Source organism: Orbicella franksi, chromosome 1 (genome assembly GCF_964199315.1).
Source record: "Orbicella franksi chromosome 1, jaOrbFran1.1, whole genome shotgun sequence".
Classification (NCBI taxonomy): domain Eukaryota; kingdom Metazoa; phylum Cnidaria; class Anthozoa; order Scleractinia; family Merulinidae; genus Orbicella; species Orbicella franksi.
In genome coordinates, this window is record NC_138145.1 from 8,041,408 (window position 1) to 8,113,496 (window position 72,089).

The window sequence follows — 72,089 nt, forward strand, 5'->3', positions numbered from 1 at the left end:
GGTTACAAATACATACTCACCTGATTTCTTTTCCTGTTCAAAATGCCACTACATCAAGGGTGAAAACACTACCATGTTCTTTATCAATATCAAGCTATTTCTTAGTGCAAAACACAACGTTTAAATTTTCATTGTGCATTTTGCAAAAAGAAATAAATGAAACCAATAACTGGCATGGTATTGAGCTTTGATCTTGGATGGCTTCCTTGACTTTGCAGGCTTTGCAGGGTTCTCTATGATCAAAACATTAAAAGGAATAAATGATGCTTAATTGGAATTTCCAAAGATGTGGGAGGTCTTAGAAATTTATCCCTTTCATGGGGAAGGTATGGATATTTTCCGGAACTACACATTGCATCATATGATCAATTTAACCCAATAAGAATCAGAGTAGCTGATAGTGTGTGATCACTCAGCCAATCAGATTGTAGCATTTGCTTTAGTGTTCAAGTATACTTAAGCAAATGCTGTAATCTGATTGGCTGAGCCATTGCACACTATCAGCCATTATAGCTCGCCAATAAATTTTCTCCGATTCTTATTGGTTTAAATTGATCACGTGACCCAGTATAGTGTTCATCCGCCGAGAGTCACTATCAGCCCATAGTGCCCGTCCAAGGAAAATACCTGGATGGATAGTGCTTGTCCGTGAAATTGTTTCTTTAAAAAAGCGGGCTTCTAAAAAATAAACAACTGAAATTGTGTTAACTGAGTTTTGTTCCGTTTCCTTTTTCAAATTTTACATTTGGCTTTCACAGCTTTCATCTAAAAAGGTTGAAAATAATTCAATATGAGTTCTGAACTGACACATGGAAGAAAATTTAGTGGTGAACAATAAAAACAATGGAGTGTTTATGTCTCGGAACTATCGGCCTGATAGTTGCCCTTTGGAAATTTGATGTTCTTAAAACTACCATATTTGCCCTTGAAGCTTTGCTTCTCAGGCAAATGTCTGTTTTAAAAACATCAAATTTCTATTGGGTAACTATCAGTCAATAGTTCCTCGACAGAAACACTGTTGTTTAGTTAGTGTGCAGTGGTTTGGTGTGGTCAGCAAAATTGCAACATCTTCTCATAACATTTAGACACAAATGAATAAACAAAATTCCTGAGAAGAGACTAAAAGGAGGGCATTTATGGTTTCTTGCATTAAAAAAGCTCACAATTCTTTTAACAAACTGATTATAAGTGCACTACACAACTGCAAATGTCAAATTGATAATTAATTCAGTCCACGCAATTTCTCTAAAGCATGAAGTTTAATACTAAAGCCCCAGCCAAACAATCGCAACATGTCAATGCAACATATTGCAACATTCTTGGGCGCAACATGTTGCACGCATTTGGCCACCCTATTGCAACATGCTGGGACATGTTGTAACATATTGGGTGTTGTTAGCTCAAATATAAAATGGTCAAATTTTTCATGCAGCATTTGTGGATGTTGCATGATGTTGTAATTGTTTGGCCAGGCTTGTGCAACAATGTTGTGCCCCCACATGCGCACTAGTGCGATTTTCAATACCCAATATGTCCCAGCACATTGCAACAGGGTGGCCAAACAAGCACAACATGTTGCTCCCAATGTTGTGATATGTTGTGACAGTTGCATTCAAATGTTGTAATCATTTGGTCGGAGCTTGAAATGCTTGGCCAACAATGTTGGGATATGTTGTGCTGAAATGTTGCGATCATTTGGCTGGGGTTTAAGACCAAGAATATTTGGAATTGTTTTTTGAAGGAAATTTCAGTTAGAATTCCACTAAAACAGTTTGGCCTCATGAACTAACACCTCATTGAAATCTTGAGCTCATGACCTAATTGTCAATTAGTATCACCCAATTAGTGGACTATTGCAAATCCTGCATTTTAATTGGCTATGTTACTCAAGGACTCTTACTAATAGTCCTCTAGTGGCGAAATTGGCCAATCAAGCATGACGCTTTCTTTTGTTTTACTCCCAAATAAATATTTCTTCAACTTGCATTTGCTAATTATTGCCTTTTCTGTCTGACTAGTTGGGTGATACTGAAACAATTAGACCCTTCACCCACAAGGGCCACGGGTCAAAAGCTCATTCGGCTTCGCCTCATGGGCTATTGACCCGTAGCCCTTGCGGGTTACAGGTCTAATTGTTAATTATTGGTCGCCTATGAAAAATGCCAAGTTGAGAGCCAGATAACTTACATATGATTTTATAAAATACAATTATTCAATATGCTAAGCTTAAATTCATAGCATCGTCAACAATAACTGTGCTAATTCAAAACTCTGGGGGCTCAAAACACTTCATACAGTTAACCTTACATTTCTTCGCGAACTTAAACGTCGACGGTCGCTAGGTCGACTTGTGGCAAGTCTACCCATTCCCGGCCACTGTTTGTAATCGCTGTTAACTTCTTGATTTTGTACAGAAAATTTCCCAGTTTCCTTTCAAAGCTTTCTTACCTTTAAATTTTCAGACGGCCTTCGCCAAGTATCAAAAAAATAAAGCGATTTTCCTTGAAATTACATTGACAGATCTCGTCTACAGCAAGTCCAACCCTTACACTTTTCAAAATGGCGGGAGAGTCCGCCATTTTGAAAATCGTCGAGGGAAAGACCCTGGGAACAAGGTTGATTGCACAGCGGGTGTTCATGGCAAAATTAGTACGTAGCGGTGGATGGCAGGTTCTCTCTATTCCCCCCTCCCCCCACCCCCACCTCGAGAATCCTGAGAAAAGTATCTCGAGGAAAAACAGAAGCGTCAATAGTAGATGTTGTTCGCTTTTAAAAATATAAATAGGTTTTAAGCGCAATTTTAGTTGTCTTTTCGTGGCCGGAATTAGAAACTAGCACAGAAGATCAAAATAGTATAGCGCCGCGATGCTTTTAGGCACCTCTATCTCCTGTTTCTGTATTTTAATCAGTAATTTTTGAAGGTAATTTGGAGTAAAGTTACGAATGTAACAAATAAGTAGATGAATAAATAATCATTCTAGCTGATGGTTATCGATTCCCTAATCACTTCAGTTCAAAAATTATTTATGAACCTGACTTGCGAACTTTGATTCTATAATCGCTCTACATATATTTGTATCGAGCACTCCTACGATTGCATGAATCCTAAAGATATTTCCTGTGAAACGAGCTTTTTGTTTATCGCGGCCGTTTTGATGTGCAGAAAGAGCAAAACTTAATCGCAAATCGTCTACTTACTGAACAATACTCTTTCCACGGCCTTTTTTTCCAGAATCAACGTCAAAACCACGCCGGACAGTAAACTGTACTCTAAGCTTTCCAGACCAAGTGTGCTTCACAGTCACTTCTCTTTTCCAGGAAATGGACTACTGGTGGGGTACTCGTGGACGAAAGACACCTAGGAAAGACCACAGTTTTAAATTCAGTGAAAAGAAAACATCAAATAACACGCAGTGAATAATGAAGTACAGCTCGAGAATCGACGAGAAGATTACGCGTCGATCGCAGGGCGGCATTTGCATTAATGGCGGGATTCAATCTCACATCCAGCGGCATGCAAAAAATCTTATATCACAGTGACCTGAGATTATTTTAAAGATCACCATTTCTTGGCATAACCTGAAACGTTCTCTTGTTCAGCGTAAGAACATGAACCAGAGCTGGAAGACAGGAGAGGAGAATGCTGCTCCTCGACTAGTATATATTGTTGTTGAAGCTACCGTTACAATTAGCCCGCGAGAGCATTTTCTTCTGCTCTTGCCGGCTTTACGTGACGAGAAAAAACCGTCAGTTTTTTTTCTCGCCCCGTGAAATAAGAACCGAAAAAAACAGTCCTATGATGGGCTCTTGCTGTATCGATCGAAGGCTTTCATTCTACCTACCACACAGCTTCGTCAAAGAGCTAAAATATTCGGTTGTGCACGACTAATTAGCTCAAAAACATTCGCAACTTGGCATGTAAGATACCAACAGAGACGCAACGTTTTCCAACCTAATCAACTTTAGCTTACCTCAAATTTCAACGGATTATATTGGCGAGCCAAAACTCTCGACAGTTCAAAATCGACCCACCTTCATTGCAAGCAGTGAGCAACTGCGCCTCAAATGGCTTTAGCATGCTTCCTTTCAAGGAATGCTAATAAAATACCACGCTAATACACTAGAGATTATCTATTGTTTAGATAAAAAGCGCGCCATGCCAGATTTCTTCCGATGCACGTTTTTCTCGATCCTTCTCGATATTTCAGCTCCTGGTTTAAGCTTAATATTTTCATCAAGGAGCAAAGTAACCGTTGACTTTGACTCAGTGAACAAGAAGAGCAGCGATAACATGGTTTTCAGGTTGCAAATCATGAGGGCAGGATATTTGCATAACACAGCGGACACATCATTTCTTCGACGCTTTCGGGAGTCTATTGTTTCCTTTGAAAAAATAACTGAATCATGCCTTTCTTTTGTCCCATTCTTCATTACTAGTATTTTTATAAAACACACAACAACCGGTATTCTGTACGAAGGCAGCCTGAAATGTCAATCATCTCACGCCCTGTGGCGGGGGTACGTATGAGGGCGGGAGACATGAGACGGGAGATGACTAGCATTTCAGGCTAATGACTGTAGAGTATTCTTTAGTTTGGACACCGCACCGTTGATTCCGCCTATTTTTAGCATTAAAACTTCCACGATATCAAAACTGGTCTTCTCGTCGCAATGGGGTCCTCATTTCATTCCATAATGCGATGGCGCGGTATGTAAATGTAATCAGCCGAGAAAACAAAAGCACTTTTTACATGAACGTAACCGAAAACCATTGATCAAAAAATTCTTTTGTAATCCCCAGCGCATTGAGGTTCATGAGAAAAAAGAATGGCAGAAAATATGCAGTGATCATCAAAGTACAGTCAAGTTCTGACTCAAGACCACTCGCGATTTTCTTTCCTAAAAACATCGACTAAAGAAAGGGTTCGTTTAATACAAGAGTTATGAACAGAAGGCATTCCATCATTATGCACAATTGTAACTAATGTATATAAAAGATAGTAATGCTGCAGCACATTCTGTTGACAGTGACATATTTTATGCAGAGATTCATCTACAACTTCATGCATGATGACGCATCGATGGCGAGGTGCGACAATAATTAAGGGATCGTGACAGAAAAAGCATATAGTGAACTATGTTTGGACATAAAACAACACACATCAACCTCCCCTTTACAAGATCGCGAAAATCGAAAGATGTGGAAATTGTAGGAGCAGAAATCTAACTTATTAATTCTGTACTGATACGCATTAAACATCTCTGGAATGTTGACAGAAATGTTGCGTCCATCGCAATGTGTGAAGCTAAAATTCGTGTTTGGATGAAAAGGAATTGATCGATTGCGTGTATGAAATTAACGTGTTCTACGGTTTTCGTTTGTTTCAATTATTCTACAAGCTTTAGTAACGACGATTTCTCTGTATTTAAGAATTCGACCAAGTAGGCGAGACTGCGCGCAAAGAAATGACATACTAAGTTTAAAATTAAGATGCCACAATAGACCAATTTCGATATATTAAAAAAATTCAGCCTAAAACAATAGACATCCGCCCGAGACTCTGGGGAATAAACCGCACAAATTCTGTAGTTATTCCCCAGAGCCTCGTACTGAGGTCTACGAGGTGAGGTTGAATTTTAATATATCGAAATTGGTCTATAATCGTCCAGATTTACAAACTTTCACATATTGCATTAAGAACAAAAGCAAGAGTTGTGAAAGTCAAGCACGATCTCCTTCACAGGTAAATCAGACCAAAACATAACCACTAATCTTTCTCACTAGAATCCACGCGAAAAAGGACGACGCCTCGACGTCCTCATGTTGTTCGTGGCCCAGTGCACTCTGGTAAAACGTGGCGCAGTGCACTCTGGTTAGATGCAATGCATTCTGGTAAAAAGTGATGAATTTGAGAATTCGTAACCCCTTCTATATATTCTTCTTAAATCCTGATTATGTTGCTGCTCGCTCGCTACGCTCGCTCCACAGCAATTAACTTCTTTCCGGCAAGAGTACAAGCCTGCTAAAGAATTTAAATTAAACTCGAGCTGAAATTACCTGTAATAGTCGGAATAACTGGTAATGTGAATCGAAACGCACCAATGAAAGCAAACAAGCGATACGCCTGGCTGTTTACTCTATGTGAAAAGTGAACTGATCAACATGACACGAGCGTCCCCGACAGCTAGGAATCGAACCCATGACCTCCCAAACACCGGGCGGGCGCTCTGTCCACTGAGCTACGAGAACTCATGGAGAGCAAGGTCATTTAACTGAGGGTTCATATGTGACAGAAAAAACCATCGATCATGACCGTCGAATATATGACGTAAGACCGGTTTTCCAGGTGCTACTTAACCAACTAAGCTTACTCTCAAGTTGCAACTTTTCTGTCTCTTAAAAATCTGGTGACTATTCTTGGCAAGTTTACTGATTTTTTTTTTCTTCTTTTTGATTACACAACAGATACAAAAGCGGACTGTCGCTGACGTCATTGTTTACATTTTTCCTCATTAACATGCGACTTGGCGCAGAGACGACATCATGGTAGATACGAATTGACTACAAACATTTAATGAGATATGGGAGCCACTTATTTGGTGAAATACGTGGCTTTTAAGTGTGATATTCATGGCTAGATTGGCTTTCAAATCTGCAAAATTTCTGAGGGGCAAAAGAGCTAATGAGCTCGTACATTCTTTGTAAAATTTTGAGTTTCTAACGCCCGTTGCACAAAAAGTTTTCAGTACAGTGGACTCAAACTTCTTGGAACAGCGAATCGTGCTATGCCCTTTCGATTTTCAGAACTGACATTTTGTTGCTTGATCAGAAACTGGATCGCTTATGATAATGAGGAAAATATTGTAAACAAAGATTCCACGTTACATCGTAGGAGGATTCCTATAAAATTTAAAGGAATAAACAAGACAAAACAGAATTGTTAGAATGTAAATGGGATCTCTCAACTAAGTGGATAAAAGTTTAATAAAATACTGAGAGAAACGTTTTTGATATATTTTTTTATGTCGTGTTGGCTTTTTAAAAATTCAGCTGATCTATATTTTTTGCAGTGTAAATAAAGTATTTCATTAATTAATTAAAAATAGTAGTAGTTACTTCTACTCACAAGTAAAATCTTAATTTTACAAAACCCCTTAACCGTCTCACTTCCATCACCATTTCTATAAAAGCTTTGGAAGAATTTTGTCATATTTTAATGATTATTTGTTATCTAATATTCTATAATTATTCAAAAGAACAATCAAATTTGTGATGATGTCTCCCTAACTCCTGACGTACGCGATTGAGAAACATGGCCTTTACGAAAGGGTACTGACAATTATCCACCTCACTCATTATAATTTGTGGATATCTACCTCCTTTCCTCTAGCAGAAACCGCAGAAACCCAGAGGCAAATCAAGAAGACATTAGCATCAACGAAACGAGTGAGTGCGAGTGATGGTTTACCACAGGCTTTCGCAAACTATTCTTCTGTACCAATTATCGGCCTCTGGGTCTCCTAGCATAGACTTAACTATTTGAAAAAGCATACAAGTCTATTCCTACACAGCTTAGTCCACTTCTTACATGTACAAACAAAATTCTAACGGAATCCTTCATGTTTCCACTTACTGCGCAACAGAATGAGACATATCTGAATTCGAAGTATGCTCATTCAACAGCGGGGACAGTCGTAATTACAACAATTCGTAGTACAATACTAGGCAAGTGAGCTTCATGAATGCGTTGATCTGTTTGTTGGGATGGTTTATCTATGGCTCTCATGTACTCAGAAATTAACGCTGGCGGTGTTGAGGTGACATCGTGTCCTAGACAGCTAATGAAGATTTACATTGCTTTCATTTCTGCCCAGGCACTTCGTCCATCCACGGTAATTCTAACATTTCTTCCTCTCCTGAAAAAAACAAAGTGTTCATCCAGGTTAGATCGCTTGGTCTTCGATCAAAACAGAGGGCTGCCTCCATCCCTCCCCTCCGCAATGGGCACCTCGACATTTTAGTTTGCAAGGTAATATTTTTAGCTAAGACATGCAGAAACCGTAAATTCGTACAATACAGTTTCGTAGGTCCGCACAGCGTGATCGGTTCTTAATTTTTCTCAAGTTCGATTCTACCAAAGCTATATGTTGTTGTAGTGAAATTTGGATCACAAGTTAATTTTTGATTTCAACTATACGTGACTCGTTTTCTTCTAATAATATTTTTTTTCTATTTTTCCCAGTTTATTCCTAGTCAATAATAATTATTGACCAGGGATAAACTGAATTTAACTAGATGGAAACGAACCACATACAGTTTAAATAAAACATTAACTGAAGCATATCTATGGAAATCAATGCCAGGCAGAAAGATGAGCTCCTTGTGATTGGATTTTCCTGATGAGGGGGAATTGCAAGTCTTGACATCAGGATCATATTCATGTTTGTTTTTCTCATTTTCATCTCAAGAATAAATGTGCTATCAGCTACTTTGATTCTACCCGACTTGTGACCATAGCTTATCAAAATCACCACAGCACTACCACTGATTACATGAGAGAACAATTTCATGATTCAACTACTTCTTTGATTCATAGTTGTGTGCAAGACTATTAAAACACGTTACAGAGTTATGTACAATTATTACACACTGCGAAATAAAAAGCAACAACTCAGTGTAACTGCATGTGCAAGCCTCGCCAATTTTTCCAGATTATACAGATTTAGAGTATATCTAATTCAATTTTAATTTTTAATTCAGATTGATGAAAAAATAATCCTAAATTCCTGCGGTAATGTTTGTTTGTAAATTTGTTAGTCTGTTTGTTTAAACAATGGACTAACCTGGTTCATCACTTTCTCCACTAAATGAGACCCGTCGGAAATGCTTGGAAGCCTTCATACAAAGGATGATAGAAATAACAAGAAATAGGGCACAAAGTCCAAATGCAACCCAAGAGGCATTCTGAAAAATGACAACAATAAACATCCCTTGTTATTTGATAACCAATGAACAGGCTCGTCCCTAGTGGCTACCTTTTTTGACCTGTCTGCCCCTAGGGAGCCAGGCCAGAGCTTAGTTACTGCTACATATATCTTACTAAAAACGTATCTAATCAGGTTAAGTTAGAATGCCTGCAGGAGATAGTTTTTGAACACTGACACTTGCCTGAGCTGGTCTTTTTGTCACCAGGTTCCGCCAGGTTGATAAAAAGACTATAGTATTTTAGGCTAATTTTATAGATGCTGATTACAATGCAACTAGCTTTCTAAACACGTATTATATATTATTATGTTAAGTTATTCTCGCGATTTGATTGGTCCTTACTTATGATCTATTGAACGGCAGACGTATAGATGACGCCACTAACTTTTTTTTTTTGTTTCGTTATCATATAAAACAAATAGATTCCATGTTGTCCAGCGTCTGTTCAGTAATAGCTCACAGAAGACGTCAAAATGTGGAAAGAACGTCAGTTTAATGGCTCGAGTGCCACTTTTTGTTCTTGCCAAAAAAAAAAAAAAATGATTAGTCAAATTAATAACTACCATGTTAGGCCACCCTGACATACATGCAAGAACAAAAAGCTATTACTGGTCACAGGATAGTTCTTGCTGAACAGTCAGGGGCTAAGGCCAGTCATAAAATTCCTGTACATGAAACCTAACATACCATTCCTGCTGCATAATGACGACATAGGGAGCCAGTGAGCCCACGGTATATGTTAGACACGGTCTCACATCGTCCCACATCGAACCGAACCTGACAATCAAAACATATCATTTATGACATTTCTTTTTCCTGTTTTCAGTATCCTGCACCACATTGTAATGATACTGGTTGAACAGTTTGCAAGCCCTTATATTGACCAAAATTGGTAGCAACCAGTAAAAAGTATCACACCTTCCCACAATGGGAAGAACACTGCCTTTACAAAACCTAAGAATTGTCGCATATGCCTACGGCATACGACTGATGAGAGTGCAGGCCATGAAAATGATGCTTACATGCTGAACGGTATCACTAAATACAACTGTATTTGGGAATATAGGAGAGTTCGTAGTTATCAGTGCTACAGTGAACTTAGATTCTTACAAGAACATCATGAGACCCCCTAAATCACAAAATACATCATATCCGAAAGCTAAAACAGGAAAAAATGAGCATATTACTCTGCAGTATCAAAGGTCGCAGTAATGAGAATGTAAAAGTAGTCATTTCATTTGAATGTTTACGTTGCTATTGTTACTTAAGTTTCACCTGATGAATTACGTGGGCCAACAACGAATCCACATCTCCAAAAACTGTGTCCCAGTGCTTTGTAACTCCCTGGCAACAAATAAAGTCCAAATAATGTACTCAGTTTCCACCACAGATATTCGTTAAGCGACTCCATCATGCCATCATGTCACATATTCTGAACCATATATCACGTTCAAATAACTCCCAGCTTCGTTCCTCCTTTATTTTCAATTATTCTGGTTAAATTTACAGAAAACCTTCAAATTACATTCTAAACGACATACGTTCTGAAAAAGTTATACCAACCCTCGCAGCAATTGAAAGTGCTTCATTTGCCAAAAAATGTTCCGCATCACTCAGACCTGTGATTATTCCTTGAAATGAATCCTACACCAAAAGAAACTACTATCATCAGTATTAAGGGAAACAAAATTACGAAAAAAATACAAAACTAAGGATGACATGTGATATGTACGTCGAATGCTGTATTAAGCGGACACCCACGGGACTCCTGCTTGTTAGAGTCAGCTTAACAGAGGTGTACGCTTAATACTGGTTGGTTGTACAGAAAATCTGGGCCAGGTTGTTCAAAGACTGATTACGCTAACCCAGGATTTACGAGGTTTTCTGTTTAAGATATTGTTTTCCTTCAGCTTTGCATTGAAAAATCTCAAACTACACAAGACATTGCCAGTGACAAACAGTTTTATAAAAGAAAAATTAATACTTTGGTTAGCTTTTAATCCTAGGTAAGCGTTTACAAGCTTTTGAAAAACCCAGCCCTGGTGAAAAAGTTGTGGACTCACTGGATCACTATCCACTTAATACAGGATGTCTGCCTAATATAGGGTCTGCTTAAAGATGATTTCCAGTCTGTACTGCGCAGTCTCAACATCCTAATGTTTATAAACATCATAAGTTCTCACACGATGGAATGCAAATCGATGTCATTCGTTACAAACCACCTACCTTATCTTTGAGGCCTTTCAAATCCTTTTTCCAGTTGACAGCTTCAGTGATTTTTACAGCTGCGAAGTTGTTTCATCAAGTGATATGACAAAGAACGAAGCAAAAAGCTTCGCATCCGTAATGGAGGTTGTTTTGAAACTTTGAATTTACTTCATGTGAGTATTTACGAAATGTTTACATTTTGTGATGTCTTACATGAAAAAAACAAACAACCCAAACAAACTCTCGAGAGTGCGCAGTACGAAAGGATTCACCGAACTAATGTAATAATATGTACATATTTGATTTTCTTCCCATCTCAAGAGAGGAAACTTTAAAAACTAACTTTAAAAACTAACAAAATGATCAATGTTAATCAGTTTAGCCAGGTATTTCCAGTACAACAATTGTACTTTTAGCCCTACTGCACTATCATTTATTTATTTATTGACCAACTGATAAATCAGTTGAAATTGATTGCTGAATAACTGTCGCTGATACTACAAACCTCAATAGCAATTCCTATTTGCTTAAGGTTACTTGTAAGCTGCCCCAGCTTAACCTGAAAGTAACAACCAAAATAAAAAGTCAAAGGCCTTTCCCCCATTGAAACATTCAGAAAACAGATTTCTAATTATGAGCTTAGTCGCTTTTGGCCGATGGATGTCCTGTGTCGTGGGTAGTAATAAGGCAGTATAATAAAATTTAATTCAAATCATCTTCTTCTGTAAATTTATTGCATTTGGGTGTTATTTTTACACAACTACAAGTAGCTGATATTCCGTAGTATTTAGACAAGCGTACATTTTATAAAATGTCACTCACACTGCTTAACTCTTGTATTGTTGTAGGTAGATATAAGTGTCTAATAATTATAACTGCTTTTTGCATGAATGTCTGCCCATGGTGCTGATTCCTTTCGCCATTAAGGTGCCACTAAAATAATAGCAACGTTTAAAGGGAATCTTAAAAGCACTTCTAGTTCCAAAGTATACCTAATGGTTCTCTTTAACTGGTTCTGGGGTTTTCGGGTGATATCTCTCACTCTGTAAGTGGTTCGAATACGAAGTGTTTAGTTTTCAGTTTAAAACCCCTGGGCATCGCCATGTTTACTTTACGGTAACTTATGACGTCATTGCGCGGTCAGAGATCTCAATATGGAGTCTACCGAAGATTTCTCGTTGTAACTGAACACATTCATCTGAAATATGAATTATGAACGATTAAAAGCACTTTTATATCTCTAGATTCACACATCACTCTATTTTAAAAACATCCAACCACGCAATCACATAATTTCCCATCAAGCTTTGCAAAAATAAACATGGCGGCATACGGGAAATTTTAAATCCTAAAATACCTGAAAGTAAACGCACAGCATTCCACCTATAGGCAAACAAATATCCACTTCAAATTACTGAAACATTTTCACACAAACACCAGCTTGTGATCTGGGACAAACCTGTTTTTTGTTAGCCAAGATTCCCTTTAAACCATCTGGTTATGCATCTGTATTAACAAGGTCCTTAGGACTCACATGAGCAACACATAAACAATGACTAGCAACAAACTCACCGCCTGTTCCTGAGCTGGTTTAACAACTGTTGTATGAACATGTTCAAGCCTGTTTGCTGTATCCGTCAACTGATCACTAACTGCACCCTAACACAAAACAAAAGACTTGGGTCATCAACATTTTCGAAGCCCTTATTGTCACTTCTACGCAGGGGATCTGGTGTGTGGAATATGATTCGACATTCTGAGGCGATCACATGTCAAGCAACAAAATTAAGTTCCACTACATTTAAGCGTAAATTGGAGGGTTTCATGTGACATTACTTTCAACCATTGGTTTTGTCTTCTCGTTGCTTTTGTTCGTTTTTTAAGCATGCCACATGATTATGCATGAAACATAGATCATTGTTTGACATTTTATCCTTGTAAAGCACGTTTTATTACTTCTGATTGTTTATATTTGGTAGACAGTATCTGAATGGTAATAAAAAAAATGCCAGGCATAAAATTTGAACTACTCCATTTCCATTTCCATTATACGAGAAAGACTTAAAGCAGCCATTGACAGTGCTGAGCTGTCTAGGGAAGAACTGTCGGGAGAACTCGCATTTTTTTTTTTTCAATTACCCTGTGTCACTGACTGAATATCTTTTTGAATATTTCTACAATGTAAGCTTAACACAACCATTTCATCGTACAACAAAAAAGTCATCAATTTTACTGAAATCTTGTTTTGAGTAACAACAGTACTGCAAGTTGAGCCTGTGATTTACATCAGATGAGGTCAAAACCTAATAACCCACACAGTCTGTTTCCATAGTCACCCTGTATTATTGTACCTGGCTGACACCTTTCGTTGCATTAGCAGCTTTAGTGACGTTGGATGCAAATGACGGCAGAGGAACTTTAACGATGGGCTGATTCACCTGATAAATAAAACGCGAATATATTCATTTCTCCTCTTCTAGTTAGTCTCTATACTCTTCTTATTACTGTGAAAATTAAGGTGGCGACACTTGCTGTATTGCCGGTATCATGCTCCTCTGTAACTGATTCATAACTGCATTCTCATATTGGAAAATTGTTATGTTTGATTATTTATTAGTTTATCTAAATTAGCATTCCTCTGTCACGCTGTCCACCTATTTATAATAATTTGTTAGTCTCGCTGAGTTCTGTTTGAATGTCTGTTTCTTCCTAGTCCTCTATTTGAGGCCCTTAACTTTGTCAGGTATTTGATCTGTTGATCCATCTCACTCCTGTTAAGTCCATTCATCGTAGAGTCCACGGGGGGGGGGGGGGGGTACTCCGCATAATGGCCTATAAGAGGAGGCTCTGCCCAAAAGGGATACCATTTTCATGGCTCCAGGTATATAAAATGTCAGAGATTTCACAAGTTGAGGTATATGAAAGGGTCTACAGGGAAATCTGTCATTTAGTTGTTTTAAAGGGCCTTTAATCAAATATTTCAAAAAGATGCACCTTATGGCTGTATCATTTCATTTTATAGGCACTACATGAAAATGACAAGAAGCCTTTTTTTGGCAATTTATTCACAATACATTTCAGTTATGAAAGACATTCTAGTATGTGAAAGGGGTACCTCTTTCAATTAAAGGTAAACGAAAGGGGTACATTTTCTGTTCAAAAGGTGTAGGAAAGGTTATGGGCTTGGACCTCAGGGTGGAGCCTTCCCATATAGCTATAGAGCTTTGTGGAGTACCCCCATCCCATCCCCCTCCCGGCCATGAGCACGGCCACATAAAATTACTGTAATATTGTTGTCTATCTTTACTTCCCAACGTCATTTATGATGAAAATAACTTTTAAATGTTCAGACCTGTTCCTTATATTGAGTGTAGTTAATTTCCTGAACACCAGCATCTGATGAATCATTTATGCTTTTCTTGGCTTCATCTGACAACACTGTAGTATCCCCAACAGTTTTGTTGAGTTCAGCAAACACTTCAGTTATAGGAGGAATTTGCTAAAAAGGAATAATTCAGATTGCAGAAATGACTCCATATATATTTTAAAAAATCAAAAACAACGTTTAATTAATTGACCCATCTTCACATACTCCTACATGTATTTTGCTACCTGTAGACACACCACTGATCAATATGAAGACTATCATCCTCAACCTAAACGAGGGATAGCCAAGAGCACGACATATAATTTGCAACAATAGCCCAGGCATGCAATTTAAGGTGGTTTACTGCACTGCAGCAGCTCGAAATAACCATCCTAATAGCAATAATTAAACTAACGACAGGGTAGGCATCCTTATGTAATAATATCTAATGTTATTACCATTCTATCCCTGAACAGTGAAATGCAGCTGAGGAACACATACGGGATCATACTGTAGATTAGCCAGCTGATTGTCAGCGCCTCACGCAACCAGCTTATGTTGCATTGAAAGTAGCATGAATACTTGATGTTTTCCCCGGAATCACCATCAAAGTTATTTAATTAATAACGCAGTCCCTAACAATTTTAATATGCACATGAAACTTACATCTTTGTAGTTGAGGACATCCGAGAGATTGTACAAATGATCCATCTTTAGAACATCCCAAGGAGCATTATTTTTGGAACAATCGCTAGAAATAAAAACATTATTTAAGGTGTCATAAATTACTGTAATCATATTACATAAATGTGCTGACTTAACTGTTGGTCTAATGTAAACTAAAGCACAGCACGTATTAAATGAGAGATGCTATAGACCATACAACAGTATTAGGCTGTTGACTGTCCCCTTTTTTCCTTGTGTTGGAGATTGTAGGCATAAGTACATGTACCTCAGATGGCTGTCAAATGTCAACCTTGTTCCAGGGCTTTTCCCAGTACATGTAGCCTGCGAGCAGGCTCACCTTTGAGTCACATGTGCGAGCGGCTTCCTAGCACCTGTAGCCTGCGAGCAAGCTCACTTTTGAGTCAGGTGAAGAGACGTCTACCACTCCAAACCCCCCTCTCCAGCCCACACTATGCAACATGACCACCTCCCTGTGGATAACCACATAAAACCAAGATGGCAGCTGTTTGAACTACAGCTGTATGCATGCATACCAATAAAATCGAGGATCAAACAGGAAATATTGGACTGTAAGCAGTCTAGATTCATCCAGTAGTGAGCCAGGATTTTGAGTTGGATTTCAAGTTTGACATATTGGAGGTCTGGGAGTGCTTATCTTCGGGTGGAGGGAGGAAAGGATTTTATCAAAATTTTACAGTATTTCAGTTCAATAACCTACACCTTACCCAAGCACTCCAGACATGGTCAGTGGAACACGACCATCGCTGAGTAGCTTTTGTGCCAATACGTAATCTCCCATAATGTTTGGGTCATCTATAGTCTTTAGAATAACAAAAAGAGGTTCTTTGTTAAGACATCAAACTGAAAAGCCCTGCATGGTCTCACCCTCTTTTGGTATGTGTGGAAAAATTGAACTTTTAAAACTTAACCAAAACCTTTTTCTAACTTCCCTGCCATCCATTCTTAGTTACAATATTAAAGAAACAAAACAAATATCAACGATGATGACATTTATTTTGAAAAAAATTTTCACCTTTCCCAAAAGGTCTACGATTTGTTTCAACTTTCACCGGTTTTAGATGATTTTAAGCTGTGCCATAACAAGAACGTCAATTAACAAGTAATTTAAATAATTATTCCGATACAGTTAGTACTATAATCATTGACCATTGTGCAAAATAAATTATCTCTCCTTGCTTAATTCAGACTACTGAGCTCTGAAAGAAATCAAAATGAACTTACCTTTTGAAGCAGTTTATAATCTGGCAAGCCATCACAAAGTATTGCAACATTTGTTCCCAAAAGGAAAACAATTCCAGCCAGAAAATTGATGAGAAATGCAGAAAAGAAGAACAGGCCAGCAGCTCTAAAAACAAAACAAAAAAATAGAAACTGATTGAATGTACAGAATGTATGGCTGTTATGATCCAAGGCATATCACCCAAGAAACGTGAAGCCCTGGAGCCAAACGGCTCATAGATGCCGGAGCTTATCCCGGTTTCTGTAGCATGAAGCGGCTAGGAGTATTTCTACTCCCCCTGGATGGGATGCTAGTCCATGGCAGGTCACTCCCCCAGCAATTTGTTAGGTTTCCCGAACAATTCGCCAGTACCCATTTATACTCCTGGGTGGAGAGAGGCACTGTGAGAGTTAAGTGTCTTGCCCAAGAACACAACACAGTGTCCCCGGCCAGGGCTTTTTACATTAACGTATATAGTTGATGCAATATGAGTATATCAAGTTCCTCAAAGATGATAAGGCCTGATAGATATTGCTACAAGAAAGTTGAATATGTTCAAAGCACACATCCAAAATAATGCACATATCCTATATTCAACATTGCACCATAGAGTAACTTGAAATGAAACATAAAACAATTACCCAATCATAAGCCTTCCACCCAAGTCTGCAATGTTACTTCTGGTGTTGGGTGTGTCATACCTCGTTGAGCCACACAATCCTAACATCACAGCAAGTACTAACAACAGGCCATCCACTAAAGACAGCACTCCTATTAAAATGAAAATCACATGCCTGGAGAAAAATAAGGAAACAGCAAATAATATTGGGTTGAACTTTACCACATAAACAGTTTGTCACAAATTTCTTATAAATTTCATGTAAAATTGCATGTTTATGTAAAAGTGCATGTTTGGCCAATGGTATAGGTAGTTCAATCCCAGGCTTCCCATCATCTTAATTTCAACTGTTACAATCTGATGGTTTCCACATTGATTGCCAAATTTTTGTGCAAGGGGGATAGGATAAACAAACACTGATGTATACACGTATGTTCTAGATCTTGTTTCAATTATGCGTCTTCATTAACACTATGCCAAAAATATAGCCATGTCTTTTCACTCCTAAGATGAAAGAGAGAGTGAGAACCGTAGGCAAGACAATTATCCTAGAGGGTAAAAAGGTCAGCAAAGTTACAACTTAAATTTTTTTATCATACAGCACATGGTAGCTGTGCAAAAGAATCTGATGCATGTGAAAAACATACCATCAGATAATTTTTACAAGGCCCACTCCAGCATCTACAGCCAACACATACCTGTAATTATCATATTTGGTCAGCATTCCATCCGGACCAAGATACTTCTCATGCACGTCATCTCTGATTGGATTAAGTTCATCCTGAATGTACTATTGAGAAAAACATGAGGCATGTCATTCATCAACATGTCATTCATCTAACAATGGTTTGAGCAACTCCTGCTGGGGATAAGCTGGGGAGAGTAGCATTACTCAATGTTGTCGCTAAGTGCCCGCTGCCAGCAAAATTCGCCAGCTAAAAAACAAGGTGATCGCCCGCTGGATTATGGCAGGTAATCACTTGGTAAAGGACAGCGAATGGTGTTTAGGTTGTAATGCACTTGCAATCATTCGATATCGGAACCATATTGAACTGTCTGAATGAAAAGTTTCAAATAAATTCCTGACTACCTTGAGTATCGGTGCCACTACATTGTATAATGAGTAAAGTAATTGAAATAAAATCTTGTTTTGAGAACTTGTTTAGTGTGTTCTCTTTCCATGTACCATGTCCGCCATCTAGTAAACATGAGGCTTGGTAGCCCTGCATTCAAGGCGTGGCAAAAGATTGGGGACGAAAATTTTGTTCCTGGTCTCTCGCAAAAACTGGTGACTGGCTCGATGAAAATCTTAGCCAGGAGACTATTTTCTTATCTTCCACCCTGAAGCTAAGTAAACTCTGGCAGTATGGGTCTCTTTGGTGCACCAGGTACTTTTATTAAATGCAAGAAAAATGAAGTCAATATTACACTTTCTAATGCACTAATTTATGTAATGTGTTTTCCTAAAGAAAAAATGCACTTTGCAATTTAAGCCGGGGGTGAGAATGGACATCACCAAGTAAAGAAAGCCATGGTCGATGCCGTCTGTCCACTCATGTTACCCTACCCACCCATCCGTCTATCCACCCACCCACCCCATAATTAAACTGTTGGTTAGCAATAATTCAAGAATTCAGTCTAATCAGTGATTAAATTGATTACTGCAGATAAAACCGTAAATCAAAAATTAAGAACAATCGTTTTTATTTAACCTACTGATGCTAATTATTTAATAACCACACCTTATTAGGGATAATTGTTAATTACCTTATTGATGTCATCTTCCAGAGGCTTTAGTACATCTCCTTGCACATTGTTTATTTTATCTGTGAAATTCTGAAACTCTGTAGACAAAAAAGTGGAGTGAAGAGGTGACCAGCAAAAATCAAAATCAAGAGCTCTGTATCACTTGGCACATAAACAAGCCATGGACAGGTTCAGAGCCTGTAGACTATAAGGCAAAGGACCTCGGTAGTTGGAACAGAAAGATTCTTCTTACGAGTCTTTGGTCCCTGTGCCGAATGTTTCAAAACATGAGGATGCACCATGTTGACAATTATACAAATTATTGATTAGAAATACAAATTTACTGACAATGTGAGCAGTCAAGGTAACACAAACTAGGAAATGTGACTTTGAACCTTGCACAGTAATTTTTACAGCTAGACAGAGTCTGATGCTCAAACTAGTGAAGGCCAGACACCACGTAATGTGCACTAGAACATAATAAGCAGAATTCACTTTAAACACTATGGTAATATCGAATGAGGCACAAGTCACAAGTCATAAGTAACTCAAACTTGACCACCTGAGCGACTCCAATTAAGTTTGGTTGTACATGTACCCAGAATGTCAAAATAGGCATATGATGACATTGTAATAGCCTGTTGGTAAATCAATAACTTAATACAGCAACAACAACCAAGAGGAATTTGTACACAGATGCATCATCATCATCATCATCATGATGTCGGTCTTACAGCTTACCAAGGGGAAACATCCCTTTACTAATTAAGGACACTTGATGTGTAATGTGTGAAATCAGTTACCAACAATAATGTGAAAATTCAATCCATACCATTAGTTAAATTTGTTGTCAAGTTCTGAACTTTCTCAGGAATGTTGTGAACTGAATCATTACCCTGAAATGTACAATGACATTCACAAATACTAACAATAGCTCATAAGAAATACTCTTACTAATAAGGAATTCAGGACTTTATATTACACCACATAAATTGTAACAGTTGTAAATATTGAAAGATTTAGATCCTGATATAATTTAAGCCAGTAACTCCCTGACTCTCTCTAATGAGCATCATGTTTTTCACACAAGAAATTCAATATCTTTCCCCATCCATCTAAAGCCCCCTCCCCCCTCTTCCCCTTCTATCTGCCATTCCTGACACAGCCAAAGCAACCAACGACAGAGTGTACATTTACTGCTAAACAACATTGATTCATACCTTAGGGTGCATTATCATTGAGTTATGATACACGTATGGACCAGAAAGTTTGGGGAGCACAAAAGAAGCATAACAGTTGCCTAGTGTCTTGAAGTGCAGGCAAGGCAACTCTTTGGTTTCTTGAAGGCTCTCACAAACTTCCCAAGTGCACCATAACCTGATGATCAATGCACAGCTAAAGATGTGAATTGATTCATTTTGTATCATTGCCAATATCATTGCAAAGGAAGTAATGCACCATGATGTCAACTTGTGAGAAAAATCAGGGTCTACTCAGAAATGACTTTACCAAAATAAAATCACAACTGTGAACTCCATGAAATCTTGTATGTACCCCCTTTAATACTAGCTTAGTAATACACTATTTATGTCCAATATAAGAGAAAACTAACCTTTACAACTTCATCTGTTAAATTTGTCTTCAAAACATCCTCTACTTTCCTTTGGTTGTCAGTAATATTAGGGACCTAATAATTAAGGAGGAAATAAAACATACATGTAGCTGTAGCCGAAAAGACCCTTAAATTGCCTGTTAAGGAAAGACTAAATAACATCATCTTACTTCAGTGTTCACAAAGTATTGCTGTATATTTCAAAAATTGGAGGTACAGTATTTTGGCAAGCCTGGAGAATGAGTAAACATCATTGCAAATATCACATCCAAATGGTACAGTGATACCACACTCAAAAGTGTTTTTTTCTGACTTACTCATTATCAACAACAAAAAATGTAACCTAATATTAGATACCTTGGTGAAGTTTGCTTCAGTTGTCAGCTCATTGCCGATAGGAATTTCATTACATGTGTTTCCCCCTCCATCTTTTTCACACTTGTCTTGAGCATCTGTTAAATTTTTCTGTGCTGCTGTTAGTTCAAGTTGAATGTTGTTACTTGTTGACTTCAGTGATGATACTGTGCTTTGTATTTCAACAAAAAGGTACACAGACTGGCTGAGTGCTGAGGATAAATAAAATATATCAAAAATTAGAAGATTTAGCATGATCCCCATATATTTTTACAAGAAGTACTTTTGGCAACCCTTATAGCAAATAAAAGGTAGCTTGTAAGTTAGTAAGTTAATCCAGAAAACTACCCATTTAAATGCACCATAAGAAAGTCATGTTTTATCCAATCACTATGGCCTAATGAAACACATTCGTCACTCACTTGCAGCTGACATATACTGTTGATATATCTTGGCTGTGTTCTATTGAGACCTTCTTTTGGGATCAACTCTTTTCCATTGTTTCAGTTGGATAAGCTCATTTTTCCCTTCTATCATAATTAGTCATGATCAGTTTATTACATGTACTTAGGTTCATAGGATTGCTTTGAAATTTGTGCAGTTCTATTCAACTGAAAATGGCCATGCAGCCTGAACATGTGCTGCTAATTGGTACATCTATTAGCTGACTCAGCTCAACAACGCCAACTAAGAACAACTTTTTGTCATGAAGTATAAAAAGAGTCAACCAATACAGAATGGTTATAATCAATACAACAGAACGATAAAGTGCGCTAAAGTGACCATTAGATTGTCACCATTGAGGATGACTTTGATATTACTTTTAAAAAAAGAGCTATATAGAAATGTGTACAGGATCATGACCATTACAACAGACTCAGATTGATCCTGATCTATTATTTTAAAATTTTTATTTCTTGAAATCAAATAAATACACAAAGATATTTAAACTGTGTATGGTAAACAATTGAAGTATTGTATGGTAAACACAAAAAAACTGGTTTTGTTACAAAAAAAAAAGCGTAAAGAAAGAAAGAAATATTTATTAAACCAAAGTAAAATAAACAAGAAACATCTACCCACAGGTCTATTTTGAGCTTATAACATGGCTATTAAAAAAAGAATTTATGCCAGTAAATAATTAAGCCAAAGGGAGGTCACAGTGTGAAGTTACTGTATAATTTATTACACTGTATATATTACGAAATAACAATGTACCATTGTCAAGGTCCTTCACATTGTCATAAAGTCTTCCAAATATAGGTGCTCCTTTTTCAAGAACAGGAATAACTACATCTCTGCCCATTGCTGTTAAAGGAAACTCAAAACTATTATCATGTTAATCAAATTCATTTGCTATTTTTAACCTTGTCAACGCTTTAGTTATCTAATTTTTATTTAATATTCCCTATTCCACATTACAACAAATTAAAGAAATTTGATGCCAAAAGAGAAGCAAGCTGAGTGAAAACTTCCGACATATAATGAATAGTTAAATTCTCTAGTGGGTTAACTCCTCTGTCATGAACCATGTACATGTATTCATGTGTACTATATTTAGATGTTTCTAGAAAGGTGGGCCTTAAAACATGCATACATGAACAATGCCAAAAGGTACAAAAAGTATATAATTCATGTAGTTTGCCATTGTCCCGTGGAAGATCATATAAACTGTGAACACTGTGTTGTTGTCACTGGAGGTTCTCAACAATATAACTAAAGTATTTAAATTTATTGTCTCATAATGATTATGTGCCAGGCTACTTTTCTCTGTTTGTGGCATACAGTAAAATCCCATGTTAAAGCCCCCCGGTTATAAGCCCCACTGGATATAAGCCCATCTATTTGCTATCAAAGTACTGCCTCCCTTTTGCATTTCTTGAAAAATATTTTCGCTTGCACGCAATTGGTCTAAACACGTCACGCGACCAAATATTCCCCAGTGGGGAATATCCAAGAATATTTCCCAATCGTCAAAACTGTGCATGTTCCGAAAAAGATTTGAAGGATTGTAAGAAACATAATAGCCTCCATCTGGCACAAAAATATGCTCTGATATTTGTCTGCGGACATTAAATGTATATATCTGTTCCCTCGAAGCTCACAGTTTTCAGAGAGCATAGCTCAAGGAAAACTGTTCACTTCTCGGAACAGATAATGTCCGTGGACATATTTTCGCACCAAATGGAGGCTACTGTTTATTTATATCATGCTCTACAAATATGGTAAGCAGACGCATGAATTTTTGGGGCCATGTTACTTTTATTTTTGTTAAGTTTTCTATATTTTGGGGGCGTTTTTAATAACACAATTATTCCACTCATGCTTGTTGGATATGAGATGATTATAGCCAACCCAGTGCTATGTGCCTTGTTGGCTATCTACCATCTCATATCCAATGTGCACTCGTGGAATAATTATTGTTAATAAATTTCGTATCTCGAAGCAGCCACGTAGTATCCTCTATAAAGAAACTGCAAGAACACCAGGAACATAAAACAGCGCCATAGCATATGTTGATTAATGCCTATATAATGGTGTTGTCAGCCTGTACACTCACCAATGACATCCTCCAGCAAAACATCAACTGTAGGAACAGCCTCTTTAGATACAATATGATTTAGTTCCTGGAATTTAAACAACATGCAAGAAACATTGCACTTGAGTCTATTACACTGTACTTCTAACTGTCAGTGGCTTTTAACCATTTGAATAGACTGCTTTCAATATTTCAAAATTTTGCTTGGTGGTGAGTCAGGCCTACAGGACACAAAACAAAGGAAATTGAATGTCTTGAATGTTTGTTCCTTTCTCTCATTTGTGTCTCTAGGCCTCACTATCAAGTTGATTTTTAATATGCCGAAAGTAGGATACCGAAAGCTATTACTTAATTGATAAAAAAAATTTCTAATCAAGGTTATCAATTACGTTAATAAAAGGTTTTTTTTTGCAATAATTATATTTTTAATTTTTTTACTTAATACTTACACAAATTACATGTCAGCATATCAATACAAGATTTAAAAAGAAAACATTTCACTGTACAATGCAAAGAGATGGTAAAAGAGAAGCCTAATTTAAGGTAGAGGTGCAGAAATAATCCTTGACATTCTAAGACTAAAAACAAAATACAAGTGTACATATATATATAATGCCTTAAGTCTCATTAATGACAAAAATGTCTGGATGACAACATTATCTAGATATATTTTTCTAATCTACAGTAAACATACACATAACCCATTACCTTGAGTGTATTGTCAGTATAAGTATAAATATCAGCAAATGAGTCTGACCAAACAGTTCTTGCATGTGGAACACTCTTGTTCATTCTAACACTTGAAGCTAAGATGAATATACCTGCAAGACTAAATGAGAGTTACACTAACAGTCAATTAACATCAGCAAGAACAAATCATACTTCACGCAAAACCACATCAAGTTACAATTTGCAGCATGATGCAATTTTGTAGAGTGAAAATCATCTATTTTTGTGCCATAATACTTGAAGTTTAAAATAAAAATCATTATGAAAAATATTTTTCTATGTCTTATATATTTATTTCGTAATCTAAAACAAAGTTGGATAAATATATTAATTAAATAATATACACAGAAAAAATTACTCGATTCTGATTGGCTGAGAGCAGTGCAGTTCAAGTGTAATACCAGGGCAGAAAATGCAACACCAGTGCAAAACGTGTAACACCAGTGCAAATTACACAACGATATCCTAGATTATGATTAGCTAAAAGAAAATAGGAAATTTTCTAAGCCAATGATATCAAGCAAAATGATGGTAAAAATTTAGTGTGGAAACTTTGAAAAAAGTTTTCTTGAATGAGAAAAAATGGCTTCAAAAAAGATCTTCTGGCATTTCCTCCACGCAAATGTCTTCATGTTAATATTATTAATAAGTAATCATACGGTTTTTCTCTTTTAATTTGGAATTAATTAGCACTTGTGAGTTTTTAAAAAAGTTGAAATTGCACTCGCTGAAGCGGCTCGTGTAATTTCAGCTTTTTGAAAAACTCAGTAGTACAAATTAATTCCAAATTGAACTCGAAACCATATGATTACCTATACCAATATCAGACATACAGTATCAATAATTAATCGCCGTGTCAAACTGAACTTGCATATTAAGAACTTGATTGAGTGGCAAAACACAGACTCACTCAAGCATAATTATGTTATTGTAGAACTTTACTTAAATGTAGACTTCCAATTGGAGTGGAAATTGGGCAGTCCACAGAATGCGAGCTTAAACAAAAATATTTTACAATAAAAACAAACTAAAGAGCAATTACATAATAAACAGTGCACAAACAAGGATTCCTGCAGAGTAAGCTATCCGTTCTTTAGTAGGATGCTGCTTGAGTTTGCTATCATCAATAGAAGCACCACACTTTCCTTTACAACGGCAGCAACAGAACACAAGGCCAACGATGGGAATAACCAGTGCAGCAAGCAGAGAAAATGACGCTAACACTATCATGGGAACTTCATAATCAACCACCTAAGTGTGAAAGAAAAAAGCAATCTTAAAAAGTATAACTTGAACATCTTTAATTAATGCATATATATAATTACGTACAAAATAATATACAGGGGTGCTTTCCATTTATTGTAAACAGAAGTAATATTTCTGGAACTTTCAAAACAAAGGTAAATGGTACAGAAATTTCCTTTAAAAAATTTCCGGAAAATCTGAAAACTGTTACATATCATTGTATATTATACATGTTATATTATACATGTATATTTTCTGGAATGCAAACCATTCAGACAACCACAAATTCCAGCAATTTTGGGAGGAAAATCAAATAGAGCAGAAATTCCTGGAAATTTGCATAATTAATACAAATTATGTACCTCATAGGGTTGTCCTTATTTTTCTGTATATTCATCTTAGTGTGGGTAGTTCGTTATGGGGAGGCTGAATGGCATCTTGCTTTAAGATTGTGGTTTCTTTTCAGTCTCCTGACTAGTTTTTCTCTAGGATTTAGTTTACAGTCAAACTCACAAAACCATAAATACCTAAAATAGGTCTGGAATAGTTATTGTGTTATAACAATCACAAGCAAAATCTTCAACAACAGAAACCACAGAAAACAACTGAGTTTCCATCAGTCACAGAACAGATTTGTTTTGTTCCACAAGGTCTCAAAATAAATCCTACATATTGGTTATACAAAAATTAGATAATTGCTCTTTACAGCTCATTAATAAACACTAGCGAAGAGGGTTTTGGGTAATGTTTATTTAGTGAAAAAACTATTTTCACAAACCAATCTCGGATGCAATGGGCCTTACAACCACAATAAACATTCCAGACATCTTTTACTGTTTTTTTGAGTTTGACCGTAGTAATTTATAACTCAATTTATTTATCTAGTAATTGCTTTGGCAGGCATTGAGTTTACCACCTTCTGACCACAATACTTGTTATAACTTTGTCTAAATGCTTGAACAAATTTATGTGCCTAGAGCTTCACATTGCCTGTTGTCTTATGCAATCTTGTCTTTAACATCACAAGAGGTCACTGCACTTAAGTAAACAAAGATATAAAAGAGATAAAAATCTAATTAAAAATATTTAATAATAAGTGCCTTTGAAAAGTGAAAATATACATGTACCTCAGAGAGGCTTGGTGACTTCCCTCCTTTACCAAATGACTTACTCAAAGCATTTCCAATCAATTCTGTCAAAGAACAGGAAAATACAAACAGTTTTGAATGGAACTTTATGTTATAAACTGTTAGCAGTGTTTCATTAAGTTTCATTTTACTGAGAAAAGTTATGTATAAAATATATTGACCCATACAAAAATGTCTAACAATAACTTAAGGTATGCATCAGATATTTCCTTCTTCTTCGCCTGGATATAGTGAGCAGCTAGAATGGAGTAAATGACAACATCTTGAGATCTCCCTAAGACATTGTTACCAGACTTCGGAATTAACGTCAAAAATGTTCTAAGGACCTTTAATAGACAATGTTCACAAATGACTATTTTGATTCATAAATTATCAGACATCTTAAGAAAATGCTCACAAGATCTTTCGAAAATTGAAGAAAATGATCTTATTTAGTCTACTTAGGTGAGGTAGGTAGCTAAAGTCTGGATACAAGCCCGAGTGGCCCATCAAGCTGGAGCTTATCCTGGTTTCTGTAGCATGAAGCAACTAGGAGTATTTCTACTCTCCCTGGATGGGATGCTAATCCATTGCAGAGTTACCCCCAGCATTAAGTTCGCCGGTACCCATTTATACACCTGGGTGGAGAGAGGCACTATGAGAGTAAAGTGTCTTGCCCAATCTGAACACAACGCAATGTTGCTGGCCAGGATTCGAACCCTGACCGCTCGATATGGAGACGAGAGTACTAACCATGAGGCCACTGTGTGCACCTCCCAGTCTACTTAGTGTTAAGTATATAATTATGAACTGAAGAGTACTTGGCCCCATCCCTGGATCAATACCACAGAGCTTATATTTAGGCCTATTTCTTATTTGGTTTCATAAGATCTTTAAGTCCAATATAAGCTCAAGATTAGTATGCTAGCTAATAAACGGCAATATGGTAAAGTTTCTACAGTCTTTAAAGTTATCAAACAACAATAAATTTGCTGCAGGTGCATTTTAAGGCTTACAGTTTTACCCAGCACGCAGGGTTTTGGCCCAAACCCTGAAAACATCGGACTTAGGAGTACCCACATGAACAAGGAGTTATGTACCAAATAAAGCAAAGTATAAATGGTTTCACACTTGAAACTGATTGCAGGAGTGTTCAATACAAATACATGAAATGAATTAAAAATAGAAACTGTAAGATGACAGTTACACCAGTTTAACACACTAAGCGGTCATCAGACTGTGCTGTTATCAGCAGTAGAAATAAAATTTAAACTGACAGACTCATGGAGGGCAGGTTGGTAGGTAGATCTCCACTACTAAACAAAAAATCTGAGTTGGCTACCACAAAATTAAAACAAATTCTATGTGGCCAATCAGAAGCAGGATCACTCCAACTGTCCTCCATGTGTGTATATTAAGCTATGCACACAAGGTGGTCTCAAACTATGTACAATTTTAAAACATTCTTGGCTGTGAAGTGAGTTGTTTTAATGCACCCTTTTAACGATGTCACACAATATCAACAATTTTCCGAATATTTCATATAAACAACAACAACAAAAAAACACCTCCAGAGTTCAATTTATCATTAAAATTTAGTAAATAAGCACAATTTCATAAAAAATGTAAACTTTTGAAAATGTGGGACCCCAAATGTGCCAATATTTATTTATAATAATATTTAACAAAATTAATATTAAAAATTTTTACAACCTGACTTTCCATAAAATGATCGATTGCACTTTACATCAAACACATTAAACTAATCCTAAAAAACATAAATTTACCACATATTTCCTTCTAAAAATTGACAAGTTTGGGGTAACACATTTCAACGAGTTTGCAACGGATTCTCATGAGAGGAAATTGGGAAAGCGTGACATCAGTAAAAATGTCCATTATATTTGTTTTGAGCTAATTCTGTTTTCCTGAGATCGCTGTTTCACTTGTGTCCTTTCATTTTACCTGTTAGCCGAGTTGCAGCATTAAGGTTAGATGTCGCTTTATATTTTCCAGATCGTAAGCTTACTGTATTTTATCGTAGCTTCGAGTCAAGTTTACAGTGTTTATAAACACACTTGTTTACTCGATCCTGGGGTAACCTTTTTATGTGGTCGGTTTTTTAACGGTCAGACGATCGCCAAGAATCACACTTAGCGAAAAAAAAAACATATATATGTATTCATCTGTCCCATCACTGTCTGTCTACGGTGATTTAGCTCATTCAAGGACATTTCATCCCATACAGCGACGTACCTCGGGGCTAGCTTGGTGAAAACTAATGGTAATATAGAGAATAAAAGAATAAAAGCTTTACCATATGGCGGCTGACTCCGTAATGTTAGCGCTATACCATTTGCAATGCTTGAAAGACCGTTTAAATTCCATTTATCATCGTCGTCGTCCAAAGTGTAGGCCTTTCCCTGAGGTAGAGGCGGGTAATCCGGCTCACTTTCGACATATTTCACGTGAAGCAGAACATAGAAAAACATCAAGATCTGCATTACAGACGATTTCGAATCAGTTCTGTTTTGCAGTTACATGTAACATGAACATCAGCTGAAAAAAGTGATATCGCCGGCCACAGAGGACCGAAAAGGACCACAGAGCTTGAAAGGAGTACGTCCTGTAATTGTGCACAGTGCAAACATAGTTGTATAGTAATTCAACCAATGACATTTTGGAAAATATACTTTCCTGAAAAGCATCTGTCAAATGATAACAAGCTGTCCCGCAATGCTTTGTTGCCATGCCAGGGATTGCGGGCTGGGGGAGGGATGGGAGGGGAGGTAAAGGAGTACTGTAAAGTCATTTTAACTTTGTTTCTTAAATCATCGCATCCTCATAGAAGTCATATACATTTTTTTCAATTTTAGGCATGCTGCTTTCGAACCATGAACAAGTTGAACAACGAATTCGGCACTGATGAAGGCTCATTATCATCATGGAAGACAATCCGACTTAGCAAATTTATCACTTTATTACGTGACTGGGAAGATTACGTGTCTTCATTGTCATTGGTCGAGAGCAAGCCAATTTATCGTTAATTCTTAATTTGCACTGCAATGCAAATTAACGGGTATAACTTCGAGAAAAAAAAAATCTCCTATTTCCCAACGACATAGTTTCAAGGATGGCTCCCGGGGGATAGCTGTCCCGTCTTATTAGCCCATTAAGGTCATCTCGGGCAGCCATGTACTCTTTTTTATTTCAAACTCATTTTTGTTCATTTAATTTTTAGCTGAGTGAGTACAAATAAAGTTGTTGTTCAGTGTTGTTGTTGTTTCACTTGTGCTTTAACATCGCAATATGTCTCCCTCCCATCGCAACAAATAATCATAAGTACGCAGCTATACAAAATATGGCCGACGCAACCTTCCAAGAGTTATAACTTTTTTGAATATTTTGAAACGAAATTATCTGAATCAGTGCATAAACGACTGCAAAAGCAATGACGCATTTATTACGCAGACAAATCACACCATCCAACTAAGAAAGCATTTTTCAACTTCTGGTGTTCTAGTATTACCCTCAAACTAGCAGAATCGTAAGTTTATTAGGTCGTTGGTTCATCGCAGTTAAACAGAATCACTCGGCCGATAGCCGAAATGTTTACAATTCTACAAATAGCCTGCTGTGCAGGCGTTATTTTGGAGCGGAACGCTAGACTAACCAGGTTCTTGGATTGTAATAGGATGCTTGACCGGTAGCAAAATAAATCCTCCAGCAGCCATAGTCAACTATCACGCATAGAAATCGAGAGCGAATAATCTAATTGTTTTAGTATAAATCTACTAGTCGTTTAAAACTTTACTGCTAAATCCTCTTCACAGACACTTCCAAAACGCCAAGAAGCGGCTGTCATTTCGTTAACAGGGGCACACTGCTTAGTCTCCTCCGCAGCCGTTTTTTGGGATGTCACGCAACGAGGGGGAGCGTTGCGTGACATCCCAAAAAACGGCTGCGGAGGAGACTAAACATTGCTACGCTACTCACTATCTATCACAGATTTGCGCCCGAGTCAACTATCGCCCGATAGAAATCGAGAGCGAATAATCTAATTGTTTAATAGATAGTGAGTAGCGTAGCCAATTAGAGAACGGCTTTCGTGATGGAACGCCAGTAGATTTATACCAAAACTCGACAAAACATGTTTTCTATTTCTTTTAGAAAACACCGCGACGAAAATAAAGAAAACAGCTTGTTTACTTGATCATCAAAATGTAAATGCTCTTTACTCGTGCCATCATTGCATCAACAGCTCATGTTAGAATAGTTCTGTGTTTCTATCGAGTTTGCCGCGGTGTTCCTCCAGTCAAACATGTTTGCCTGTCGATGAAAGACTGGGTCCTAGGAAACCAACCAAATTAAACAAAATGGCGTCGATTTCCAGATACCAAATAACTACCAGAAGTTCAGCCTGAGACTGTATCTTTCCTCCGGGAAACAATGTCAGTCAGAGAAGCAAACAGTGCACGGACAGGTAATTTCAGTTTATATACATCGTTAACGGCAAGCCGGGGAAAAGACTTCGAACTTGGCGAAGAAGATTTACCGGAAACTTGCAGCATAAAGAGCGAAGATTTAAATCCGCCATTGTCGTCAGGCTTTGTAACTTTGTCCCTGCCTCCGTTGCACGAAGCAGCTGAGCAAGGTGATTCTACTGCTGTGTCGAGGCTGCTTTTGGATAAAAATGTGGATGTGAATGAAAAAGCTGGAGGGCATCGCGCATACAGGACAGCTTTGCACCGAGCTGCTGGATATGGGCACCTTGCAGTTGTCAGGCAGCTCCTTAAGGTGAGCTTAACTGGAATAAGGGTTCATTGCATTTCTATCGATTCAAAATCACTGTCATCCGGATTTGTAAATGTAGCAAAAAACAAACCTGCCAATGGTGTCTGTATAAAATATCCAGGGGATATGTGGTCGGGAAGACCTTGTTTTGATCAGAAAGTCAGTGAGGTACATGAAAGCCTTAATTCATGAGCTTACAAACGCTTAACTTGTGATAAGTGTAGGTCGGCTATTGCAATAATTCCTTTTCAAAGATATCAATCGATTATCAATTCCCAAAGTTTATGACAATATTTAACGATACTTGAGGATTCGTGATTGGGAATTGGGGAGGGCTTGATATCAAAACTTAACGGGGGGAGGGGGGTTGGGGGTACTAACTACAGTTCATTCAGAGCAATGAGAATCATAAATCTCTCTAGGCAGGAGCAGATCCTATGAAACGTAGTAGTGTGCAGAGGACACCACTCCATGAAGCATGCATAGGTGGACACAAACATGTGGTGAAGGAACTGCTCAAGTATGTCGCAGATATCAATGTTGTAGATTCAAATGGACAAGTTAGTGCTCATCTAGCTGCATATCATGGTGAAGCTGAATGTTTGAAGGTCCTGATTGCGAATGGGAGCAGTATGGCTCTTGAGGACAAACAAGGACGGTCTCCAGCTCACCTGGCAGCTATGAAAAATCATCCAATGGCACTGAGGTATGAATATAATGTAATAGTACCAATGGGTATTTTTTCAGTAAGTTTGATTTCTCAATACTTTAAACCCAGCTTTGACAGGTTTTTCAGCAGTCAGTATAAAATCCAGGCTGCGGACTGGGGGTACAATACTGACTGAGGGTAAAATGCAGACTGCAGACTGTAGAATTTTTAACTGAAACATTTCATCATTGAGAGCTAACTGTAAACAGGTGAACCGGAGCATTATCCAGGCTAATCTGAGTGATATTCAGGCTAACTTGACTGCAGACTTTTTCTGATAGATGATTAGCTTGAATAACCCTGTTTATTAGTTAGCACTCCAGAATGGAAGTAACACAATATATACTTCAAAAGTCTGTAGTCTACAGTCTGCATTTTACCCCTGGTCTGCACTCTGCATTTTATCCTCAGTCTGAATTCTATCCCTGGTCTGCAGTCAGCGGTATGCGGTTACACTGACTGTTTTTTTCAGTAGCCCAACAGTTTATGCACTACACTTTGCATTCTGTTGGGATCTATGGGAAAGCCTTTCTTCACCCAGATATACCTGTATGGTACTGGCAAATTTAATCCTGCACTCCATCCAAGGGGAGAGTAGAATACTCCTACACTGTAGATGCCTCATGCTGTGGAAACTTTAGATAAGAACCAGGTTGATGGGCCACTTGTCTCAAATGCAGATTTCCCTGTAAAACATATGTTTTTCCCCCAAAAGCATGGTAGTTCTGTACCTCATTAGTTTTATTCACAAAAGTAGTTATTGGATATCAGTGATAAAAAGGTACTTGGCCTGTCAAAAAAAAAAAAACATATATTTTTGATATTTACACTGTACTTCAGGTGCCTAATTGAGAATGATGTGGAGGTAAATTGTGTTGATGATCAAGGACGTACACCTGCCCACTATGCCGCAAGTGCAGGTGGTTTGGATGCCTTGAAAGTGCTTGCTCACAATGATGTCGACGTTAACTCTAGAGACACTGTGGGCTTTGTTCCAGCACATCTTGCAGCAGCAAATAATAACTGTTCTTGTTTGGTGTTCCTGTTGGGTTCGGGACTTGCTAAAATGGAAGTAAGGGACAGATCTGGGAAATCATTACTACACGTGGTAAGGGACTGTGTAACTGAAGGATGGTAGCTACCAGGGGTGACTACTACATGCATGTAGCACAGAAAATGAAATAGCTTATGGTACATCTTGTTGTTTTATTTTGTATTTGGTTTAAAATTGTTCAGATTGGTTTGATTTAATTTATTGTTGTTGTTGTTATTATTATTATTTCATTTTTCCTGGGTGATTGTCACATATTGCAGTCTGTGCAAAATAACAGTTAGCAGAAAATAATCAGAAAATACAAAAAAAGAGGTACTAATTAAAAATGTTTTGGGTGGAATTGATATATAACAAATTAAGTGTCAAAAAAATTGGAAATGCTGTTGAATGGTGGTGCAACATCCCAAGTGTTGTAATCACTCTTAACTGTATATTTTAGCAAAAACTATCAAATAGTTGGTGCAAATTTATGAAGTAAATGTTGAAGGTGCTCTGCTGCACATCCTGTTGTCAGCTCTCTTGTGGATGTTTAGAGAGTGAAATATGGTCTCTCATGTTTGATATAATCACTTTTCAAGGTTATTTCATGCCTGCTGGCTCTACATCAAGTAATGTACAATAGGCAACAACTTGTTTGCCACTTTGGTTTTCTTCTTTGACACTTTCTAGCCTATGATAATACTTGTTTGATTTTGATTTCCAGGCCGCACAACATGGTGCTACAGAATGTGTTCACTGGCTGCTTGAGCATCGAGCTGGTCCAAACATCAGAGATGGTAAATAATAATTAAAGCCCTTTTAATTCCTTTTCTGTTACACATGTAACTAGCCTTTTGAATTAAGTTTAGTTGAATTGTTGTTTTAGGTTGTGGTGCAACTCCAGCCCACTTGGCTGCATCAGGAGCTCATTTACAATGTCTGAGTTGCCTCATTAAACATGGCGCTGACATTGATGCACAAGATGCCAGGGGTGATGCGCCTCTAGATTTTGCCAAGCACACAGGGAATCCTAACTCATTTCTTAAAGCAGGTACTTCTCCTGTTCTTAAATGTCACTAAAAATATTGGTTCCATGAAAAGGAACCTTCCAGTCAAGGACAGCAAAATGGAGCTATCGTGTGGTGCTTAAAGGCTTTTTCAAACTGAAAGTGAAAGACCTTACTTTGTGTGCCTAGTGAACAGTAAAAAATAATGTCTCTTTACCATTGGTTTACTTGACAGATTTATGCATTCAGCCTAGCTGGGGCAAAAGTTTCTTTGCATGTGGTCAAAAAATATTCAAATTTTCCCTGTTTTTTTTTTTTTCAAAGTGGCACACTGATAACCTCAGGGACAGTGTTATGATAGTGTTGTCATTATGCCAAACTCTCATAAGGGTTAATGCAAAATATTATTTTGTAACTTTGCAGTGAGGATAATTTTACGGTTGATTTTTGGCATGCACTCTAAAAGCATTGAAACTTCAGTAATGAAATGAGTACTTTTTTCAAGCAAGCATTTTCATGTTGTTTTAATTCCAGTGAACGGTGAAGTTCCTTGTAAATTTTGTGTTTCCAAGCAACGGAAAATTGAATATGACCTGGCCCACCAACCAACACCTGTGGAGAGAAATATCATTCAACAGGAATCAGAGATATTTCTAACACCTGAAAGCTCTAAAGAAAGGTAAACTATACATACCAGTTACTCTGGGCATGCTCACCACTGTGTCATAACTGCGTCCCTAAAGTATTATGTGTCTCCGATTCCAGAACCTTGCTCTCTTCTTTGCCAGCATTTTTCTGTCTTTCTCATTTGATATTTTGCCATTTAAACGCACTAAGGTGTGATTACATTCTTGTGTTAGGTCCAGATTGTGTCTTCCATATTTACCCTATCTGAGATCGATTACGTTCTCTTTTCAGCGATCCCAGAGACCTACATGTTCGTTCATCCCATTCTTCAAAGCGACTTGGGTTCAAATCAAGCGGTAGCCCTCAGCAAATTCCCCCAAAACGAGACCTGGCAACCAAATACTTTGGAGAGCATCTCTTCTCGCTTCCAGTGAGTGTCACGGTGTCAGAGTCAGGGTTGAGTACCAACAAGACTCGTCGAAAGAGATAATTCTTAATAACAAAGAATGTCGAAGGTTGTTTCCTGTATCAAGTATCTGGAAATGACAATCCCTCTCGAAACTAGACATAGTTTGTATATTTTGTATTTTAGACAATCTTGTACTTTGCGGGATTTTAAACTGTTACAGATTGGTGGTATGAAGATAGCGTCACCCTCCACACCAAACACAAATTCACCAGCCACTTTCAGAGATACTCAAAGCTAGTAACAACAATTATTTAAGTTAACTTTGTACATATCCACAATAAAATATGCTTTCGTTTGTTATTGTACGTCTATAGCTTATCAATGTTAATTCAAGTAAGTGTAGCTTCTATTTCAAAATTTTTTCGGCATTGTTTAAATCGTGTAATTTCACCTTTCTGCTGTGCTTGTACCAGCTTACCCATTCATACACGGTATGTGCATTCCAGAACCCTATTCTGGTGTCCTTGCAGCTTTCACTCTCGCCAAATCCTCTACCGCTACTTCTGTAAAATCAGGGCTGTTCGCCTGATGCTAAAGTACCGTGCCCCCAACCTTGCGATCTGCCATGCCTTACAATTTCAACTCCTGCGATATGTGTCGTACCGTCCCCCGCCCCAGTGCCTATTGTAACAGACATGATCTATTTGTTAAACAAAGACATCATCTGTCGTTTTACAACCCAAGGAAATCATCAATTTTACCTTACTAGATGTACGGTAGATGTAGGAAGATCTGTTGTCTCATCTGTTATATCTTGTGTTAATCTTGAAATGAAACAGAGGTTTTCTATTCATTCGCACTAAAAGTTTCCTATGTATTTTTGCGTGTAAACTACCTTTAAACAAGCATCCCGTGTTTGCCAAGATTAATTGTTGTATTGACTTACTCAATTCGGTTACAGCGAGAGGAACAGAGGAAACAGAAACCACATTTGTTTAATAGAACTTTCCCGCATTTCAACAAACAATGGCACCTAGTCGAGGTCAGGGTTGACAAAATTACAGGAAATGTAGGAAAATGTCCACCCCAACCTCGCTCTTGTGCTATTGTTCCTACGCACTGAAATGGAATGCGGTAGAGGTCTATTAGCCCAGTTGATGCAGAACACTTGTCTAAACTGAAGTTCCTGATAAAAGAGAGAGAAACAGTAAATAAGCGCGTTACTGACTTTAGAAGCGTGGGGGCGATAATTAGGCGTAATCCAGGACTGCAACAAATGTCAACAAACTCGGTCATTGGGAACAAATGGGACTTGACATAGTAATGACAATTACTATGAGTGCAAATTTCACGTTTATCCGAGGCAAGATGATTGACAGATTTCAATTTTTTTTTTATCTATCAAGCATGTATTTTGCAAACAGGTAGGCAACCAAACAAGTGTTACATGTAAGTAAACAAGAGCCAGACAGCACCCTGTCTATCCTATTCTAAACTGAGAGTCAACGAATCATTGCTGTCTCCACGGGAGATTGTTATGAGAATGGAAATTCAAGATGAACCTGAAGTCACCGCGTGGACATGCATGAGAACTACCCAAAAGAGTGACGATCGCAGATTACGAGTGACGTCATGAACATGTAACGTCTTAATTATGCTAGGCTATAATCACATTGTATAAAGCCTATTTAGCTGTTAGTATAAGACTGATTTTGGTAGTGCGAAATCTCAAGTGAATTTGAACCTCTAGAGGAAACATAAATTAACGATCTTTTGACATCGCTAAGCTGTGGCCAACTTTGTCGTAAGGACCAAGTAGTATGTGGGACGCGTGCAATCGGAATGGCGAGAATTAAGCTATTCGCTATTTTAAGACTTATTCATGAAATATCAAAGATATCGCTTAGCCTGCGCCAATATGGGGAAAGATCATCAACAACGAAATAACAATCCGCCGTAACGCTTCTCGAAATTTCTTCTTCACTTCCACACATTTCACTTATTTCGTTCAGCAACAAGAACTACTGTCTGATTTACTTTCGCGCCATCCTCGGACAAAACCCAGGGGTAGTACGTTTATAATCGGGGCGCGAATAAAACTCTTTTCTTCCTTTTCAATTTCTACGAATTGTCGGCTCCTTTCCTAAACAAGCGCCCCAGACTATCAATAAGTTCATTTGGAGTTCTTGAGAGTCAATGGGACGTGAGTTGGGTTTAGAACAAAAACGTTCGTATTGTGGTCGTGTTCGTGTTACATTTATTGCGTTGTTTCTTTTACATTTCTTTTTTACAATCCTTTTTTTTACGCCTACCACTAATCGATTAACACATTGAAAAATAGCGGCAATTCTTTTAACAGCATTACTTGTCTGTTTAACGAAAAGAAGTAAAGTCTCGAGTTTTGCATTGCACTCTTGCACTTTCCATCAGTGGGTAGACTGAAAAACAAAAGAAAACGGCCAAGACAAAACTTCCTGTGTTATACTAACTTCGAAATGTAGCGTAAATATTTTTCTTTTAGATGTTTGATTTAATATATTGTTATCAGTACTCTAACGTAAGTTACATTACGAGTTTGGAGCCATTTTAGCCTGAGCTAGGTTGATGTGCCAACAATAATGTATTTTTTCCTATAAAAATTATATTTTCTCAAAAGCTGTTCTGATCAACAACAACAACAACAACACTAATTTTTATTTTCTTTCATTGTAAAATTACATGTCATTTGGCCCGCGGATAGCAAATGCTAATCTAGGCGGGCCATTTATCGCTTATGCATATGACTAGACTAATTGAATAACAATAATAATTAATTTAACATTAATGGTATAGTTAATATTGTTATCGTTTCTGCATATCAAGACTACTAAAATAAAATCAGGGGAGAATAATGAGAAAAGACATTGATTCTAATTACTTAAAAGATTTCAGTTTATGAATAATCTCGTGTATCTGAAGAAAGGCATTTTCTTTGTCCAGTATACTTAGCAATTCATTTTAATTCTAGCTTTGAAAGACTTTTTTTGGAAGCTCTCTTAGATTACGTGGTATCTCATTCTATAGTCTGGCACCGATTCTTGAGAATACATTCTTTTGTAATTCAAAATTTGAGGCTTTTGTGTAAAAGTTACTAGAGGTAGAGGAACGGGTATTGTAAGACTGGACGTCAGATTTTTTCATAAATAAACTATGTATTTTATTCGGCGCTGAGGCAGTATTGACATCATGCCTTAATTCAGACAAACCTTCGTAATATAAAGAGTGTATGGGTAGAAGTTTAGTCTTGATAAATACAGGAATAGAGTGGTCACTTTTCTTCCGAAAACACATAAAACGAAGGGCACGTTTCTGTAACAATAATATTTTATTTAGGCGAGACTTACAAGCCTGACCCCAAACAGATAATCCGTAGGTAATGTAGGGAGAAATTGTGGATTGCTAAATGGTCAGCAGAGCGCGAAAGGGAACAAAGTGTCGTATTTTTGAAATAATACGTATAGTTTTACTTATTTTTAAAGCAACATATGTAATATGGGTCTTCCAAGAAAAAACTGAGAAACTGAGAAACAGGGAATGAACTTACCGAGGTTAACGGCCTCCATCCCCACCATCACCACCGCCAGCGCCACCGCCACCACCACCACCCCCTCCACCACAACCGGGACGTCCAGGAGCACCAGGACGACCTGGACTCCCACCGCCACCGCCTCCGCCGCCTCCGCCACCGCTAGGAGCAGGAGGTTCGCCAGCGTCAGCACCATCAGCACCGCAACCGCCTCCGCCTCCGCCTCCGCCTCCACCATCACCAGCATCACCACCATCGCCACCTCCGCCTCCACCACCTCCACCACCGCCAGGGCCACCATCTCCACCGTCACCACCACCGCCGCCGCCGCCTCCTCCACCACCATCGTCAGAATCTCCTCTATCGCCACCGCCACCACCTCCTCCGCCTCCCCCAGGGCCACCGCCACCGCCCTGACCAGAGTCCCCACCACCGCCACAGCAGAGCACTGTAAAAAAATAGAACGATAGAATGAAAAAAGGCCTTGTAAAGGGCTGATATCATCTCTTCTGGTATGACACAGGAGGTATACATAACTCAATTAAGATTACTTGAGTTTATCACTCGGCAATAATCGGCTCTGTTTTTTATTTTAATTTAACGAGACTGAAAGAGGGCATTACCAATAAATGACCTTCGACTGCTGTTTTCACACTAGATTTTGTGATTTACAAAAGTACTAAGAACTACTTTTATTAGCGCTATTTTCACCAAAATAATAGCACTTTTTAAGTAGTTTCAAAAGAGACAATATCAAAGAAATATTCATTATGATATAAATTAATTCTAAACCGGCAAAACATGAAAATGATCATCCGAAATAAACACATGTACACAAAAAGGTTCGTAAAGTTCTTCTTTTGAAAGCGTAAGTTGCATTCTGACATTGACGAGTGCTGGGCGCAGAAACCCCCGCTTTTAAGGATATAAGTTTTAAGATATAGGGTGCATTCCAAAGGAGATTATTTTGATACGAACGAACTCGTCTTTATACAATCAACACCAGTTTTGATCAGCCGCCTGCCGATTTTTTAATTGTTATCAAAACAATTGCCATTAGCGGCCAATCTGAAAAATAGGGGTCACGTTTTCAACTTTGCTCTTGCAAATTACAAATCGTTGTCTGCTTGAAAAGATGTATTATTAATTGGGTAACCACATTTGCGGAAGGCTGATGTAATTCTTTAGCTAGGTCGTCTAATAAATCACCCTTTAAGTACCGTGAACTAACCTTCCTGACACTTCATGATTCCCAGTACCAAGGTTATGACAAGCAAAAGTTTCATGGTGGACGCTGTTGAGTTCCCAGCCTGCCAACAACTGAAGATGCAATTTGTGGGGACAGCACGCTGGATATTCAGTGTCTATATATCGCTTGTCGGTTATATTAGCTCGCGAGAAGAAGAGCTCATTAATCATAGCCTTTTCTTTAATATCAGCTTGTTTTTTGCTAAGGTGACATTTTTTTTTTAGCACAACGAGAACTTTACTCCGTGATTCCGCAAATAAACTCATCAATTGCAAGCAATCACAGGCTAACTAATAACCAGCCTTAGCTTTGGTGGTGGTCGTCTTTGGAACAATCCAGACCAAAAAATCAGGGCAAGTGAAATCTCTCAACGTGGAATTTGAAGAACTGGAACATGATCAAATTAATAATTATTATGTAAATTTTTATTAGCAAGGTATTCTTAGAAAGCCTTTTAGACATTTGTATTACAATTATGGCAGCGTTAATGACGCGTATAAATTAGCTAAATTTAACTGCAAAATATAAACTTAAAGTGTGTTTAAATTTGCGAATTTTCATGCCATATTTTAGTAAACCCGATAGTTATGCCAGATCAATATCTCTTGTTCTGTTAACAGTGTTCTAACCTACAGGCTGCCACACCTAATGTTCGAAACCCCTTACGACAAATTGTCAGAAAATACGTCAAGATTACAACCAAGTTGTCGTCTTACAAATCCAGTTAAGATGAGATGAGACCGTACTAGAACATTATTTAAGTTTAGTGTAATTCATATTTGACCTCAAAGTGCGGATATTGTTATGGCGCCCCGGGACCGGGTTGAGCGAGAGCCGGTGATCGCAGATGCAAAATACAGAGTAGATGTTCTGGCGATGGCTGAGTACACCGACCTAAACTTGAAAGACGAGGAGACCTCTAGTCGCTTCGTTGCAGGAATTGTTCTGCTTTATCCATTGCCATACACGTCATGAATCAATGGAATCATTCCAATCACTAGCCTCACATGGCATTTATGCATGGGAGATTCCAATTTAACTGGACGGGAAGCTCCTCGTACCTTTTAGGGGACGAAAAAGCAGTTTTGGTGCTTGTCAGGGTGTTCAGCCTCAAAAGTTTCACAGCGGGAGCTTTGGCGGCAACTTTTAGGATATTGAGCAGAAAAAAAATATGACAGGGGATATTTGACAATGAACTGATTTTTAATATTGTCTCAGTTACACCGGAAATTCACAACTCATCAATAAATGACTGCACAGTCAGTTTGGATAACGAGGCTTTTAAATTAATCGCCATGCAATTGTCTTTATCGCTATCAAAAATTATGAGCGTGTCAGGTAATTTGTTGTTTCAGAATTGGTGCCTCTTAGGGGTGAAAAAAGTTCAAGCCACACCCACAAAACAGGATCTTAGTACCACACTTAGGGGTTCTTTTCAAAGTTCACCCCCTGTTTCAAACTACTACAGGCTAACATGTGATAAAGTACAAGGCTGTCTACAAGTATTTTGCCTCATTATTACTGTCAGGCTAATAACAAGAAAATGTGTCAGTACAAGCAGGCCAGTAATGTTAGTGTAACATTTAATGTGTTGCTTTTTTAGATCACGTTCCACCACAAATATTATATAAATTGAACCATAGATCTGTAATGTGTTTAGCCGTATTGCTTTTTTGTTAAAAGAAAGAAATTAGTCTTGGTAGTGGGTGTTTCAGTCTTGTTCAGTCATCATTTCCATCAGAGCATACTCGGTAAAGCCTGGGAAAGGTCAGGTGTTAGAATTGAGATCTATATACTCTCTTAATGCTTGGTTTGATCTGATATTTTGTTTCCTTTCCCCTGCTTTGTGGAAATAGGCGACGGTTATTTAGTGCCAAATCGGATTAATAGATTTTGCTTCATTGCTAGGAAATAGGGGTATAAAAAGCCGATTGTAAGAGGAAGGTAAACTAGTTGCCGACAGAAGTTGACGGGTAAAGTAGAAATTTGAAAGTAAATACGGTAAGTTATACACTTCAGTCTGGAATAGAGCGGAAGAACTTTGAGAATCAGACGACACCCACACCCAAATATCCGAGGAGGTAAGCTTCTTCCTTCATTTGAGAGAGGATTGCACTGCAAGTTGGTATTTTTTTTATTTATAATCTGAAGACGTGAACCCGTTGGTTCATTCGCTCGTTCGTTCACTCGCTCGATCTAGTGTCAAACTAGATTAGGTGTTCTCTCAACGTAATTTTCATGTCACCAAAGAAAACTGTTACATTTTCGAAAAAGGACGGGTTTCTCTACAGTGAGCAATTCTACTCATCCTGCAAAAAAGATCAAATTAGTTGCTTAAGATTGCAGCCGCCATCACTGCCACCATCATCGATCGTTACTGTGAGCATCACCACCTGCAAACCCTGAGACTGAAAAAAATAAAAACTAAAGCTACCTCCTCTTGAAAGACGCTTAACTACGCTACGATTGGTTTAAACAAATCTAATAAAATGCTGGCAGTCTTGTAATGTTCCGTAATATAATGGTAGCTATTTTCAGCATCGAGAATCGATTGACTCTGGTGAAAATATTATTTTGTGCGCATCAAATCAGTGACGAAAGCGGCTAATGCGAACGGCATAGGGCCGAATTTTCAATGTAATTTCAAATTTCTTTCCAATCTTGTAAAATTTTGTGATGACAACTTTCTTTGAGAAAGCGTGAGTGCTTGAAATTTCTGCGAAAAAACCTGTTTATATTATATTGGGTAAAACTTGAAGAGAGATCAACCCATGTTATGGCTATATACAGCTTGTTATCTATCAAACGATCTGTTTACAAAGGGAAAACTTTGGGAGCGCTACTGTAGTGTGGGTTTGTGTCAAGTGCTAATTTTCAATCAGAGGAACTAAAAGGACACTACTTACCAAAGTTTCCACCTGGCGCAGTACGGGCGACGCCACCGGCACCGGCACCGGCACCGGCAGCGCCACCACCGCCGCCACCACAGCCAGGAGGACCACCACCACCTCCGCCGCCTCCACCACCACCAGGGCCACCAGCACCGCCGTCACCACCGCTGCCACTGCCATCACCGGGAAACGGGAGAGAGCCACAACCAAGCACTGTAAAAACAAAATGAAAGAATAAAAACTGCCCTTGTGAAGGGCTGAGGTGATCTCTTCCGACGTTTAAGATACGCACACTCGTCAAGATAAAAAATTCTCGATTCAGCAAAAATCGGACAGGTATTTGTTCTCACTTGGATAAGGTAATTCATCTTCAATTGTCATTTTCACTGGCTCGAGATTTAGTGATTTACGAAAAAAGATTTAAACATGCGCTATTTTCCCAATTATAATAGCGCTTTACACACATTTTCAAGTATGAAAAACGATACTAAAATCAAATTTACTATGAAAAAAAAAAGTAAGCTAGCATCTAGTACTAATAAGTTAACGTAAAAAAATTAAGTATCAGTTTAAGTAACGCAGCAAACAACTTCCCTAATAAGTTTTGAAATAATAAGACAAATTCCGAAGCATACGAATGAACTAGTGTTTTTGGAAACAGCACCGGTTTTGATCAGGCGCCTGGTATACGATTTCTCATCAAAAAGGAATTGCTATGAGCGGCAAATCTGAAGAATGGGGCCTGACCTTTTTAACTTTATTCTCGCCAATTGCAAAGCGTTGTCTGTTTGAAAAGGTGTATCATGAATTGGGTAACAACATTTAACGCAGGCTAATGTCATTCTCCGGGTCGTCTAATAAATCGGTCCGTTTAAGTACTGTCAACTAACCTTCCTGACACTTCATGATTCCCAGCCCAATGCTATGACAAGCAAAAGTTTCATAGTGGACGCCGCTTGAGTTCCCAGACCGCCGACAACTAAGGACGAAATTCGTGGGAACTGCACGCCGGATATTCAGTTTTTTAGCTTGTTTTTTTTTTTCTTTTCTTTTCTTTTTCGCTAGGGTGACATGTTTTGGCATTACGGGCACTTAACTCCGTGATTCGGCAAATAAACTCACCAAGCAACACACAAACCGCGAGCTAAGAAACAGCCATTTCTTTGGTGGTGGTCGCCTTTGGAACAATCCAGTCCAGAAAATCAGTGCAACTAAAATCTCTCAATGTTAAGATAAGATAGGCTAAGACAACAACCTCCGCATTTAAGTTCAGTTCATTGTCATTCATATTTGACCTTAAAGTGCGGATATTGCTATGGCACCCCAAGGCCCTGTTAAGCGAACAGGTGATATTTTTTCGTGGGAAGGGCAGAGGAACAAGATTTCTTATTGCGGAATATCACTGAACAGGTTAACGAATGGCAAGCGACATTGTATCTGAACTCCGTAGATTTCGAGAAAGCTTTCGATTCCATCCACCGTGAAAGCCTATGGATCATTACGAAGAAGTATGGTATCCCAGAGAAGATACTGAGAATGGCAAAAACATTTTATGAAGATTCGAGTGTGCTGTAGAAGACCAAGAAGTAACGTGTGATCGGTTTGACGTACGAACTGGAGCCAAGTAAGGATACAACATGTCGGGATTCTCTTCTCCTCCCCAGGGCCACAACTGGTAAGGTCCAACAAAGCAATTCAATGTGCCCAGAGTCACGCATAAATAAACAGTTCGCCTAACAGAGGCGAACAAAAGCCATCTGTTCCACAAAGCTCTCGCTCAGGCATGATTCTCGTCTCCACATTTATAACGATAAAAACATGACACGGCTACGTAGAAATATCACAATTGATACGTAACAAAGTTGAAATTTGCTCATTTAGGCCCCATTCCGACTACGCCGGAGAAATTTGAAAATGGTGCTTTCCATCTGAAAACGCATCAAATGTTTTCCGTGCAGACTACACCGGATAAATTTAAAAACGCAACAATCACCGGTCATTTTGGATTTGTGTTTGAGGAAAACTCGGCCAGGGAAATCACATGATTATCGTGACCGCATCGTTTCCGATGAGCTCCGTTTTCAGAGTGTTTTCCGTCCGCTCTAAAACACAAAGCCTCCGGTTTGAAGAGCATTTTCGAAAAGCTCCGTTTTCGTGACGGATTCGTGTGGGGGGTAGGCCTAGCCGTAGAAATAAAGCTGCGTTTTCAAATTTCTCCGGCGTAGTGTGGACGCTGTCTGAAATACGCCGGAGGAATTAAGAAACGCAACAATCACCGGTCATTTTGGATTTGTGTTTGAGGAAAACTCGGTCAGGGAAATCACATGATTATCGCGATGGCATCGTTTTTGAAAAGCTCGATTTTCAAAATGTTTTCTGTTCACAAGAAAACGAAAAACAGACGTTTGCAAATTCCTCCGGTTTAAAGAGCGTTTTCGAAAAGCTCCGTACGTTTTTTTTTTGGTGACGGATTAGTGTGGACGGTAAGCCTAACCGTGGAAATAAAACTGCGTTTTCAAATTCCTCCGGCGTAGTGTGGACGCTGCAGTCTTAATGTTATTTATCTCCTCGGAGGTCACGTGCCTTATTTGCATTATAATGAAAGCAAACATGGCGGCTATCGTGATTTGCCATCCCTGCCCCCTATAATCGCCAACTGTATTTACTGCTATTAAAAATTATGAAAGTCTTAGGTAATTTGTTGTTTTAGAATTGGTACCTCTCAAGGGTGAAAAATTTTCAAGACACTTTTCAAAATTTCCCACGAGCACCCCCGTCTTTTTTTATGGGAGTCTCCCCAGAGTGTCAGACTACTAAAGGATAACATGTTATAAAGTGTAAAGCAGTTCATGGGGATCTTGTGTTTCATTATTACTGTCAGGTTTATAACCAAGAAATGTGTCAGCACAAGCAGGCCAGTCTTGTTCGTTTAACATTTAATGTGCTGATGTTTTACCTTACATTCCACTACCATTATTATATAAACTGAATTGAATATAGGTAACTTGTGTAACTGTATTGCTTGTTTTGTTATAAAAAACGGAATTAAAGTCTTGGTAGTGGGTATTTCTTTCTTTTCAAGTCGTCATTTCCATCAGAGCACACTCGATAAAGCCTGAGAAAGAGAAACATCAAGTATTACAACTCAGATATATATACTTTCTTAATGCTTGGTTTGATCTGATATATTGTTTTCTTTCCCGTACTTTGTGAAAATAAGCCCTTGGTGTAAAATCGGATTTATAGATTTTGCTTAACTGGTAGGAAATAGAGGTACGTATACAAAACCAAAATAGTAATGTTACAACGTTCAGACCCGCAAGATTGGAAGAGAAAGGTTAACTAGTTGCCGACAAAATTGGTAGGAAAAGGTGCAAATTTGAAAGAGAGCGCAAGAGCTTTGAGAATAGGTCGGCACACCAACACCCAAATATCCGACGAGGTAAACTCCTTACTTGATTTGAGAAAGGATTGCACTGGAAGTTGGTATTTTTTTTTTTGTTGTACTCTGAATACGTGAGGTCGTTGGCTCATTTAGTCGTTCGTTCACTCGCTCAATCCAGTGTGAAACTAGATAATGTTTTCTCTCCGCGTAAGTTTTATTCCATTGCCGTAAAAGGACGGGTTTTTGTCTTTGGTGACCTATTGTCGACTTAGTCAAAAAAAAAAACAACAACAACAAACAACAACAACAACAAAAAAAACAGGAAACTACCTGCCCTAGCTTCTCCACCGCCATGACTGCCACTATCATCGATCGTCATCGTCACCACTTCCAGAGCCTGAGACTAAAAATATTAGCAAGATACAATGAAAAAACCCGTATGAAGGACTAAGATTATCTCTTCTTGTACGTTGCTGAAGTAAATAAAATTCCACCACGATTAGTTTTCACTTAGATATATATATTTAGTATCACCCAACTAGTGGACTAATACAAATCCTGCATTTTGATTGGCTACGCTACTAGAGGACTATTAGTAATAGTCCTCGAGTAGCGAAATTGGCGCAATCGAGCGTGACGCTTTCTTTCGTTTTATTCCCAAATAAACATTTCTTTGACTTGCATTTACTAACTTTATTATTGCCTTTTCTGTCCGACTAGTTGGGTGATACTAAACTGTCCCCTTCGCCCTCAAGGGGCACGGGTCTAATTGCATTTTTTGATATATATATATATACAAAACTAGTGGAAGATCAATTTTCTAAAGCCTTAACTACATCTAGAACTGACTTACTTAGAACTCGTGCCAAAGCTGAGAAGAAATTGTTTCCATTTGTAACAACATTTAATCCAAATTTACCTGATGTTGGTCGCATCATCAGAAAACACCTAGGTATTTTGGAATCCAACCCCAAATTAAAAGAATTTTTTCCGCCAAATTCCATCATAGCCTCTTTTCGAAGATCTAAAAACCTTAAGGAGTTGTTAGCGCCATCTCGTTATGGCTCTAACACTAAGATTGAAGAGGTTGTTGAGGTTAAGGGTTGCTTTAAATGCAAAAGAACAAGATGTGATCTCTGTCGCAACTACTTTGTTGAATCAAATTCTTTCCAAAGTTTTCAAACAGGCAAGAGCTATAAGATACGATTGAAACTTTCCTGTGATTCAAAAAATATCATTTATTTGGCTTCGTGTAAGAAATGTAACTTACAATACATTGGCTCTACAACAACAGATTTTAGAGTTAGATTTCGCAACCACAAGTCTGCTATGCTGACCAAGAAAAAGACTTGTGAGGTAGCGGTGCATTTCAACAGAACACCGCACGACTTAAACGACTTTTCTTTCCAGTGTATTGATCAAGTGCAGATAAATGCAAACAATACAAGTAACATCGAAAAGCTTTTAATCACTAAAGAGGCATATTGGAGTGCACAGTTGTTCTCTCTGGCACCTTTTGGCTTGAACAAACGTCAGGAATTCCACTCGGAAAAAAAGAATAAACTACAATTAGCGCAAAAATAACTTGCAAATTTGGCGGTTATCTTAGTTCAGGTGTTCAAAGGCCCTGACCTTGGATCTTGTTAGCTTTGTTAGCGCTAGGTTTTCTCAGGGGCCCCCATCGGGGAATTTATTACATTATTGTTGTTTAAGGGCCCTGTTTAGGGCGCCTGTTGTGCCTTGCCGCGGCATAGTTTCAAGGGCTTTGTTTGGGGATTTTGGGACCGCCTTTTTTGAACATTGAATATTTTACACGCGGGTCCCTTCACACTTTCGGCTGACTCGACGAATCGCGTTACTTTTTTGATATTAATCTTATTTGTATTATATTCGATTATTTATTCTTATTTGGTTTGTGTCTTTTGAGTTTTGTACCGCATTGTCATAGTATCTCGCTTAGTAATCACCGATTGTTTATCATTGGTTAATTTTTTCGTTTTCATGTGTTACCACGCCCTGTTATGTAATCATCTTTGTAATATGATGTCATTTTTTATACTGTAAACTTATGTAAGGTTATTGTAATTTATTATTCACTTGCACTGCAACTGATGAAGGTCTTTGACCGAAACGTTTATTTTTATTAAATTTTTAAACCTTTTTTTAGATTTCTTAGATTTTTTACTGTATATATATTTTTTTCGCTCGAAGTTGTCCGTCCTCGTTTCCCACAATTGCCTATATATATATATATATATATATCAAAAAATGCTCGCAAACTTGTAATGTTTCATGATGGTAGCTATTTTCAGCATCGACAACTGATTGACTCTGGTCAATATTCTTTGTCCGTTGTTTGGTACAAAATTTTTTTAAATAAGATTTTGTTTATTTCGTAACTTTCAATTCCATTTAAAATCTCACAATATCAGTGACAAGTGACTGATACAAAAAAAAAGTTCAGACTTTATCAGGCTCTTTCAAATTTTTTTCCAATCTTGTATTGTTTTGTGATGACAACTTTCTTTGAGAAAAAGTGGGTGCTTAACATTTCTGCGAAAAGACCTGTTTATATTATTTGGGTCAGATGTGAAGAGACATCGACCCCTTTGATGGATAATACAGCATGTTAGCTATCAAGCAATCTGTTTGGAAAGGGACGGTTTGGAGACAGCTAGTGTGAGTTTGTGTCAAATGTGTGGTGAAAGCGCCTCGTGTACTTATTGAACTGAAAAACTCCAAAGAAATTACTTACAGGAGTTATCAACATACGGAGTACGACCAGGAGCACCAGGTTCTCCAGGAACGCCTCCACCACCGCCACCTCCGCCGCCGCCTCCACCACCACCAGGGCCACCGGCACCGCCGTCACCGCCATTACCTGGCCCCGGGATAGGGCTACAACCAAGCACTATGAAAATAAAACGATAGAATAAAAACTGCCCTTTTGATAGGCTTAATTCATCTCTTTGGACGCTGAAAATACATGCCACTCAGTCAAGATGAAAACTCGGTGAATAAAGGATGGGTGTTTGTTCCTACTCTAACTTGAATAAAGTAACTGACGTTTGAATGTCATTTTCACAGGACATTTTGTTTTACGAAAGAGATTTTAAACACGCGCTAAGTTACCTGTTCCGATAACGCTTTACACATTTTTCGAAGCACTAAGAACGATACTAAAATGAAATTTATTATGAAGTATATTAATTTAAAAACAACAAAACGCGCAAATTAGAATCCAGAACTGGTGGGTAGACATGAAAATTCAGCATCAGTCTCGCAGTAAAGCAGCTTTCTCAAAAAGTTTTGAAAAAATAGAAAAAATTCCGAAGAAAACGGACAAACTAGTGTTCTTGGAAACAACACCAGTTTTGATTAGCCGACTGTCATGTTATACGATTTGCCATCAAAATTGCCATCAGGTCTGAAGAATGGGGCCTAACCTTTTTAATTTCATTTTCGGTAGGCAATTACGAAGCGTTGTCCAACTGAAAAGGTGTATTATTAATTTGGTTAAAACGGTTGCGGAAGGCTGATGTTTTTCTTTAGGTCGTCTATTAAATCATTCGTTAATTACTTTTAACTAACCTTCCTGACACTTCATAACTCCCAGCACTAAGGTTACGACAAGCAAAAGTCTCATGGTGAATGCCGTTTGAGTTCCTTGCCTGTAGTAGACGAAATTTGTTTGACCAAGCCACTAGAAATTCAGTATTTATGTCGCTTCCCAGTTATATTTGCTTGCCGGAAGAATTGCTTCTTATTTATAGCCTTTTCCATCTATAGAAGCGCGTATATTTGCTAAGTGCCCCATGACTGGCAGTACTTGGACAAATAAGCTCGCCCTCCATGTACCGAGTAATCTAGAAACAGTTTTTGCTTCAGCAGTGCTCGTCTTTTAAACTATCCATCTCAAAATGTCAGGCAGATGAAATCTTTCGGCAACGAATTTGCAGAGCTTGGATTATTTTTTAATGGTTAATATGTTAATATTTAGAGGCAAAACATTGGAGAAAATCGCAGTGAAATAAATATCTGCACGTTTCATAATGATGAGAGCAGATTAGCTAAATTTACCTGCAATATAGAAATATAGAGGTGGTGTGTAAATTGTAGTGTTCAGTGATATATTTCTGTAAAGCTGCTCTATATAAATATTGATATCTACGAAAGCCACCCACTCTTCAAAACACTTACATCTAATAGCTAGGACATTCTCGTATTCTCAGTATTGGGCTGAAACTACAGCTTGCAATGGAGGCTCATGCGGGGATTAAAAAGAGGTTAATGTCATTTGCATTTGAAAAGACTCCTCGTGTTAGCCTCAGTTGAAAGCTAGTTACGCTCGAATACCGAGAAATCGAAAAACTTCTTGTTGTCGAAAATATTGTTATTACGTCCCGGGCCCTAGAGTGCTCTAGCCGAGGAACGGTGATGGAGGATAATGAACACAACAACAACAACAACAACAGCAGGCTTCAATCCCCCATTCATTGAGTTTAGTATATAAACTATTTAAAAAAGAGATTGGGGTCTTGGCCACCTGAAATAACGAGCTAGTTTTACAATATATCAATACAAGTTTAGGTCGGTACTCATATACATGTAAAGAGAGAACTAAATAAACACCATTATTCTATCTCTTAGTTAATACGTGCGCTGTGGTTGGTCAGTTTAGTGGGCCGTATTCTACTGTACTGCCCGCTAAAACTCTGAGCTGTTTTTGTTGTCAAAATGTTTCGTGATTTATCACCAATTGTTCTTAACTTTTACAGCAAGTAAAAGTTTAAAACTTCCTTTTACGTTAAATTGCGTATTGAAACGTGTTACCGACTTACCGATTTCAAATTGACTCGTTGCATAAGAAATTTGAAGCCGTTCCGCGTGAATAGAAATCGTTCCCGTCCTGTCAGACACACAGGAGAGATGTAATAAAGATCTTATTAACTGAAAGTTAGGGATCCTCGTTTATTCCCCTTCGATTTATGGCCCAACGCTTGGGCCATTGTTACGCCGCAAAATATAACATCTTTTGACGCAAAATGTAACATTAACCCGATTTGTAAAAACTTTTGACGCAAAATGTAACACTTTCTTTGACGCGAATTGTAACAACTTTTTAACGCAAATTGTAATAACTTCTTTAATGCGAAATGTAACAACGCAAAATGTAACAACCTTTTCGATAGATTATTACTAGTACAGCTTAAGTTACATTTCCATTCACTGTGTTCGGGTGGCTAAAAGGTCACAACAACCTTCAGCAAACCTTAAGCTGTTATCCTTTGGTGGTCTAAACCTTGTGAAGTATGTTTTTTCGGATTCCTAGGTTAATTAAGTGCAGTTTATGTTACCATCGATACTAGTAGAAGAAAAGTGGGAAAGGGGTGCGAAGAATCACAATATTCCCAAGTTTTCAAAATTGCGAAACCACAAGTTAAGCTGAAGCGGTTTTCAGATTAGGTGGTAATGGCATGAATGTAGTGAGTCTGCCTTGCCACTAACACTACATACACACAGGAGGAGTTTCCAACGGTTTATTTCTGAAACCTGCATAAGAATGGTTACTTAAACGACTCTCACTGCTTACTCTCATTTGCTTTCTGTTACTTGCAATGTACCGTTGCTTTTCCCATCATTAAACGAAACACACAAACAGAGTGACTGTTCAGTAAAGATAGCTAAAAGTGTTTAGTCGAAAATTAAATTGAATGAACCATTTAACAAGGGTCAGAGTGTTGTTCTACCGCTCTTCACATTACATTCTATTCGCTCTAAAGTATTTTAATTCGAGAAAAAACGTCGACCTTTCGAAACCACAAGATCGTGCCTTCGGACATTTTGTGTACTTGTTGTTGTTTGCTTAGCGTTAGAAAATATCAACCTTAGAGTTCGCGCTCTAAGGTTATTTTTTTAAAGTAACGTAACTTTTCCAATTCAATTGGAGAAAATTTTAAGCAGGTCATGCGGCCAGTAGGTTTGTATAATTTGACTGACCGGGCTTGTTAAGCTTGACAAGAAAGTTAATATATCTGAATTTCCTTCTTTAAGTATTAAGATCAGAGTTGTTACATTTTGCATTGTTACATTTCGTGTTAAAGATGTTACATTTTGCGTTAAAAAGTTGTTGCAATTCGCGTTAAAGAAAGTTTCAGGTTTTGCGTCAAAATTTGTTACATTTTGCGTTAACGTTACATTTTGCCTCAGTTGTTACATTTTGCGGCATAACCATAAATCGACAGGGAAAAAACTGGGCCCGTAACTCACAGTACGGACCTCAAACTCGGTTAGTAAGAGATATTACTAGAATGATAATACAGTCAGGAAGTAGAATAAAGTGCAATGTAGAGCATGAAAATAGCAGTAACCTAAAGTATATATAGATATTATAAATGATAAAGACTGAAAAGAAATAAAGCCTGAAATAAAGATATGACAAAGACTGTGCATGACACCCATCTTATCAGCCTCTGGCACTTACAACTACTCGCTGGCAAAATGGTTCGAAGAAAAATGAAAGCCGTTATCAACCAGCAAATATGGTATCAACGATATTTTTGGTTTTATTGTCGAGATAAAAAACACTAGCCTCGAGCCTAACCATATCCTTGTCTTCTATGTTGTGTCCGCATTATTCACTAATGTTCCTTTAAAAGAAACTATTGACATTCTCGTCAACAAAACTTTCGAGGATGACTGGTTTAATAAGACGCATAGCAACTCCAAAAGCATCAACTGATCGAACCATTAGAAATCCCTACTACGAACCAGCTATTTCAATTAAACGGCGAATTGTATGAACAAACAAATGGTATAGCCATGGGCTCACCGCTGGGCGCACTATTCGCCAACGTACGTTTTCTTGTGCCTTATAGAAAACTAACTGGAACAAAAGAGCATGATCCCTTATTTTTATCGGAGATATGTTGATGACACTTTAGTCACAATACCCAACACAGAATCAGCGGCACACTTCCTTCAAGTATTCAACAGTGTGCACCCTAGCTTGTTTTTTACTATTGGAGTTGGGGTTTCTATTGCGGTTCTCAAGACAGTCTTGACAAGATGTGGTGGCACTCTAACGACGGAAGTCTACAGAAAACCAACCGACACAGGACTTCTACTCCATTTCCGAAGCCACGTCGACAGCAGATACAAGAAAGGCCTAGTCAACACGATGGTTCACCGTTGTGTACCGTCTATCTTCCATTAAACAAAGATTTGCAAAAGAATGCGACAAGTTACGCACCATGTTTTGAAAGCTGCGCTATCCGAAAACATTGGTCGATTCCACCACAAATAAGTTCAGCCAGGAACCAGATAATAAAATTACGCACCGTGCCTTCAGCAGACCCATCCGTTAACATAGTATTGCCCTTTAAAGATCAGCGACCGCCGATCGCGTACGAAAAGATATCTATTCTCTGGGAGCCAAGATCGATGTTGACGTTAAACCCGTCTTTACAAGCAGAAAACTGTCACAAAACTCTGAGTGTCAAGGAAAACAAACCCCCGATCGTCAACACTCATTACGTTGTACACTTATTTCAATGTGATTTGTTTGATGCAAATTATGTCGGGTTCACTCTCCGACACTTGCATCAAAGCATAAGTGAACACCGTTATTCAGCCATCGGGAAACACCTTGAATCACAGCATGGCAACAACAGAACAAAGTCTGACCACCGTTTCAAAGTTCTTAGGAAATGTATCAGCAAATTTGATTGCTTAGTCTACGAGATGTTGTACATAAAGGACATCAAGACGCAAACCGACTCCATTCGCACCAAACTGGTCATATATTAGTGACTCTTTCGTGCATTTTATTTTCCTTATTGTGTTTCTTACCTTGGGAATTATACCCATAGGACCTGTAATATTATATATATTATTTCATAGTTGATACATTCGTATTACACTTATACTTTTTCACTTTTTAACTTGATAATGGCGTAACGTAGCGCCGAAACGTCGTTCGTTTTTTTAAACGTGTTTTAACAATCTTTTAGCGTTTATTCTTGATCAAGTCATTTTCTAAATCACTCCTGTCAGATATTAAATTATCAACTAATATACTATACTAAATAGAAAAACAAAAAAACAGACAAACAAAAAAAAAAACAGTACCACAAATGCAACAATTCAGCTGCTTTCAAGTATTCAAAATATTGATCTCAGTGTATGCTTTTATATTTTAAAAATAATTTCTATTTACAAGGCTAAAAAAAGGCTAAAACACCGAACGTTTTCGACACTAGGTCATCTTCCCGGTAAGTTTCTCTCTAAGAAAAAAACAATGTTGTTTAACTGCTGTTGTTTGATATTAAATAAAGTTAGAGCTAATCCTGGACTACATTTATTGTACTATGAGAGTCAATCAACACCAGTAAATATAACCCAGCCAATGTCAATGAAGATATCACCAGAAAACCAAGATCTGGCGGCTATCTTGAAGTTGTTTCATTTATTAGAGGGGTTTTCAGTTGAGTGTCCAAAGTAATCAGGCAATTACTTGGGTTTTGGTTTTGGTTTGACTACGGTGTGAGATTGGTCGAGTAGTGTAATTAGTAAGTAATTAGTTTGGTTTTGATTTTACCACAGCCAACTGAACATCGCTGTATTCGCAAATTACAAAAGCACGTCAATTAAGTAGAACTCGATCGCCGACCCAATCATCAAACCTCTTAGAGATATTTATCTTTAAGCAATACATGCGAAAAAAACTAGTGGTCTTAACTGTTTTATTGTTACAACTTTGGAACGAAACTGTTTATGAATGATTAGACAAAGACAAACGATTTCAACAAAGATAATTCAAAATAAAAGTAAACTTCTGGCCTGAAGCGAGAATTTTTATGTTTCGTTTCTGAGGATTAAACTGAAATATCTTCGCCCAGTTGCAACTGACGTTCCTGAAGGTCTAAAGGGGCTGTAGTCAGACGATTTTAGTTCGAGATCAACAAGTGATACTTTTGGGAAGGACCCAGCGTTGAAATTAATAGAATTAGTAAAATTATTAGTTTAAGAAATAAGCCACAATGTTTATCCAATGGCATCTTTTCCCAATGCCAAGGACTCGGGGGCCTACATAGACAGATGGCTCTGGGTAAAAGAATAAGAATAAAAATTTTATTTACAATAAAATTTTCGAAAAAAAAAGCAAAAAGCAAGCGTGACGAAGAGTCTGCCCTTTTGTCGGAGATGATCAAGGTGCAGTGCAAGCTCCAGACAGCGTACAGCGATTCCCTAAGGAGCGAAATAGAAAGAGTAAAAACCAAGCTTTCAAAAATAGCAAGCGTTAAGACGCGTGGCACGATTATACGAAGCAGAGCGCGCTGGTATGAACATGGCGAGAAAAACAGTAAGTATTTCTACAATTTAGAAAAAGCAAACCAAAGGAAAAAACATATAACGGCCTTAAAAGTCAATGATCACGCAAAATTAACCGACCCGAGAGAGATTCTTGAAGAGGAAGAGCGCTTTTTTAAACAGATATATACATCAAAAAACACGAATCCGAACGGCTCGGAGTTTATCGAATTCTTTAATACGGAAAATGTATTGTCAGAAGAAACTGCAAAAATTTGCGTAGGCATTATGTCTATCGATGAATGTAAATGAGCGCTTATGAAGATGGAAAGCAATAAAACACCAGGTACAGATGGCCTCACTTCAGAGTTCTATCGCTTTTTTTGGAACGCTGTTGGTAAATTCATGGTGGAAAGTTTTAATTATGCATTTCAACACGGATCACTTTCTATCTCTCAACGACAAGGTATTATTTCTTTAATCCCAAAAAAGAACAAGAACGCGGAATATTCAACAAATTGGAGACCAGTTTTGCTACTTAATGTTGACTACAAAATTGCAACCAAAACTATCGCTCTTCGCTTGGAAAAGATCTTGCCAAGCGTAATACATCCTTGTCAGTCTGGCTACGTAAAGGGTAGATTCATTGGAGAAAGTATCAGACTAATAGCAGACACAATGGACTTCACTGCAATTAAAAATATACCAGGTATAGCTGTTTTCTTAGATTTCGAGAAAGCTTTTGATCCAATTGAATGGGACTTTATCCAAAAATGCCTTGAGTCTTTCAACTTTGGACCAAATCTCCGGCAATGGATCAGCGTGTTCTATAAAGACATCTCTAGTTGGGTCATTAACAATGGCGTTGCCTCTAAACACTTCTACTTAGAACGCGGTGTCCGTCAGGGTTGTCCCCTTTCAGGCATACTCTTTGTTATCGCTATGGAGCTTCTTGCCCAAAGTATAAAACGGTCAAAAGACATCAAGGGCATACATGTCCAGGGAAATGAAGAGGTCAAGCTCACACAGTATGCTGACGACACAACTGCCCTTCTTGCTGATGTCCAGTCAGTTTCTAATTTATTTGACTTACTCTCACTATTTGAAAAGTGCTCTGGCCTAAAAATAAATCAGGCAAAATCAAGAATGCTATGGCTTGGCTCCATGCGCCATAGGAAAGACGCAATTTGCAACCTCCAAATCAGCGATGATCCCGTTTACGCGCTCGGTGTGCATTTTACCTATAATGTTGAATTGTCTCATAAGAAAAATTTCTTTGAAAAATTAGGGTCCCTAAAGAAAACCTTAAGTGTCTGGTCCCGAAGAGACTTATCTATATACGGTAGAATAAATATTGTTAAAACTTTAGCCCTCTCCAAACTTGTATTCATCTCCAGTGTTATGGAGACTCCAAAAACTTTGCAACAAAGGTCAATGAAATAGTGTTCGATTTTATCTGGAAGCAAAAACCCGCCAAAATAAAAAAGACAACCCTCGTCAAGAAGAAATCGGATGGCGGTCTTGGCATGAAAGATTTTGTACTTTTCGATAAGGCTTTGAAACTAACTTGGGTAAAACGGCTGTGCTCAGACTCAGATGCACCGTGGAAGTATATTCCAAAATCGTTTCTCTCTACTGTCGGCGGTACTGAGATCTTTTAATGTAATTATGACTACAACTTTCTTGATCTTAATGGCCATCTTCCTGAATTTTACAAACAAATTATTCATCATTGGCAAGAAATCGTGTCTACGACACCTCACAGCAAGACCGAGATACTGTCTCAGACAATCTGGAACAACAAATTCTTTTCCGATTGACAAAAAAATGGTATATCTACCTCATTGGCACCGAGCAGGTATAAAGCAAATTTCAGACCTTTTTGACGAGCATGAAAATTGCTTCCTGCCTTTCCTTTCCTTGCGCAATAAATACATGCTAAATTGCAACTTTTTACAATGTTATAGTCTTTTATCTGCGATCCCTCTAAGTTGGAAGAAGCTCCTTCACGTTAATTCTGGCGACTCTACTACACCCCCGCCGCCAATCTGTACTATAACGTGCAAGATGTTATACGACAAACTGTTAACCTTAGAAAATCTTCCTCCTCCCACTTCAGAAAAAAAACTCTTATCATACGGCATCGCAAAAGAGAATCTAAATAAAATTTATCTTCTGCCTTTCACAGCCACAAAAGAAGTTAAATTGGCAATGTTTCAGCACAAAATTATACACATTTTAGCCACGAACAGTATATTATACAAAATGAATAAGGTTGCCTCCCCATCCTGCCCTTTCTGTCCCTCTGATAGTCAAAACATACGTCATTTGTTTATTAGCTGTCCGCAAGCGTCTTCCTTTTGGTATAAGTTCCAAAGTTGGTATTCTACCGTAAGTAACGCGAGTTTACTTCTCTCCGAGCCAGAGGTATTATTTGGAATTACTCGTCCTTGTACTCACCGTTTGACCCTCAACCACCTCATAATACTAGGCAAATACTTTCTTTATATCAACGCTCTAAATAATACTATGTTCGTTTTCAGCGACTTCATCTCATTAGCGCAGGATAAAATCGAGATAGAAAAATATATTGCTGCCACGTTGAATGGCGAAAGGGAATTTCAACAGAAGTGGAAATTCCTTCTTACCATTTAAGGCGTTTCCCTTAGTAATTAGTTGCAAGGTCTTTGTTTCTCTTTTTTTTGTTTGTTGTTGTTGTTGTTTTCTATAATTAAGTAATTACATTGTATTGTAACTCCTTAAGTAACGTAATGTGTAAGTCATAATAAGCAATTAATGTGTATTGTAAGTAAGTAACGTAATGCCAAGTATTGTAAATAGGTGTTTTTTTATGTATTGTAAGTGACGTTTGTAAGACAGTAAAAGCATTAGAAATAATAATAATAATAATAATGATGATGATGATGATAATAACAATAATGTAGTGTATTGTAAGTAGGTTAGTTATTGTTGTGAGTAGAGTAAGGCAATGTAGGTAATTATGTGTTTAGCAATAAAAAAAAAAAAAAAAAAAAATAAGTAAATAAATAAATAGGATGGAAAAAAAAAAAGAAAAAAAGAAAAACGATTGTTCGTTGGGTGCAGGGCTAAAGATACACCGCTCTAAACACTTTCAATTTCATGTAGTGCACCTTGTGGGCCGCTGGTGAATGGCGGCGAGTTGTGTATGTATTGGTCTTCAAGTGATTTCCGATCTCATCATACGGAAATAAATTATGATATTCGTTAGGATGTTTTCTGTTTACAAGAAAACGAAAAACAGACGTTTTCAAATTCCTTTTTTGGTGACGGATTAGTGTGGACGGTGAGCCTAACCGTGGAAATAAAGCTACGTTATCAACTTCCTCCGGCGTAGTGTGGACGCTGCAGTCTTAATGTTATTTATCTCCTCGGAGGTCACGTGCCTTATTTACATTATAATGAAAGCAAACATGGCGGCTATCGTGATTTGCCATCCCTGCCCCCTATAATCGCCAACTGTATTTACTGCTATTAAAAATTATGAAAGTCTTAGGTAATTTGTTGTTTTAGAATTGGTACCTCTCAGGGGTGAAAAATTTTCAAGACACTTTTCAGAATTTCCCCCGAGCATCCCCGTCCTTTTTTATGGGAGTCACCCGTGGGACTCAGACTACTAAAGGATAACATGTTATAAAGTGTAAAGCAGTTCAGGAGGATCTTGTGTTTCATTATTACTGTCGGGTTTATAACCAGGAAATGTGTCAGCACAAGCAGGCCAGTCATGTTTGTTTAACATTTAATGTGCTAATGTTTTACATTACATTCCACTACCATTATTATATAAATTGAACTGAATATCGGTAACTTGTGTAACTGTAGTGCTTTTTCTTGTTAAAAAAAAGGAATTAAAGGCTTAGTAGTGGGTATTTCATTCTTGTCCAGTCGTCATTTCATCAAAGCCTACTCGGTAAAGTCTGAGAAAGATAAACATTAGGATTAGAATTTAAATAAATATATTTTCTTAATGCTTGGTTTGATCTGATACTTCTTCTTTCCGCTACTTTGTGGAAATAGGCTACGGCTATTTTGTGTAAATTCGGATTTATAGATTTTGCTTTACTGGTATTAAATAGAGGTATACAACACCATAATATTGTTGTTACAACGTTCAGACCCGCAAGATTGGAAGAGAAAGGTTATTTGCTTGCCGACAAAATTGGAAGGAAGAGGTACAAATTTGAAAGTAAAATACGGTGCGTAAAACTTTTCATTCTGAGAGAAACCGCAAGAGCTTTGAGAATCGGTTGGCACACCAACACCCAGATATCCCAGGAGGTAATTTATTCCTTGATTTGAGAAAGGATTGCACTGGAAGTTGGTATTTTTTCTATCATACTCTGAAGACGTGAGGTCGTTGGCTCATTTAGTCGTTCGTTCACTCGCTCAATCCAGTGTCAAACTAGCTAATTTTTTCTCTCCGCGTAGGTTTTATTCCATTGCCGTAAAAGGACGGGTTTTTCTCTTTGGTAACCTATTGTCGACTTACGTCAATAAAAGCAGGAAGTTACTTGCCTTAGCTTCTTCATCGCCATCACAGCCACCATCATCGATCGCCATCGTCACCACTTCCAGAGCCTGGGACTAAAAGAATTAGCAAGATGCAATGAAAAAACCCGTTTGAAGGACTGAGATTATCTCTTAGTGTACATTGCCGAAGTAAATACACTTCCACCACGATTAGTTTTCAGTTATACATATCAAAACAAATGCTCGCAAACTTGTAATGTTTCATGATGGTAGCTATTTTAAACATCGAGAACTGACTGAGTTTGGTGAAAATATTCTTTGTGCGCTGTTTGGTACAAACACTTTTTAAATAAAATTTTGTATGTTTTGTAACATTCAATTCCATTTAAAATCTGACTCAAAAAATTAGTGACACAAGCGACTAATACAAAAAGCAAAGTTCAGACCTTCAAATTTCTTTCCGATCTTGTATTGTTTTGTAATGTAAACTTGTTTTGAAAAAAAGCGACTGCTTAACATTTCTGCAAAAAGACCTGGTTATATTATTTGAGTCAGATGTGAGGAGAGATCGACCTCTTCGATGGATAATACAGCATTTTAGCTATCAAACAATCTGTTTACAATGGGACAGTTTGGAAAGAGCTAGTGTGAGTTTGTGTCAAATATGGGGTGAAAGCGCCTAGTGTACTTATTGAACTGAAAATCTACAAGTAAATTACTTACAGGAGTTATCAACAGACCCAGTGCGACAGCCAGGAGTACCTGGAGCACCAGCGCCGCCATCGCCGCCGCCACCGCCGCCTCCGCCACCGCCGCCACCACAACCAGGAGCACCAGGTTCTCCGGGAACGCCACCACCGCCGCCACCTCCGCCACCTCCACCACCACCAGGTGGCCTCGGCCCCGGGAGATTGGGGTTACAGCCAAGCACTATGAAAATAAAACGATAGAGTAAAAACTGCCCCTTTGAAAGGCTAAAGCCATGTCTTTGGGCGCTGAAAATACACGCCACCTAGTCAAGATAAAAACTTCTCGACTCGCAAATAAAGGGTAGGTGTTTGTTCCTACTCTAACTTGAATAAAGTAAATGACGTTTGACTATCATTTTCACAGGAGATTTTGTTTTACGAAAGAGATTTGAAACACGCGCTAATTTACCTGTTCCGATAGCGCTTTACACATTGTTCCAAGCACTAAAAACGATATTAAATTGAAATTTATTATGAAATATATTAATTTAAAAACAACAAAACGCGCAAGTTAGCATCTAGAACTGGTAAGTAGACATGAAAAACTCAGCATTAGTCTCCCAGTAAAGCAGCTTTCTCAATAAGTTTTGAAATAATAGAAAAAATTCCGAAGAAAACGAACAAACTAGTGTTCTTGGGAACAACACCAGTTTTGATTAGCCGCCTGTCACGTTATACTATTTGCCATCAAAAAAAGTCTGAAGAATGGGGCCCAACTTCATTTTCGGTAGGCAATTATGAAGCGTTGTCCAACTGAAAAGGTGTATTATTAATTTGGTTAAAACGGTTGCGGAAGGCTGATGTTTTTCTCCTGGTCGTCTATCAAATCATTCTTTAAGTACTTTAAACTAACCTTCCTGGCACTTCATAATTCCCAGCACCAAGGCTATGACAAGCAAAAGTCTCATGGTGGATGCTGTTTGAGTTCCTAGCCTGTAGTAGACGAAATTTGTTTGACCAAGCCACTGGGAATTCAGTATTTATGTCGTTTCCCAGTTATATTTGCTTGCTGGAAGAATTGCTTGTTATTTATAGCCTTTTTCCTTTATAGAAGCGCGTATATTTGCTAAGTGCGCCATGACTGGCAGTACTTGGACAAATAAACTCGCCTTCCATGTACCGAGTAATCTGGAAACAGTTTTTGCTTCAGCAGCGCTCGTCTTTTAAACTATCCATCTCAAAATGTCAACGAATTTGCAGAGCTTGGATTATTTTTTAATAGTTAATATATTAATATTTAAAGGAAAAACATTGGAGAAAATCGCAGTGAAATAAACATCTGCACGTTTCATAGTAATGAGAGCAGAATAGCTAAATTTAACTGCAATATAGAAAGAAAGAAGTAGTGTGTAAATGGTGGTGTATAGTAATATATTTCTGTCAACCTGCTCTATATACAGATTGATATCTACGAAAGCCACCCACTCTTCAAAACACTTACATCTAATTGCTAGGACATATTCGTATTCTCAGTATTGGGCTGAAACTACAACTTGCAACGGAGGCTCATTTGAAAAGACTCCTCTCGTTAGCTTCAGTTGCAAGCTAGTTGCACTCGAATACCGAGAAATCGAAAATCGTCTTGTTGTCGAAAATATTGTTATGACGTCCTAGGCCCTAGGGTGCTCTAGCCGAGAGACGGTGATGGAGGATAAAGAACACAACAACAACAGTAACAACAACAACAACAGCAGCAGCAGGCTTCAATCTCCCATTCAGTATATTAGTGTATAAATTATTTAAAAAAGAGATGGGGTCTGGCTACCTGAAATAACGAGAGAGTTAAAGAAAACAGGTAGCCAGTTTTACAACATATTAATGCAAGTTTAGGTCAGCACTCATATACATGTATTGTGAGAGCTAAATAAACACAGTATATCTTTCAGTTACTACGCGCACTGTGATTGGTCAATTTAGCGGGCCGTATTCTACTGTACGGCCCGCTAAAATTTAGAACTGTTTTTGTTGCCAAAATGTCTCGTGATTTATCACCAAGTGTTCTTAACTTTTACAGCAAGTAAAAGTTTGAAACTTCCTTGTACGTTTAACTGTGTATTAACACGTGGTAACGACTTAACACTGTGACGATTTCAAATTGACTCGTTGCATCAGGAATTGGAAGCCGTTCCGCGTGAATAGAAATCGTTCCCGTCCTGTCAGACTCACAAGAGAGATAGAATAAATATCATTCAAGCCTCGTCTTCTCAGTCCGTGCTGTAAGTTACGGATCCTCGTTTTCTCCCCCGTTTGATCTATGCTCCCCGCGCTTCGCGCTTGGGGCATCGTTACGCCGCAAAATGTAACAACTGACGCAAAATGTAGCATTAACGCAAAATGCAACAACTTTTGACGCAAAACGTAACAATTTCTTTAACGCGAATTGTAATAACTTTTTAACGCAAAATGTAACAACTTCTTTAACGCGAAATCTAACAACGCAAAATGTAACAACTCTGGTCTTAATATATAAAGAAAGAAATTCAGATATATTAACCTAACAAACCCTGTCAGTCAAATTATACAAACCTACTGGCCACATTACCTGCTTAAAATTTTCTCCAGTTGAATTGGAAAAGCTACGTTACTTTAAAAGATATCAACCTTAGAGTCCGAGCTCTAAGGTTGATATCTTCCAACGCTAAGCAAACAACAACAAATACACAAAATGTCCGAACGCGCGATCACATGCCTGTCCACTACCTGTGCACAAAAAGACATTTAGTGGTTGCCTGCGGGAAGTGGTCGCTTACGAGAAGTGGCCGCTAGGAAAGAGTTGGCGGTGTTAGATAAAATCGTTTGGTTTCGAAAGGTCGGCGTTTTTTGTTGAATTGAAATACTTTAGAGGGAATAGAATGTAGTGTTAAGAACAACGCTCTTATCCTTGTTTAATGGTTAATTCAATTTAATTTTCCACTAAACTCTTTTAGCTTTCTAGCTATCTTTATTGAACAGTGACTCTGTTTGCGTGTTTGCTTAATGATAGGAAAAGCAACAGTATATTGTAAGTAACAGAGAGCAAATGAGAGGAAGCAGTGGGAGTTGTTTAAGTAACCATTCTTATACAGGTTTCAGAGATAAACCTTTCGAAACTCCTCCTGTGTGTATGTAGTGTTAGTGGAAAGGAACACTACATTTATGTCATTACCACCTAATCTGAAAACCGCTTCAGCTTAACTTGTGCTCTCGCAATTCTGAAAACTTGGAAAACTTGCGATTCTTCGCTCCCCTTTCCCGCTTTTCTTCTACTAGTATCAATGATAATATAAACAGCTCTTTATTAATCTAGGAAGCCGAAAGAAAACATACTTCATAAGATTTAGACCGTCAAAGGATAACAGCTAAAAGTGTGCTGAAGGTTGCTGTGACTAAGTTTAGCCACCCGTACACAGTAAATAGAAATGACATTTTCGCGTTAAAGAAGTTGTTGCATTTTGCGTTAAAAAGTTGTTACAATTCAATTTAACTTCTTGATCAATTCATTTCTAAATCTGTCCTGGTAGATATTAAATTACCAACTAATATACTAAATAGAAAACAAAACAAAACAAAACAAAAAACAGTACTACAAATGTAACAATTCAGCTGCTTTCAAGTATTCAAAATATTGATCTCAGTGTATGTTTTTATTTCTTAAAAATAATTTCTATTTACAAGGCTAAAAAAGTTAAAAAGTAAAACACACCGAACGTTTTCGACACACAACTTTCGCTCAATGTTGTTTAACTGCTGTTGTTTGATATTAAATAAAGTTAGAGCTAATCCTGGACTACATTTATTGTGCTTTGAGAGTCAATCAACACCAGTAAGTAAATATAACCCAGCCAATATCAATGAAGATATCACCAGAAAACCAAGATCTGGCGGCTATCTTGAAGTTGTTTTTTTTATTAACGTTAGCAGAGGGGTTTTCAGTTGAGTGTCCAAAGTAATCAGGCAATTACTTGGGTTTTGGTTCTGGTTTGACTACGGTGTGAGATTGACCGAGTAGTCTAATTAGTAAGTAATTGGTTTGGGTTTGGTTTTACGACAGCCAATTCAGTGAACATCGCTGTATTCGCAAATTACAAAAGCACGTCAATTTAGTAGAACTCGATCCCCGACCCAATTATCAAACCTCCCAGAGATATTCATCTGTAAACAACACATGCGAAAAACTAGTGGTGTTGGCTGTTTTATTGTTACAACTTTGGAACGAAAACTGTCTATGAATGATTAGACAAAGACAAGCGATTTCAACAAAGACAATTCAAAATAAAAGTAAACTTCTGGCCTGAAGCGAGAATTTTTATGTTTCGTTTCGGAGGATTACACTGAAAAATCTTCGCCCAGTTGCAACTGACGTTCCTGAAGGTCTAAAGGGCTGTAATCAGACGATTTTAGTTCGAGATCAACAAGTGATACTTTTAGGAAGGACCCAGCGTTGAAATTAATAGGATTAGTAAAATTATTAGTTTAAGAAATAAGCCACAATGTTTATCCAATGGCATCTTTTCCCAATGCCAAGGACTCGGGGGCCTACATAGACAGAGGGTTCTGGGTGAAAGTATGAGGAAAAAGATTGTTCGTTGGGTGCAGGGCTAAAGATAAACCGCTTTAAACACTTTCAATTTCATGTAGTGCACCTTGTGGGGCGCTGGTGGATGGCGGCGAGTTGTGTATGTATTGGTCTTCGAGTGATTTTCGATCTCATTATACGGAAATAAATTATAATATTCGTTAGGAGTTAATATGCTTTGAGGATTACTAGGCGCTCTAAATCTCTAAGCATCATTTATGAAGAATATTTACTCAGATGAACTGTACTAACAACTCGAAATGTAATCTTAAGTAGCTATATTAGTGTTGAAAGTAGTATAATGCAGCATAGTGTCATAAATAATGTAAAGTAGCTATGTTAGTATCGTAAATAGTGTAAAGTAGCTGTATAAGTATTGTAATTTGTGTTGAGTAGATTTGTTGTGTTCTAAGTTGTGTAAGGAGGTGTATTGTAATGTCCATTGCAAGTTATGCAAGGAGCTGTACTTTATAAAAATAAAAGTTTAAAATTATTATCAAAAAAACCCTTAAACTGAGTACTCAGGCAAAAGTACCACTTTAGGAGAAACCTTATGCGGAGGAAGACAACATCCTATTATGTTCTGTAACTAGTCACGTGAAATTTCCTAGAGCAGCTAAAGGGCAAGATAGGGCAAGATATTAACTACACACAAACTAACTCGGAGGATAAAAAATAGTAAAATGACATAATTAACAGAAAACTTCGTTATTTTTTCGGAAATAAAGTTACAAGTAAAATGCAGGTTTAGGATGCGCTATAAATAAAGTGCTAATACGATACTTGACTCCCGTGATGCCCTGCGTCTGATATTGAATACAAATGAATGATTTAATGAGGCTCAATACCGGTGGAGAGATTATGACAAATGGGTGTAAAGAGTTTTAGTATCACTGGCACTGCAGCTAAAGCTGTGTCAGAGTAGTTTAAAGAACGTCGAGGGTAAGGAAACTCCGAGTTTATTTGGGGAATTACGGGTAACAAAACAAGCTGCTAAAAATGAATTTGTAATAGGCCATATTTGCATTTCGGTATTTTACTGGAAGTAACTTGTAAAGGAGGCTCATGCAGAGGAATATTATTCAAAATATATCGATATCATTTGCATCTTAAATTCTGCTCGCATTAGCCTCGGTTCCAGTCCAATAACGAGAATACAAACATGTTGTATTGAGAGTTGCATATGCGTAATTGAGGACATAGCGTATCAGTGTTGAATTGATTTTCGGTCATGTCAGACTGAAAATAGATCTACAGATATCAGTTAAGATATCCGGCATTCAAGTCGGACATTTTTCCCACAGTTTAATGAACTCTTTTTCATTCCAAAGGTGCAAGAATTAAAAAGCGTTTGAAGATTATCAAAATTCGCCACTTGAGAGATTTTGCTTGCCAGCCATTTTGAAGTGGATTGTTCAAGAGATGAGCACCTAAAATCTAAGAGAGTTTGTAAGTTCATATATGTCAGGAGGATAAAGGTTCTGTTTTGGGATTGTCAGGCAAAAAAACCATCATTAGGCAACACGTTATGAGGTGGTCAATCCCTCGTCAAGTGTAAAATACTCGACACCACATTTCCACAAAAGAAAAAAGCTATAAAAAGCGGAAACATTTATCCGAACAAGCCTATATAGCTGAGAGTCTATAAATAAAACAATATCTCTCCGAGCAAGCCAATACAACCTAGTGAGCACATAAATAAGCAGCATCCGGTGTGTTCCATCCATAGTCCACAGTTCTCTTTGTGCAGTTTTGGAAGTTGGAAATTCAAACACTGTTCACCATGAGACTTTGGCTTGTCCTTGCTGTCGTGTTACTGATCATTCAGTGTCAAAAAGGTTAGTTGACGGTACTTTTAAGTTAAGCGTTTTTCTTAATCAGCCTTAGATTGACGAATTGACAACACACCTGTTCTTTCAAACCCCAATTTCAAATTAACCAGAAAAACTTGATCAAACTTAAGGCTAAGGACTATAGTTTTCCGATTTGTCTCTCGTAGCAGTTTGATGAAAAGTAGACTAGAACAATAATTGATCGATGGCGAAGGAAATGGGGCAGTTTAGAACGAGGCAAAAATTTCAAGTGAAAATGGTTGTTCAAAGCTCTTTGCACTCAAGGCGGAAAGCCTTTCTTCATTCACTTTGAAATAAAGATAAAATTCGATATGATATTATTCGGGTATTTCCTATGAGATTAAGTGACATTGAGTAAAATCTCTTCAATTTCCCGATGTAGAAAATTTCATTACAAGTTAGGACAGGACTGATTGCCTGGGGAGTTTAAAAGATTAAGAAAGTTCAGGCTTTTCAATTTGGATTAGGCGATCTTGGCACTGATTTGATAAATAATAATAGGGGATGGCTAGTTACTGTCGAAAAAAATGAAAATCATCACTGAAACGGCCAATTTTTCGTAAGGCGGAAACCCTTTTTCCATCCCACGGTGGTTATTCACTTTAGAAACATTAATGACAACCAGATTGATATCCGCTGGGTATTCCCTGAGGGATAACGGGGAAAAATATTTTAATGCAATCAACTAGTCCTCAAAGCTGAAGAAAGCTGCCATTTTGAAACATTTTAAGATCACCATTATCTTTTACAAGATACGGGAAATTTGTGTAAAAACAACTCTAGCTGAATTGATGTGTCGCACCAGAACAAATAATCTGAGCTCTTGACCAGGGCTTTATTTATTCTATCGTCTTAATTTGTAGTGCTTAGCTGTGGCGGAGGTAATGGTAGTGGCGGCGACGGCGGCCAAGGTGGAGGTGGTGGTGGTGGGGAAGGCGGTGGTGGCGGTGGTGGAGGCGGAGGAGATGGCGGCGGCGGCGGCGGCGGCGGCGGCGAGAAACCCCGAGTCGTTGGTAAGCAGTTTTCTTGCATGTTCTCCGTATTAAGTGAAGCAAAACGGAAAATAGTTCACTAAGGAGGAATCCCGCCCCATGCATGCAATAGAACGGTACTATGTAATATTCTATAGCATTTACATTGAGAGAAAAACTAACATAACTTTGAAGAAAATTATTTGTAACAATGCAATGTTTGAAAAACTTTTAACAGCAGGTACTATATTGAACTCGTATGTCTCAAAAAACATTGTTTTCATTTTTCCTCAAAGACAAATTAGTTTCTTATTCTTGCCTTCCCAATAAAAAACAGATGAAAGTGTGTTCTAAACTGATGCTGTACCGTTCATGACTTACTTTCATTTAAGGATGGGGAATTTGTGTACTCCAACCTGAGTTTTGTGTCTTCTCGTTGTTGTACTAAGAGAGATAAACTTAGCCCTTGATAACGGCCTTTTAAACTGTATTTTGTTTGCTTTCTAGGGCCAACCATCCCTGAAGGTTTAGTGCCAACAACTGAAGCAGGTAGCGGTTCTGGTGATGATGACAAATGAGGACTGAACAAGATTGAAGAATCAAGCCTTTGCTGCCTTTATTCTAACAAATAATCAATGAAGTTACATGAATTGCCGATATGGAGTTCAATTTTATGTAATAATCGTAGTGGTAGATTTACAAAGTAATGTAAAACGGAAAGGTAATAAAAGTTACAGGAACATGATCGGCTTGCTTGTCATAGCACATGTCCTTGCTCTATGCCTGAAACAACACACGTCCCACGGTCTCTTAGACAAACACTTCGCTAATGATGAAACAAGATCCCATGAACAGTTTTGCACTTTATGACATGTACGTCTGTAGTAATTAGAGAGGCTTTCAGAATCAACTCACAAATTCATTGTGAGGCCATTAATTAGATTAATTGCATTGACTTATACACTGAATCAAGTACAACAAAATTCTTGGAAGAAAGCCCACATAAGAACCAAGACATTGAAGCTCATTCTGTTAATTAAGTGTGGTTTCCTTGTCTGTCAAGTTTATGGTCAAGGTAGTACCATGAGACAAACATCTTAATGATCTTCCCATGAGAGAAATTAGGTTTTACCAAATAATTTATCGGCAAGCAACAGAAGCCTAGACAATACTGAGGAGAAAATCAAATTCTGGGTGTCTCACTGTCTGAGTAATGTGGAAGTTAAGAGGCCTTATTTCACGATAGAGCGTCTTCAGATGACTTCAGAGCAGCCATATTGGTGTTGGAAACAATAAAACGGTGGCCATGTTAATATACCAAACCAATCCTGCGTTAGTTGAACTCTTTTCTTTTGTTCCTATAAATTTGCATTGTTGCTGGCCACTCGAGTTAAATCATTCTACAGCCTCCATGCCTGGTTTTACAGAATAATCGTAATTAAGCACGTGACGTTTGCAAAGCAAATTTAAACATACAGTTTACTTCTGGTTTAACATAGCCCTGCCTTTTTTCCAGTATGTTATCAAAAAAATCTTCTAAATTTTCACTGGGCTATTTTAATTCATTTCGAGTTAAAACTAAACGTCTTTCGTAGTTATCAAGTCAAGATGCAAGCTTATTTTGTGTGGGAATCCCCGTGTTAACTAAGAAAGGATACGATGATTTATAACAATGTCTTGTCTTTCTGAATAAGGTAGGAAAGAATAAGAAATGCCACCAAAAAACACAGACGACAGTTCTGTTACATGATGAAGATTTTCGGTGGCTCCCCTGAAATCTGCCAATAAAATAAGGGCTCTATTTTCATCATCATAAAATTATACAGCTCTGCTGATTGAGCCCTATTTCGGGTTGAAACTACAAAATCGTGATCATGTGTACTAACTAAAGGCATCCGCGGTTGGGTGTCGATCGATGCTCTCGATCGATACTTTCGATCAACATCTTGATCAATACTCGATCGACATCCCCTCGATCGAAGCCCCCATGGGGAAAGATAATAAAGGATGTATGTATGTATGTATGTATGTATGTATGTATGTATGTATGTATGTATGTATGTATGTATGTATGTATGTATGTATGTATGTATGTATGTATGTATGTATGTATGTATGTATGTATCGATACACGGCCGACACGCAATCGACTCTTGATAAACAGTCGGTTGCTAGTCGGTCGAGCGTCGACCGACTCATATGAATTGATCGAAAATTTGTTTGACTGTCGACTGTTGAGGATATCAAGGTTCTTATTTATAGAGAAGGATTCTATGTTTCCATAGATATTTTGAATTGACAATCTACCTCGAATCAATGGCGCAACTCTTTTACAGTAATTAATTCTCCTTGGTTTTCGGATAAACCAAGGAAAACACCTCAGCATTCACACAATTTTTTATTCAAAGAAGGCAAATGCCCAAATAATTTAACTAACCTTTTATTTCTTTATTCTGCTAGGTGAAAAATCGCAATACGCGTGGTCTAAACAGGGGTTTGAAAAGAAATTGTCCGAACTATAAAAGCCTATTTCCATAGGAACTTTGTTACGGAAAGTTTTCTTGCTGTGAATTTTCTCGGAGCACGAAAAAAACAAAAACAAAAACAAAAAAACAGACCCTCTTAATGCTTGGTTTGATCTGCTATATTGTTAAATGTGAAAGTAAAACACGGTATACAGTATGAGAAACGGAAGGGCACACTAACAACCAAATATGAAAGAGGGTAAGCTTGTTCCTTGATTTTAGAGAGGTTTGCAGGGCAAGTTGCTATTTTTCATTTATATTTTGAGGACGTTAACCCGTTAGCTCATTCAATCTTTCGTTCATCGCTTGTTCCACCGTCAAACTAGATGAAGTTTTGTTGCCAACGTAATTGCCAAAAAAAGGTTTTTCTTCTGTAGTGAGCTATTGTTGATTTGCGTCAATAAATAGCAGGAAATTACTTGCCTAAGCTTCTCCACCGCCATCACTGCCACCATCATCAATCGTCATCCTCACCATCCTCAGGGCCTGGGACTAAAATTTTAGGAAGAAACAAGAAAAAAAATAAACGTATGAAGGTCTGAACTTATTTCCTCTTGTACGTTGCTTAAGTAAATACAATTTCGCCACAATTTTACAAATATATGAAAAATGTTCGCAATCTTTTAATGTTTCATGATAGTTGCTATTTTTATCATCGAAAACTGAGTGACTCTGGTGAAAAAATTCTTTGCATTTTTTAAATGAGTTTGTTTGTTTCGATACAAACGGCTAATAAGAAAAGAAAAGTGTAGACTTTCTCATGTTTCTTGAAGTTTGTTCCGACATATGGTATTGTTTTGTAATGACAAGTTTCTTTGCTAAAAAGTGAGTGCTCAACATTTCTGTGAAAACGAGGAAGCCAACATCATATTATGCTCTGTAGCTAGACACTTAGAACTGCTTTAGAGCATCTAAAGGGCAGGATTGGGATGATATTAGGTAAACACAATGCAAGCTAACTCTGACAATAAAAAATAGTAAAATGATATAATTATCAGACAACTACTTTTTTTAAATAAAGTTACAAGTAAAATACGATCTAACACAAAGAATGCGCTACAAATATAGTCCTTATATGACACCTGACTCCCGTGATGCCCTGCGTCTGATATTGAATACAACTGAATCATTTAATGAGGCTCAATACTGGTGAACCGATTATGACAAATGAGTATAGAAAGTTTTGATATCAGTGGCATTGTAGTTAAAACCGTGTTAGAGTATTTTAAAGAACGTCGAGGGTAAGGAAACTTCGAGTTTATTTGGGGAATTACGCGTAACAAAACAAGCTGCTAAAAATGAATTTGTAATAGGTCATATTCCCATTTCGGTATTTACTGGAAGTAACTTGTAAAGGGGGCTCACGCGGGGGAATATCATTAAAAATATATTAATATTATTTGCATCTTAAATTCTGCCCGCGTTAGCCCCTGTCCCATGGGAATGGCAGGGGAAGTGGAATATATAAAGTAAAGAGAATGGAAGAC

The 72,089-nt window shown here is 37.9% G+C and overlaps 4 protein-coding genes and 1 long non-coding RNA gene across 6 annotated transcripts; 2 read left to right on the forward strand and 3 right to left on the reverse strand.

The window, feature by feature from the left end:
* Nucleotides 1-6,377: 6,377 nt before the first annotated feature.
* Nucleotides 6,378-29,811, reverse strand: LOC145487542 (prominin-1-like). The gene is made up of 24 exons (XM_081466373.1): nt 28,777-29,811; nt 26,460-26,524; nt 25,130-25,338; nt 24,067-24,187; nt 23,380-23,446; nt 22,038-22,127; nt 20,823-21,031; nt 20,466-20,540; nt 19,686-19,749; nt 18,875-18,951; nt 17,806-17,897; nt 17,130-17,282; nt 16,491-16,614; nt 15,974-16,068; nt 15,228-15,312; nt 14,547-14,693; nt 13,546-13,632; nt 12,767-12,853; nt 11,700-11,753; nt 10,550-10,630; nt 10,262-10,330; nt 9,674-9,763; nt 8,845-8,965; nt 6,378-7,917 (listed from the first exon to the last, which is right to left on the reverse strand). Exons 1-24 carry the CDS (start codon nt 28,961-28,963, stop codon nt 7,862-7,864), a joined length of 2,505 nt encoding a protein of 834 aa, XP_081322499.1. The 5' UTR covers nt 28,964-29,811; the 3' UTR covers nt 6,378-7,861.
* A 269-nt stretch (nt 29,812-30,080) lies between these two features.
* On the forward strand, nt 30,081-35,398 carry LOC145487551 (uncharacterized). Its single transcript, XM_081466381.1, has 7 exons — nt 30,081-31,256; nt 31,676-31,959; nt 32,803-33,070; nt 33,720-33,792; nt 33,882-34,046; nt 34,537-34,681; nt 34,921-35,398. Exons 1-7 carry the CDS (start codon nt 30,909-30,911, stop codon nt 35,117-35,119), a joined length of 1,482 nt encoding a protein of 493 aa, XP_081322507.1. The 5' UTR covers nt 30,081-30,908; the 3' UTR covers nt 35,120-35,398.
* Nucleotides 35,399-37,385: 1,987 nt separating this feature from the next.
* On the reverse strand, nt 37,386-39,928 carry LOC145487561 (uncharacterized). Its single transcript, XM_081466392.1, has 3 exons — nt 39,835-39,928; nt 38,622-39,051; nt 37,386-37,476 (listed from the first exon to the last, which is right to left on the reverse strand). The coding sequence occupies exons 1-2, from the start codon at nt 39,887-39,889 to the stop codon at nt 38,627-38,629; spliced, it is 480 nt and encodes a 159-aa protein (XP_081322518.1). The 5' UTR covers nt 39,890-39,928; the 3' UTR covers nt 37,386-37,476; nt 38,622-38,626.
* A 3,351-nt stretch (nt 39,929-43,279) lies between these two features.
* LOC145487587 (uncharacterized) lies at nt 43,280-49,975 on the reverse strand. Of its 2 annotated transcripts, XR_014049425.1 has the most exons (4): nt 49,720-49,975; nt 48,884-49,039; nt 46,459-46,531; nt 43,280-45,858 (listed from the first exon to the last, which is right to left on the reverse strand). It is a non-coding gene; the product is annotated as an uncharacterized LOC145487587 (long non-coding RNA). The 2 variants fall into 2 exon arrangements; XR_014049423.1 differs by lacking the exon at nt 43,280-45,858 and having other exon boundaries at nt 46,002-46,531.
* Nucleotides 49,976-67,036: 17,061 nt separating this feature from the next.
* LOC145482981 (uncharacterized) lies at nt 67,037-68,826 on the forward strand. The gene is made up of 2 exons (XM_081461610.1): nt 67,037-67,091; nt 67,970-68,826. The coding sequence occupies exons 1-2, from the start codon at nt 67,037-67,039 to the stop codon at nt 68,179-68,181; spliced, it is 267 nt and encodes an 88-aa protein (XP_081317736.1). The 3' UTR covers nt 68,182-68,826.
* The last annotated feature ends 3,263 nt before the right edge of the window (nt 68,827-72,089 follow it).

What these genes read in the sequence shown, in the direction of transcription:
- LOC145487542 (XM_081466373.1), bottom strand. Translation starts at nt 28,963, where the DNA reads ATGCAGATCTTGATGTTTTTCTATGTTCTGCTTCACGTGAAATATGTC. An exon ending in ACGGAGTCAGCCGCCATATG is followed by an intron (nt 26,525 to 28,776) that starts GTAAAGCTTTTA and finishes GTTCTTTGACAG; the next exon opens with AATTGATTGGAAATGCTTTG. An exon ending in AACCAGCTCAGGAACAGGCG is followed by an intron (nt 11,754 to 12,766) that starts GTGAGTTTGTTG and finishes TGTTACTTTCAG; the next exon opens with GTTAAGCTGGGGCAGCTTAC.
- LOC145487551 (XM_081466381.1), top strand. Translation starts at nt 30,909, where the DNA reads ATGTCAGTCAGAGAAGCAAACAGTGCACGGACAGGTAATTTCAGTTTA. An exon ending in GGAAATCATTACTACACGTG is followed by an intron (nt 33,071 to 33,719) that starts GTAAGGGACTGT and finishes TTTGATTTCCAG; the next exon opens with GCCGCACAACATGGTGCTAC. An exon ending in TGGTCCAAACATCAGAGATG is followed by an intron (nt 33,793 to 33,881) that starts GTAAATAATAAT and finishes TTGTTGTTTTAG; the next exon opens with GTTGTGGTGCAACTCCAGCC.
- LOC145487561 (XM_081466392.1), bottom strand. Translation starts at nt 39,889, where the DNA reads ATGAAACTTTTGCTTGTCATAACCTTGGTACTGGGAATCATGAAGTGT. An exon ending in AATCATGAAGTGTCAGGAAG is followed by an intron (nt 39,052 to 39,834) that starts GTTAGTTCACGG and finishes ATTTTTTTACAG; the next exon opens with TGCTCTGCTGTGGCGGTGGT.
- LOC145482981 (XM_081461610.1), top strand. Translation starts at nt 67,037, where the DNA reads ATGAGACTTTGGCTTGTCCTTGCTGTCGTGTTACTGATCATTCAGTGT. An exon ending in GATCATTCAGTGTCAAAAAG is followed by an intron (nt 67,092 to 67,969) that starts GTTAGTTGACGG and finishes CTTAATTTGTAG; the next exon opens with TGCTTAGCTGTGGCGGAGGT.